General features: G+C 31.8%; 2 protein-coding genes across 2 annotated transcripts; both read left to right on the forward strand.

The window, feature by feature from the left end:
• Positions 1-10,671: 10,671 nt before the first annotated feature.
• LOC131660662 (chaperone protein ClpB4, mitochondrial) lies at positions 10,672-17,323 on the forward strand. Its single transcript, XM_058929952.1, has 10 exons — positions 10,672-11,088; positions 11,272-11,490; positions 11,572-11,809; positions 12,425-12,620; positions 13,337-13,391; positions 14,140-14,290; positions 14,609-14,917; positions 15,195-15,460; positions 15,562-16,491; positions 16,885-17,323. Exons 1-10 carry the CDS (start codon positions 10,819-10,821, stop codon positions 17,191-17,193), a joined length of 2,943 nt encoding a protein of 980 aa, XP_058785935.1. The 5' UTR covers positions 10,672-10,818; the 3' UTR covers positions 17,194-17,323.
• A 24,934-nt stretch (positions 17,324-42,257) lies between these two features.
• Positions 42,258-44,205, forward strand: LOC131655163 (U-box domain-containing protein 15-like). The gene is made up of 2 exons (XM_058925062.1): positions 42,258-42,908; positions 43,064-44,205. Exons 1-2 carry the CDS (start codon positions 42,406-42,408, stop codon positions 43,995-43,997), a joined length of 1,437 nt encoding a protein of 478 aa, XP_058781045.1. The 5' UTR covers positions 42,258-42,405; the 3' UTR covers positions 43,998-44,205.
• The last annotated feature ends 9,674 nt before the right edge of the window (positions 44,206-53,879 follow it).

Raw genomic sequence — 53,879 nt, forward strand, 5'->3', positions numbered from 1 at the left:
TTAAGTGATTAAAGTGGTAAGTTTTTATTAAAATACGTGTATTCAATGCATTGAAAATGTATTGGAAATTGAAATATTGACTTTTATAAATAATATTTTCTTTATTTAGTATGCTTAAAGAGTGCCCTGAGGTAGGGGTGGCAAAGCGGGCAGCCCGCCCCGTTTAGGCCCAGCCCATTTAAGCCCGTCCAAAAGCGGGGCAGGGCGGGGCGGGCCAACTTAGGGGTACGAGCTAGAAAGTGAAGCCCGCCCCGTTTACTAACGAGTTGGCGGGCCGGCCCGCCAAATTTTTCCTTAGTTTAATTTACTACATAATTTACACAAATTTTTAACATTATAAAAGAGGAAGAGAAAAGATATTTGTTAACAATGCTTAATAGAACTTCAACAAGTCTTAATGTCAATGTCTTGTTCTTCAACATAAACAAAACACCATAACTATAACACAAAAAATTAAAAAGCAACACACTAAAACACCAAAATAATGTAATTGGTTCAACCATGCTATAAAGTAACATCACAATTAAAAAAAACCAACAAGTACATCCTAGTTAAAGACATCCAGGAATACAAATCAGCATAACAAACCAATACAAGCTAAACAAAAATGACCAAGAACTAGTATCAAAAATCAAATCACAAATTATCCATGAAAAACACTTCATCAATCATCATCTATGTCGTTAATATATGAAGCTTCGGTTGATGTTATAGCAATTGGCTGGAACCTCCCACCGTCCCTCTCTTCATCATCACCCACTACAGCTACATAAAATAAAATGGAAGAAAGTCACAACCATGTAATTTATGTAGTCAAACAAACCACATATTAATGAAATAAATCAATAAAAAAATACGATTAAATATGATTATATACCCGAACTATTAAAACCGTGAAGCCAATTGCGGGTACAAATTAAAGCCTCCACATTTTCTGACAATAAACGACTTCTATACTTGTTAAGAATGATAGAACCAATGCTAAAAGCCGATTCAGATGCAACAGTAGTGATAGGAATCCCTAACAAATCCCGAGCCATTAAAGATAAATCTTTAAACCGATACCTATTCTCCTTCCACCATTGAAGAACATTCAAGTCATCATAGTTTTGATAAGTAGAATCCAAGCTAGGCTCCTCCAAATAAACATCAAGTTGAGACTTTCCTATTGAAGTTGCAAGCTGTTGATTGTGTTCTTTTAATGCCTATTAAATTACTCAAAGTAAAAAAAATCAACCCCACACCAAATAACAAATATACCAACACAGAATAGTAACATGAAATCCGGAAGAATATAATTAACTACTTCACATATTCATTTACCATATCATCCAAATAAAGAAAATACATATATTATAATTAAGTTACTTACATTAAACAAGCTGGAAGTTAATTTGTGGGTAGACGAAGTAGCAGAAGATGGAGTGCTTTTGGAAGTTCCTGTAGATGGACTAGGAATGGAAGAATAATTCTCAAAGAGATTGTACAACTTATTCTTAACTTCTTCCACTTTAAATTTAGAAGTAAGTGGATCAATCTTTGAGTAACAAAATTCCAAAGTAGAAAGCTTTATCCTTGGGTCAAGAACTGCTCCTAGAGCAAGCACCACACTATAGTCATGCCAATACTTCTCAAATTTCAACATCATATTTACAGCCATTGTTTTAATAACATTGACTTCATCTTTCATACTTTCAATCAAAACACACTGAATTTTCCAAATTTGCAAAAAATACAAATTGGAAGTAGGATAAGATGTTCCAGAAATCAAGTTTGTGGTCTCATAAAATGGTAACAAGAATGCACATATTTTCTCTCCTCTTTTCCAGTCTTCTTCTGAGGGGAAAACCTTAAAATTATCATCATGAAAGCTAAGACTTGAAAATACACGTCGACACTTCAAAGCACTTTCTAGCATCAAATAAGTTGAGTTCTATCTTGTTGGAACATCAAAAGACAAGCCAACGGAAGTGTCAACACCACCAATGAGTTCAATGCATTCCTTAAATTTTTTCATTCTACCCTCTGAACCCTTCACATACTTGATACTATCTCTAATCTTTTCCAATGCATCTCCTACAACTTTCAGCCCCTCTTGCACAATGAGATTTAAAACATGCGCTGAACATCGCACATGAAAGAACTTTCCATCACATAACAACAAATTTTGCAAGACAAGTTGTCTCTTCAAATGAGCTTGCATCACATCATTAGCTGAAGCATTATCTAATGTGAGGGAAAATATCTTCTTTTCTATTCCCCAATCACTTACAAATTCAAGAATCTTCTTTGACAACTCTGATCCACTATGAGGGGGAGGCATGTGAGAAAAGTTGAAAATTCTACTCTTTAAATTCCAATTAGAATCAACATAATGAGCTGTTAAGCAAATATAACCCTCTGTAGTACAAGATGTCCATAAATCAGAGGTTAGTGAAACTCTTGTGGGAATATTAGTCAATTCTTGCTTAAGATTTTCCTTCTCTCTCTTATGAATACTCACTACATCCGCCTTAGCAGTATTTCGAGTAATGGCAACAAAGTCAGGGTTCAAATACTTAAGCCAATTCCTTATATATTCAAATTCAACAAAATTATATGGTAAGTCATGCGCAATTATGGCCATAGCACACATTTCTCTAGACACTTTTTTATCTATAGCAAGAGTCTTAAGTTTACCTTGTAAGTCGATCATGACTTGACCAACATCATCATATTTGATTTTTGGGCATTTATTCATGTGACGATTTAGTGTCGTGGTCCCATGATTCTTACCACCTGCCCTAAACACCTTTCCACAACCATTGCACTTTGCTCTATTAACGCCATCAACACCAGGGCCAATTTTAGTGAAAAATTTCCAACAATCAGCTGTAGTCGTTTTGATCCTCTTAGTTTCAGGTGTTTCATCATCACATTCAACATTTTCATTAACATGCTCCAAATTTACCACAGCAGCTGCAACTTCAACCGTTTGTGAATCCATTTAAGCTTCCACCTATAACAATATAAAAAAATATTCAAGTGGTTTAATAAAAAAAACATAACGGTAAGATGGAAAAACATAAATAATATTTTAAAAATACTACATATTTAGATTTTGGTTTAGTTGTACTAGAAGTCTTGTATCACTTCTCATTATTCAAACTAGAAGATTTTGGTTTATAATTAGTGGTTTAGTTGTACTAAAGTCTTGTATCACTTTTTTCATTATTCAAACTTGTCTTAACAGAAAAAAGAAAAAAAATGTGACTGCAAATCTGTGATACACGAAACACTTTGTTTTTCCAAATTAATTTCTACACAAAAACCTTCATCAAGTTATAATAATATATATTCACTCATGAGTAATTTTATATTTTTAAAGATAGTATATTTCATCTACTCATCCAAGCAAATATTCATTACCATAAAAAATGTGTCTAAATTTGAAGAATAGTGAAAAACCGTGAATATATATATATATATATATATATATATATATATATATATATATATATATATATATATATATATATATATATATATATATATATATATATATATATATATATATATATATATATATATATATATATATATATATATATATATATATATATATATATATATATATATATATATATATATATATACATACCACTAATAATAAAATATATTCAAATTATACATGAGAAGGTTATTTTGATGTGAAACTTCTAAACAAGATTATATAATACAGTATACCACTAATTATAATATCCCCCTGTCACACGTGAAGGTTCTTTTTGATGTAAAATTTATAGGATTAAATAATAGTAATATAGTTGTTAACAAGTTAACAGTTGTAGAGAAAAAAGACCACAATATCTATCCAAGTTTTATGCTCTACTATTAATTGGAAATCATATTGTTATCGATAAAAACAAAAGCCCCACTCCATTCAACTACAACAAAGTCATCGATAAAAACAAAAAATATTTGGTCTATTGAAATAAAAAGATTGATTTGAAAGTTACCTGAAACGTGTTTCTTTAGAGAAAGAAGAATAAAATAGAAGCAATAGTTTGGATGATCAAATAGAATGACGGTGAATAATTTGACATACACGGCGGTAGATGAAACAACTTGGGAAACCTAATATGGAAAAACCTAATTTTAAAAGGATGTCAAAATATAATATTAATTTTTTTACTAATAGAAAAAAAATTGTGAATTGGGCTCCTCAATTGGATTGTCCAATTTTTATTTTAAATAAAAAAACTTAACTAGAAGCCCGCGGGTAAAACCCGCCCCGCCCGCCCCGTTTTTAGGAGGGTTAGACGGGGGCGGGCCAACTTAAGGCACCAAGTCGAAAACCTCGGCCCAACCCACCAAAAATAGCGGGTCAAACGGGCCGACCCGGCGGGCCCAGCCCGTTTTGCCACCCCTACCCTGAGGACACTTGTTAGCAAAACCCTTAATTAATTAATTAATTAATTAATTAATAGAAATTTAATTAGTCTTTTTAACTTTTTTGATCATTTAATCTAGTAGGGTTCTTAATTTTATAAATAGCTAATATATATATATATATATATATATATATATATATATATATATATATATATATATATATAATATTATTGAAATGTAATAACTAAACAATATTTAAATATAAAAATATTTCAACAATCTCTCACTTGAGTCATATATCTTAATAATTCTATCACATTTTTTAGGCGCACAATCAATATGTATATATTTCTTTGTACACTTGCATGATACTTGTTAGATTTTCATATTTTTTTATCTTTCACTGTGTCCTTTGTGAACCTCGGCGCCATGTGATACTTCATCGTATTATTTAAAAATTGTCATTCATTCAATTATAAATGACTGAGTATATCATGACCATCTAATTTTTTTTTAGATCATGATTGTGGATATCACATCTAATCTTTACGATCCAACCATCACCACCACCACCACTTGACATTGATTTCAATTGGAAAAAATACATAACCCTTTTGCTACAAGTGACAATTGGCTTTCCGGTGTTCTTGTAACTTATTTCCCTCTCACAAGTAAGCATTTGTTTGTCGCACCTACCTCTTAATTCATTCGTGTTATTATTAGAACAAATAACAACTACAATAATAGTATGTTGTCGACCAATACTTTGTGCCCGATATAATACTTTATGATTGAGTTTGAAATATCTATCGGATATAGTATAAAATAAAATAACGATAGATATACATAAGTTTATAAAATTCAAAGGACCAGATGATAAATGTTAGTTGAACATAATTAGGATGTTTGGTTGCTTTGAATGTCCGGTAGGGTGAGTCCACTAAGATGTAGGGTAAAGGCAATGAGGTACACCCCGAGGAGGTGGGTTCGATCCCCAAGGAGACTTGGATGGATATTGCTGCCATGTTTGAGAGGACTGAGAGGGAGTTGCAACTAAGGGACCATCAGAGCGTGAACCACCACATTATCCATGTCCTACGTTGCAATTCTAATTGTTGCGGCTACGATTGGATCCAAAGCGGTTGTTCTAACGATGCTTGGTGATTTGTTGAGACGAGTCATTGGACTTGCGTTGAGCAGCAGTATGCAAGGCGGTGTAAGAACTAGTGATGTGCATTTTTTCCAGACCAAATTCCTCCAAGGTGAGCATGGAGCGAGCCTGAAAGAATGATGGCAGTGGATTTCTTTGGCAGATTAAGGTAGCAATCCCCAGTGCAGCTCAGAAAGACCAGACACCAGTTGAAGAACTAATCGATGATTGCTAATAGGTGATATGAAATTCTTCAACAGATCAAAAAGTTGCTTGAGACGTTGGCAATAGGCAGATACATTAGGAAAATCCTCCATGCGGGTGGATGAGAAGTCATGCTCAAAAGCAACAATATGTGAGTTTTGGTAGTCCTATAAAATATCAGCTAAACGCTACCAGACATCCATGGTGGTGGATCCCTTTCCAAAGTAGTGGTAAGGAGATCAAAAGAGATGGTGGAATCAAGGTTTATCCATATTGCAAAATCAATATTAATGGAGGCAGATTTTTCTTTTCCTGGTTGCAGAATGATGTGATGGACCACTCTGTGAGCATGAAGGAAATGGTGTTTTTGATGTTAAAGGTAATAAGGGTTGGGTGAAACTCATGTCTATTGGAAGAAGATGGAGACTTGGCGGGGCTGTCGACCTAGGTAGAAGCATGCTCGGACTTATCACCGGAAGAGGAATACATGGTGATTGACAAAGAGAGCGACACAATGCGATGAGAGAAAAGAAGGCACGACGGGTTCAGAACGCGACGGTGGGTGACGAGGCGGAAGCGGCGACGACACATGGGGAAGGGATATGGTGGCGGCGGTGTAGAAGGAGGAGTTGCAACGGTGTTGGAGGAGGAGTTACGACGGCGACGACAGTGTTGGAGAAAGAGCTACTACAGTAGCGCCTCATTCATTATACCTGGATACTTTAAACTATAAGTGATATGCAATAATTTACTGCATCATTTGAAGCTTAAACTTAAGGTTAAAAATATGTACAAGTTATCTTTTTGTTTACAAGCTGTTACAATTTTTGATAGTATAAAACGTGTCACCGTCAATCACGTAAGAAGTGACCTCAGTCTTCAGATCCGCACACACAAGAGACGAATCTTGCCGATGGCTCTTTGCGAGTCGGCATTGTACCCCGGAATAGTCACCTTGGTCTGACTTAGCCGGCTCGTAGGAAGTAATTCCTAGATCGGCTAGGGCCCGCAGTGGCATCACGTTGATGGAGGCCCCAGGGTCCCGCGGTAGCCTTCTTTCTTTCGCCGATGTCACCGGTGAGATAAAGGGGCCGCTTATGTATGCTTCTTCCTGTCCAGCAAGATGTCTTCTGTCGATAAGGTTATATCTGCACTCTGGACTTTATTCATTGGTGCTTCCATGTACTCATCTTCGATGCTTTGAACTTCCACCCTGTTGACATGTAGGGCATACTTTTCTTTGCTTCCTTCCTACTACTAAGCTGCTTTCTTTATAGGCTAAAGCCTCCTATCTACGGTAGCTGACGCAGCAAGACCCGAGGAATCGGATACGGATCTTTTTCAGTCTCTTTCGCTGGGGCAAAGCAAAGAGGGAGGACTTTCGGAAGAAGGCGTCGTCCGCTGATGATCTTGAGGTTGGGAGGCAGGTCAGGGGGAGAACTAATGCTTGTGGATAGCCCGCGAATACTCCTTACTTAGGCTTTCCCCCCGGAAGAGCTGATGCTACTTACTAAGAGACTTCCGTTAGTGAGGAGAGAACTATAGGCTTTAGCCCAAAGACATAGTCAGGGATTTCTTAACAATCTAGTCCCTCCTGAAATAAGACAACACAGGGGGTGGAGTGAGCCTAGAGTAGAATAAGACTCCCTCTTAGACTCTCAACTCATACCAGGGCGGGCAGGGAAAGACTGAGACTACCGATACCGAGCCGGGGTTGGATCACAGGATAGATACCCTATGGTTGGTCTCTATGCCTGCTTAACTTCGTAGCATTAAGGGGGCAGTGCCATGAGGGAAATCGACTAGGAACGCGATGTCTTCCCAAAAAATTAAGAGTGGAGGGGACTTCGACTGCCTTCTTGTATCGGGTGAAGAGAAGGGGGTGCTAGGCTTAGTAGGGCTCGAACCTACAATATTACCGTTATGAGCGGTACGTTTCAACCAATTAAACTATAAGCCCCTACGGATCTCTACATGCAATTCGCTCACTTCGGGAAGAGTGGACGGAAAGAGGAGGCCTTTGCTCTATCTGCTTCTTCCTCTTCCCAGGAATGAACAATTGGATAAAAAAATACTTTTTTTCTTTGTTTGTATATATATAATAAAATTAAGATTAAGCAAGCGGCCCTTTCGTGACTCAAACTGCCGGTACGCTTTCCGGCTCGCAACGACTCAAACGGGCGGGGGCTATCTATTTGCTTGCAAAGCGGGCTGTTCGCCTTTCGGATTCGGAAAGGGCTCGCCTATTTGATTCAAAAGGCGCTACTAAACTACTCTAGTACAGCTAGTGTTAGTAGTACAACAGAATGCCGTTCACCCCGCAATCCCTTCTTCTTCAAGAGCTCCCTATTCTCTAGCAGCCCCTTCTTTCACAGCTCCTTCTCAAGCACTTGCCATTGTCTGGAAATTTGCCTTGCCCCATTCTTCGATTATTGGCGCATCAATTCCTTGCCTTTGCTCTCATTGCTGCTTGAAGTCCAGTCTTTTAAGTGAAATCCCCAAAATGGAAAGTCAGTAGTCATTGTCGGGATGGAAAGCGACTCTTCAACCACTTATTTAAGCGCTATGCACCTAAGCTCAGTCTTTCTGGCAGCTATCTTGCTAAACCTAGATTCTTGCAGTTCCTTTTTATTCTCTCTTTATGCTCGAAATCGTACTCATTCGACATCTAATTTCATGGGCTGGGCATACTTTAGCTCATTTTTATCTTTCTTTGACTTTGAGGAAGATCCCACGAATCGTCTTCTATCGACATCGTCTGCTTACTCTTTTGATGGAAAATGAAGAAAATATTCACTAACAATTCTTTTCCCATGAAATGCTATTTTCTTTGTGCAGGTTGGTGAACTCAAGTCAATAGAGAAGTTCAAAATTTTCAACACAAATAATTTTCATCACAATATACAACTCCACAAAGGAAACTCAAGTAACACATTGTTCGTCGAACAACTTTTGAGCGTTTTCTAATTTTGCGAATTTTGTCTAAAATAGAGATGCAATGTAAATGCTTTAGGGAAATTTAGGGTTAGAGTTAAGATTTGAGAAATTTTCATATGTGTTTGAGTTCTAAAGGGAGACTATTTTTTCTTCATGCGAATTCACAACACGGTGAAGGAGAAGAAGAATAGTAAGATGCGGCATGCAACATGGCATGCCACGTCAACTTCTGTTAGAAAATATAGACGGTAGTAACAAAAAATGTGAACGGAATTTTTTTAAGAGAAACATTATTAAAAAAATTTATATAAAGACTAAAATTGAATGATAGGTTATTTATATAAACGAAAAGTATATTTAACTTTTTCTTTTAATAATATTAAATTTAAGAATTTTTTTCAAATTCATCTTCATATTAAAATACTGGCATGTTCCAACAATATTTAAAATAACTCTTTGAATATTAAGTGGAAGTTGTTATAAAAGAGTGAACCGAGGTTGGTAACAAGTGGATTTGGACTAAAATATTCATCTCGAAAGAAATTAATAATAAAAAATATATTTTCCATTTTTCTGTGGTAAAAAAATATGCACGAGAGCGTAAAATACTTTTACACTATCAATTATTAATGAGAAATATAGATTTTTGTTAAATTATATTTTTATTTTTAAAATACTAATATGATATTACCAGGGCCGGCCCGAACATTTTAGAGGCCCTGTTCGAATTTTAAAAATATGTTTTTTATATAAATAATAATATATAATTTTAATTTATAATATATTAAAAAATGAATAATATATATTTTAAAAAATAATATATTTTTCTATTAAAAATAATAGGTTAAGGCATATCCAACACTACATTATATTTTATCATAAAAATATCGTAACAATTGAGTTGATTGTATGAAATATCTTAAAATATTTAATAATATCATTTGTTAAAAAGTCATTTTTCAATAAATTAATTTTAAAAAATAGACTAAAATTAAAAATGTATGGACGAAAAATAACAAATATTTGTTGTCATAACCTCTATTAAAAATAGAAAAATCATATGTGAAGTTTAATTGTTTGTTATAGATTTAAAAAATGATTTTATTAGAATTTTTTAAAATACTAGAAGTTATTTTCAATTACTTTTTATAATTAAAAAATATTTTTGACATCTAATTATCCAAATTTCTATCATTAAATATTTTAGATATACCTCAAAAAGTAATCTTTCTTATAAAACTGTATCTAAAAAAGTAATTATCGTTCAAAAAGTAATTATCTTTCTTATAAAAATTTAATTTAAGTAATACTTTAAATTCTAAAATATTATAACGTGATAATAAAATAATTGAAGAATTAAAATAAACTACACTAATTATTATAGGATCAATGTTGAAGTGTGCCATTTCTTTGTTACAGAAGTAAAAGAATTAATTGCTAAAAACACGATAAGTAGGAATCGAAGCAAGGACATAGAATTAATTGCTAAAAACACGATAAGTAGGAATCGAAGCAAGGACATTTCTCTATGCCAGACTAAACAACCACCGCTTGACCACTCGGACATCTATGATAATACTCTAAAATATCATTTATTTAATATATACAGTATTATATTTTTAATTATGAGACCCTAAATATTTGAGGCCCTGTGCGGTGCCACTTGTCGCACACCCACAGGGCCGGCCCTGGATATTACTGAATATTAAAATTTTAGAAAATATCTCAATTTATCCCATAATATTTTGGACACCCGACGCAATTATATTTATGTTTTTGTTATGTTTCTGTTTTTGTAGATACATCTCCAAAAACAACTTTTTCTCAAAACAATTAGATTTTTTCAGAAATGCATCTACAAAAGTATTTTAAATTGGAAAACATTTGAAAAAACTCACAAATAATTCGGTTAAAAAAATTCCCTAAACATATTTACGGAACAAAATGTAAAATAACAAAACCTCCTTCTATAAGCATCGAAGTGAAATAAATTAGAACATTCTATTTCTATAAGCATCATTTGCCCCCTTCTCCAAGCTTCCAGAGACACCCATTCTCTTCCATCATTTCTAACAAAACCTCACTCCCCAAAACTAGAACTTAAACCCAACGCAACTCACTAATCAAACATTTTCCCACCGTCTCAATCTTCAATGGCAACCAGAAAAGCTCCAAAGCTAACCAAATCAGTCATCGCCGCCGTAACGACCTCTAGAACAAAACCCCCTCTCACCCGTCCCCTCTCCGCTCCACTCTTCAACGGAACCTTCCATTACGCTTCAGACAACGCGAGAATCCCTCTTTCACGCCCTCGGATTATCAACGGAACCACCAATGTCACCTCCGCTAAGTTCCTTTCCCACTCTTTCACTCGCAATTTTCACGCCTCTAATCCCTCCTACCGCTCCGCCGGAGCTTCTCAGGTTTCGTCAATGCTCTCTCACTCTTTCCGTAATGTCAATTTCATTATCAATTCAGAACGTGCTTCTGTTAATAAGCACTTAAATATTATCAACTCAATTCAGAACGTGTTTTTGTTACTAAGCACTTAAATATTATCAATTCAGAACGTGTTTCTGTTACTAAGCAGTTATTGATTTGATTAGATTGCACAGTCGGAGTTCACAGAAATGGCTTGGGAGGGTATTCTTGGTGCTGTTGATGCCGCGCGAGTCAATAAACAACAAATTGTGGAGTCTGAGCATTTAATGAAAGCTCTCTTGGAGCAAAAGGATGGTTTGGCTCGAAGGATATTTACTAAGGCAGGATTGGACAACACGTCGGTTTTACAAGCTACTGATAACTTTATAGCTCAGCAACCTAAGGTATGTCAATGTGGTTACTGGTAAGGTAACATACTTTGGTTGATATTCTGGAAAATTCTTACCTGCCGTTTTATTTGGCAGGTTACAGGTGACACTTCTGGTCCTGTTGTTGGTTCGCATCTGAGCTCCGTTTTGGACAACTCTCAAAGGCATAAGAAAGAAATGGGTGATGAGTATGTGTCTGTGGAACACCTTTTGCTAGCATTTCATTCGGATAAGAGGTTTGGGCAGCAGTTATTTAAAAATCTTCAGCTTAGTGAGAAGGCTTTGAAGGATGCTGTACAGGCTATTCGTGGAAGTCAAAGAGTGACTGATCAAAGTACGCGTTTACATTTTATGGTTTCTTATTTTTAGAAGAAATATGGGAGGGCATTATTAGTTCTATCCTTTTAAGCTATAAGTTAAAATTCTGCGTACACTTGAAACAAAATCGTAATAAAAACATACAAATGTATTGAGTTTGATATGATGAAAATAAAAAGAAACAAAGTCGTAATAAAAACATACAAATGTATTGAGTTTGATATGATGAAAATAAAAAGACCCATGTTTGCTTATGATTCTTATAAGCTATGGTGTAAATGGGACTAATAACCCATGTACTGAGTTATAAATTAGTCATATTTTAATATAAAAGAACCTGTTGTACGTATTAATTAATTTCTGTGTGACTATAGTGCATATTGATTTCCCTTGTGCTCGACCCATTACCAGCTTTCAGGTTATGAATCAAAACCTGATTTTGATGCTCAAATCATTAGCTGTACCCCTCTCTTCTTTTTAATATTATATCTATCTAAGCTATTACTTGAACTATGAAGTTATTCCGGGAAATTATGTTTTGTTTGTGCTGGTATCCTTTCTAGTTACTTTTGTTTGTTTGTCAGCAGTTCTGAGTAACAATTTATATTATTATTGTGAAATATCTGTACAGATCCTGAGGGGAAATATGAAGCATTGGACAAGTATGGAAATGACCTGACTGAACTTGCTAGGCGCGGAAAGCTTGATCCTGTCATTGGCCGAGATGATGAAATTCGGCGCTGTATCCAGATATTGTCAAGAAGAACAAAGAACAATCCAGTTATTATTGGTGAACCTGGTGTGGGGAAAACTGCAATTGCTGAAGGGTTTGTCTAACATAATTTTATACCAATTCTTTCAAATTTGTTACATAACAGGACTTCTTGTTATTATTGTTCATTATGTCTGTGCCTTATTCTCTTGCCTATTCTTCCTATATGCACAGTTTTGACTTTTCACATGTTTGTTACTATTGAGTTAGGAGCTATTGGTAACCTCCTCCTATATGCTTAGAATGCATTTTGTTCTTGTATTTTAGATTCCCGATTTATTTGTCTCTTACTTTTTTATCTGTAAAATCCACTCTCTGGGAAAGGCTATATTCAAGAGAGACGTGTGCATTGTTTTATCAGAGCAGAATGATTTGATTACCAAGGAATTTTTTTTCTTTTGCGCTACTTTCTAACACGCATTTAAAACATCTTCCTTCACTGGAATTAAGTCAAGTACTCAGTCTTGATTCTTGAATCATGGTTTCATCCTAAAGCATGTAATATATCCTGAATTTTCTGATACATACTTCATGTAATTGCAATGAGCTCTGTCCATGGGATGTATAGATTGCAAGCACAGTTGTAGTATTTTTAATCAAACTGCTTCAAGTTCCAACATTGAAAAAGTGCAACAATTTCATTATACATGTGATTGATTTAGAGTGGCAGTACCGTAAATTTTTAATGCCGAATTATATGTTACCTTTGCTGCGTGTGTTGTATGTATCTTATCATTTGATTATGCTTAACTTTTTTCACTGTTTTTGCAGATTAGCACAACGTATAGTGCGTGGAGATGTTCCAGAGCCATTGATGAACAGGAAGGTTGAACTCCTATTTGCTCTCTTCACTTGATTATAAAATGACAATTTAAATTGATTTACGTGTTTGACATAATGTCAAGTCTCAATGCTGGCTGATTGTGTTAACTTTTTCGAAAAGGTCTAATCTAGCGCTTTCTGGTGGTGTCATATTTTTCTGAAACCCTAAAATCATTTTTTCTCACATTGAATGTAATTAGGTTTATTTTGTTTTGTATCGTAGAAGATTGAGCACAAAACTTAGAAACTTTATAATTTGTAAACAGTACCCTTGTTCCCTTCTACCCTACTACCGACACATAAAGATAGAGAAGATCTCCTAGATATTTTAAAATACTAAGCATGCATCTTGTTTTTAATACATACATTTAAGGTGGTGTGGAAAATATAACTTGAGAATGCAGCTGTTGAAAATTGTTGTCTCACAAGTATTTACTTTTCTTATTTGAGACTCTTGCAGTTTTCTTGATCCTCATCAAGCTTTTTATTCGGGCTCTTAACAGATTATGAATTCATCATTGACCTTGCAAAATCTTATTGAATGGTATACATCCTTTTATTTAATATAGGAATGTAATATTGTAATAAAGGGGGCCGTGTTGCTATAAAGCTCTTTCTAATCTTCAGCATCCAGAGTCTAAAGAAGAATTTGACCCATTATTGGTGTCTAAAGTAGGAAGCCTTTCTAGGGATGTAATATTTTTTGTTTAAATTGGTATTAAACTTTTGCGTTCACTCTTGGTGCTTTGTAGTTGATTTCCCTTGATATGGGTTCATTGCTTGCTGGTGCCAAGTTTCGTGGAGATTTCGAAGAAAGGTTGAAAGCTGTCCTGAAGGAAGTTACAGCATCAAATGGGCAAATAATTTTGTTTATTGATGAAATACACACTGTTGTTGGTGCAGGTTGGTATATTGTTTTTGTTTCAAGTGTACAAGTTATAATCTCAATATTGAAAATATTGTGCACATTTTACTTGCTAAAACACAATATGAGTATAACCATTCATATGCACTCTATAATCAATATTTTAATTAGTTAAATAGTAAATACCAAATATTCTGTTTTTAAGTTTGTACATTTTCCTTTGATGACTGCCTGCACTTTTAACCAGATTGGCGTGACATTCTGATTCATCAATTATTGTCCACGCTAGTTCTGTTTCAGCTCTGCAATTAACTAATTAGTAATATGGTGTTTTTGGCCATTCGGTTAACTAACAGGAGCTACAAGTGGTGCAATGGATGCTGGAAACTTGTTGAAGCCAATGCTTGGAAGGGGTGAACTTCGATGTATAGGAGCAACTACATTGAATGAATATAGAAAATACATTGAGAAGGATCCTGCACTTGAGCGTAGATTTCAACAAGTATTTTGCTGTCAACCATCTGTTGAAGATACAATATCCATTCTCCGAGGGTTGCGCGAGCGCTATGAATTGCATCATGGAGTCAAAATATCAGACAGTGCACTTGTTTCAGCCGCAGTCCTTGCAGATCGATACATCACGGAACGCTTCCTACCAGACAAAGGTAGGTTTTGACTCTAGCATTTATATGACAAGAGTTGATTTATTATAACAGTTTAGTTTTCTGTTTACTATTTTGGATTTTTTAATCCTACTAAAATAACAAGCTTTTCATAATGAAAAGAAAAAGTAATTGTCTCTTATCTCCCCCCTTTCTTAAGCCTTCAGATCTCTGGTTATTATATTTTAGAAGTTAAAAGTAGTCACTTGATGCCATCAGATTGGGAAGTTTTCTGGTTGATTTGTTGATTCTGATATGTAATTAATTTTTTTCCTCTTAGCTATTGATCTTGTCGATGAAGCTGCTGCGAAACTGAAGATGGAGATTACCTCTAAGCCTACAGAATTGGATGAAATAGATAGAGCGGTCTTGAAGTTGGAGATGGAAAAACTCTCTTTGAAAAATGACACTGACAAGGCTTCTAAAGAAAGATTAAGTAAGCTTGAAAATGATTTGAGTTTACTTAAACAGAAGCAGAAAGAATTGGCAAAACAATGGGACAGTGAAAAAGTTTTAATGACTCGGATAAGATCAATCAAAGAAGAGGTAATATTTGGTTTGTGTCGCCATTATCATAAATCCCCTCCCTCCTTCTCCCGTCACCACTCAATAAATTTATGGTTGTTACATGTTTTAACCATGTTTAGATTGATAGAGTCAACCTAGAGATGGAAGCTGCTGAGCGTGATTATGACCTGAACCGTGCTGCGGAACTCAAATATGGAACTTTGATGTCCCTTCAGCGCCAATTAGAAGAAGCTGAAAAGAATCTACTTGACTTCCAAAACTCTGGACAATCTTTTCTTCGTGAAGAGGTCACTGACCTTGATATCACTGAGATTGTAAGCAAATGGACTGGTATACCACTATCAAACCTCCAACAAACAGAGAGAGAAAAGTTAGTTTTGCTAGAACAGGTTCTTCATAAGAGGGTGATTGGTCAGGATATTGCTGTAAAATCGGTGGCTGATGCAATTCGCCGTTCAAGGGCTGGATTGTCTGACCCAAACAGGCCAATTGCAAGTTTTATGTTCATGGGTCCGACCGGCGTTGGCAAAACTGAACTTGGAAAGGCTTTGGCCAATTACTTGTTTAACACAGAAAATGCTCTTGTTAGAATCGATATGAGTGAGTACATGGAGAAACACGCAGTTTCACGTTTAGTTGGGGCTCCACCTGGTTATGTTGGTTATGAAGAAGGTGGTCAGCTAACTGAAGTGGTCCGCAGAAGACCCTACTCTGTGGTACTATTTGATGAAATAGAAAAAGCACATCATGATGTCTTCAATATTTTGTTGCAATTGTTGGATGATGGACGGATTACCGATTCTCAAGGAAGGACTGTTAGCTTCACAAATTGTGTTGTGATTATGACTTCAAACATTGGCTCCCATTACATACTTGAAACCCTTCGCAGCACACAGGATGACAAAAGTGTAGTTTATGATCAGATGAAAAGGCAAGTTGTTGAGTTGGCTAGGCAAACATTCCGCCCAGAGTTCATGAATCGAATTGATGAGTATATAGTTTTCCAGCCTTTGGATTCCAATGAGATCAGCAAAATAGTGGAGCTTCAGGTAATTTCTGTGCTCATATTAGCTTTAACAACCTCATTATCTTACTTCTTTCCTTTCTTTGGAGTCTGAAAATTTTATAGTAATATGATTTTTATAAGGACGACTTGTTCTTTTATCAGAGTAGAAAATGTGGAGTGAAATAGTTGGTTTTGGTGTTTTTATTTTTATAACTTGTAAATGCATATTTCATCTATCCTACTCTAATAGGAGAACAACACTAACAGCACCATTATAATAAAATCTATGTTTTGTCATTTTATTAAGTGTGTAGAAACTACTATATGATCTTGGTAATGGGATTGGAAAAAGAGACGGTATCTTGTGAAACGCTTTGTTTGATTCTTACTAATTGCTGAATATGTGTGTAAATATATGTTTTATAATCTGCTGCAGATGGAACGTGTGAAGTACAGGCTCAAACAGAAGAAAATTGATCTTCATTATACACAAGAAGCTGTTAATCTTCTTGGTGTATTGGGTTTTGATCCAAATTTTGGGGCAAGACCAGTCAAAAGAGTAATACAACAAATGGTAGAAAATGAAATTGCTATGGGAGTTTTAAGGGGAGATTTCAGAGAAGAGGACTCAATCATTGTTGATGCCGAAGAAACTTCATCAGGCAAGGAAGGCTCCTCCATAAATAGGCTGATTATTAAGAAGCAGGATAGCCTTGTTGCTGATGCAATGGTTGCCAATGATTAATGTCTTATATTTCACTTTCACTTATATAGTAGTATAAAAGTAGGTTCTTATTGTTAGGAATTCGGTAATCAGTACCTGATCAATAGTAACACCCTTTTTTCTGTTTTAAAATTTTCAAAAGTTAAAATTAGTTTTTGTTTTGAGTTTCAAAATATTTTAAAAATTAAGTTAGTTTTGAGTTCTGAAATTTTTTAAGTCAAAATAATTTTTAAACAAAAACTTCAAAATAAATATTCACGATAAACATATATTTTAATTAAATAGTTCATTTTATTAGGCATTTAAATAATTAAAATACTACTGTAATATATATTATATATATATATATATATATATATATATATATATATATATATGGAAAATGATAAACTTTATTTCATTAGCAAAAAAACAAATGAGAACAAAGGCGATTTAAAAACGATTCAGCCACAAAAACAACTAACAGAGTAATTAGGAAGTATAAAATGCTATGTAGTTTCTAAGACTATTCTTCATTCAGCACCTGTAAGTAACAAAGCCTATAATTTTGTGCCCAATAACATTGCTATAATTTCTAAGACTATTCTAAATATCCACGATAAACCGCCTTCATAAACGCACATTTAATGACTTCAGCTTTACTAACTTTACCTTTGCTAGCATTGAGAACCCAACGAATTTTCTCATCCCAATTCAGCGGGATACAGACCAAATGCATCCAGTCAAGCACATAGGACCAAATAGCAAAGAACGTCTTACAGGAGAAGAAAAGATGGTTCAACGTTTTAATTTCAGTGCAGTAGTTGCAAGTTTAGTGTCAAGAATACCAAACCTGTGCAGTCTTTCCTTAGTGACCAATTTATTGTGACAAAACCGTTTAAAGAGTGAACTTAGCACGAGGCCTGACGCTTTTATTAAAAACAACTTCTTTCAATAAACATTTGGGTGATCCGTGTTCAGCTCATGATACACCTTTTTGTCTTGGAACTTATCATGTTGTAGCATACTGTTCCACCTAGGAAGAAATCCAACCTTTTGTCTGCTGTTGAGTATGCGTTTAAGAATCCACGAGCAACTGCTACGAATAGGAACAGTCATAACGTCTTCATCTTTCAGATAATAGCAGTATATCTACTTCACCCATAAACTGTCAGTTTTTCGACAAAGATTCCAAAGCATCTAAAAAATTCGGACAGACCCCCAATTATCCAGAGAAATAATATTTAACCCTTCTTTATTTGACGGCTTACAAGTCTTCTCCCACGCAACTGATGTCTTACGATGAAACTGTATCACCACCAGACCCAGAAGATGTATATTACTAGTGAAAGTTTAATCTTGGAGAAATATATATTTTTTGTTTTTATATCTTTTCATTGTATAAATTTAAATAAGTTTTTAATATTTACAAATTAATCATATTTTTAAAAAAAATAAAAAAAATTATAAATATATAATATAATTGTTTATTATTAATTTTAATATATGTGGTTGGCTGTTGGACGGTGGTGAGTAGAGTGATGGTTGATGGTGATGATCTATGATGGTTTAGAGTGGTGTCAGAATCAATCTTTTTTTTTTTATCTTGATTAGTTTTGTTTAGGTAAAATCAAAACATAAAATTGAAACCTAATATCGAAATGTAAATTATAGAGTTTATCTTATAATTTAAAACCTTAACTAAATTATAAAGAAAAAAAAAATACTAAATCACCATATAATTGTAAAGTGTACTATTCATAAATTTGTATAAAATTATCCACAAAATCTTAAAAGTAATATCCAAAAGATTATTAAAAAATAATTATTTGAAAGTGAAGCTGGAGGATTGCTTGAATCAAGAGTGATCCAAAAGATTATTTGAAGGCTCAGAGAATCCTGTCGTTAAATAGATTATGAAGTTTTTGCATCAGATACAAACGGAGATGATAAAGTTCCAATGTCAGATGCAAACAGAGATGATAAAGGTTCAATGACAGATGTTCGTAGTACACATGAAGTTAGGGTTCAAAACCTTTTACCTTTCACTGTTTTGGTTTATTCTATCTCTCTCAAATACGCGTGAGAGAAGTCGTTTAATGTGAATAAAATAAAATAAAATTTGGGAGAAGTTTTCATGACCAAAAATATAAATTGGACATTTTAAAATTTGACAAAAACAGATAAAGTCTAGTCAAAGAGCAAAATTCAATGATTTAAGCTATTTTAGAGCAATTTAATTCATTTAAAATTGTTATAGGATACAATTTTACGTAAAAACATTTTTACTTGCGATTTAACATGAAATGCTGACATAAAAATGTAAATTTTATAGAATTTATGTTTTTAATCGCGATTTTAACAACCTTTAGTGATTGGTGATTAGTGATAGTTATCATGGTGATGTTCATAATGGTTGTTGATGTTAATTAAAGTGGTGGTTAGAGATCACGAGGGGATAAGTGATCAAAAGTGGTTGGAGGTGTTTGAAGTGGTGATTGGAGGTGGTCGATGTGGTGATTATTGAGATGGTTGAAGATGATCATAGGTGGTTCAAATATTTGGCGGAGTGATAGTTAGTGTGATTAGAATTTAGAGGTGGTCAGAGTGATAGTTAATAGTGTTTATCATACATCATACATCATACATATACATAATAATAAAGTAAAATGAGTTTATTGGCAATTTTGACAAGTGTCACAATTCTAGATAGCTTACTATTTTAATAGTTTCTACTTTAAGAAATCTTACTATTATTGTTATATAATTTTTATTTTCTTTTTAAATAATTTAATATTTACTTTAGTCTTCCAAAATCTAAATTATGAGTAATTGAATGGGCATGGGAAATAATGACTAATTATAACGTGTAACAACAATTTCCTTTTGAAAAGGCATTGAAAAATATCACAATTTGTAATTTTCAATAAAATTTGAATTATCACTCCGCTCAATGTAGGGAAGATTGAAAAGTCACATTGAAGGTTGGAGGTTTAAAGAGTGAGAAGTTGTCTCTCTCCTCAACTCTTTATATCAACTCTTCCATCTTCACTCCACAACCATTTCTTTACCACCCTAACAATCTGATCTGCCATATTTCTTCTCTACAATATTAATAAAAACCCGAATGGAAGCTCAAACCCACGACCATGGTTCGTTAATCTTCAAAAATCTTATTTTTTTAGTTCGTCATTTTTCGTTTCTGTTAATTTCATCTCATATTTGTTTCATTTTTGTCCTTTTTTTTTGCAGGTGCATTTGGATGGGAGATGAAACGGCGCCGATGACGGTTTCAGACTCTTAGTCATTTTGTGCCTCTATTTTCTTCTACTTTCTGATCTATCTTTGTCTCTTTGCTTTGAATTTTTGTTGTATTATAATTATTGATGAGTTGTTGGTATATGAGTGATGTTGTTAGTATTGTTGCATGTGTAGAGTTGTTATTGTAATTGATGAAGTTAGTTGGTTATGAAGGAAGAAGAAGGTCGAATGGTTGTTTCATGTAAACGAATTTCATTGATTTTTCTCTGTGGCCTCCTCCCTTTTGTTCGATCTTTTTACTCAATTTATAGACTAAATGGATGATCAACTGTGATGGAAGGATAAATGGTTAGTCAAATTTTTTGTTATTTTGATTTAATTTGGATTTGTAGATTCACTAATGGAAATAAGGGGTCATAGCTTTTGATGAAATTGATAAGGCTCCTTGAGAGAAAAGAAAAGAGGAATTACAATTTCACCGAACCCAAATGAAATAGAAGAGAGTGTAGAACAGTACGTTGATCAAATTTTTTTATAACGATGCGAAACAACAACACCGCCAACCACTTGCAGCCTCTCTTCGTTGTAACTTTTCATGAGTTTGATTGGGTTTTTTTGGTGAAATTATCGCTCATTTATTTGATTTGCACTGTATTTAGTGGTTTGAGATATTATCATGTTAAAGTAATTATTTGAATTTGTCGATTGTTGGTCTGTGGTTGGTTAGTGAATATTAATCTAGAAAAAAGAGACATAGAGAAAGGATAGTCATGCTATTGTCAAAGTTTAGAAACATTTTTATAATTTTTAGTTGTTGGAACGTTTTCATTTATTTACAATAAATCTCTTTTGTATAATAATAATATATTATATATTTAATGTTATATATTCAAGATAATAAAAGTAGATTATATTGAATGTCAATGAAAAAAATCGGAATTCGTTTAAGATTTTATGAATGATAATAGTTATATAGAAATGGAACGAACATTAAATATTTTATAAATGAGTTATTTATAAAGGCATATATTTTGGAATTAAAGTCTTAAATGTGCCGCTACACACTGACAAATTATATCAATATCAATTATTGTTCAATTGTATCATGATGTATCCATTGGAAATGGAAATTGTGTTGCCACACATTACCAAATGATGTTAGTATCAATTATTACTCCATTGTATAATAATAATACTATTGGAAACAGATGAGAATATATATATATATATATATATATATATATATATATATATATATATATATATATATATATATATATATAGGACGACTCAAGCGAGAACACTGGGTTATTATGAGAAATGAGAACAATTAATCACGACCATTAAATTTTGATTTGTTAATTTTAATGAACTACATTGGTTTCTCTTTCAAAGATCCTTAATATTTATTTTAAATTAACCTAGAAACAAAAACCAATCCAATTCATTAAAATTAACAAATCAAAATTTAATGGTCGTGATTCATTGTTCTCGTTTCCCATAATAACCAAGTGTTCTCACTTGAGTCGTATATATATATATATATATATATATATATATATATATATATATATATATATATATATATATATATATATATATATATATATATATATATATATATATATATATATATATATATATATATATATATATATATATATATATAAGGGTTATAAGTTATTATAATTTACTCCACATCTTGACCATTTATTATTTTCAATCTAATGATTAAAAATAACAAGGACTAATTTTATCTCTCTACATTTAATTACTTATTATTTTTAACCATTAGATTGATAATAATAAATGGTCAAGATGTGGAGTAAGTTATAATAACTTACTCTTGGAGTAAATATAACCCTCGATATATATATATATATATATATATATATATATATATATATATATATATATATATATATATATATATATATATATATATATATATATATATATATATATATATGTATATATATATATATATGTATATATATATATATATATGTATATATATATATATATATATGTATATATATATATATGTATATATATATATATATATATATATGTATATATATATATATATGTATATATATATATATATGTATATATATATATATATATATGTATATATATATATATATGTATATATATATATATATGTATATATATATATATATATATATATATATATATGTATATATATATATATGTATATATATATATATATATATATATATGTATATATATATATATATATATATATATATATATATATATATATATATATATATATATATATATATATATATATATATATATATATATATATATATATATAGGGCATATCATATGAAAATGCCATATTTATGTGAGAATGAATCTGAACCATTAGATTAAAATAAATGGTGGAGACTATGGAAGAATCTTTTTTTTCTCTCTCCTACATTTTGAAATAAATGAAGTAGGAAAGAGAAAAAAAAGATTCACCCATAGTCTCCACCATTTATTTTAAAATCTAATGGTTGAGATTCATTCTCACATATATGTCATTCTCATATGATATGCCCAATATATATATGAGGACGACTCAAGTGAAAACACTTGGTTATTATGAGAAATGAAAACAATGAATCATGACCATTAAATTTTGATTTTGTTGATTTTAATGAACTGGATTGGTTTCTCTTTCTATGTTGATTTAAAATAAATATTAAGGATCATAGAAAGAGAAACCAATCCAGTCCATTAAAGTCAACAAAATCAAAATTTAATGGTCGCGATTCATTGTTCTCATTTCTTATAATAACCAAGTGTTCTCACTTGAGTTGCCCCATATATATATATATATATATATATATATATATATATATATATATATATATATATATATATATATATATATATATATATATATATATATATATATATATATATATATATATATATCATAATGTTTACATGATCCTAATTTTTTATTCATACTCATGTATATTTATATCACTGACCTATTTCTTTTTTGTTTTTATAAATTATATGGGGTTTATTTTATTATTAGAAATTAATATAAAAGATTATATATTAATATGATAATCTACACTACATTCTTCTTATTAGTGTTGTGTTCAAACAAGTTTTTCATGCACTATGTTAGTTGGTAAACAATATTTCTTTTTTCTTTTATGCTATAATTTTAAATCTTTTAAATCTTTCTTTTCCTGTTGTTTTATATAATTGAAGTTAGAGAATCAGTGTAGTTTTTTTAATATTTAATCAATGTAATTTCTCTGATATATTTTTTCAAGTCTTCAAGTTTATAATAACTACGTTATCATAATTTGTTGACCTATATTTTCATTGTTTTTGAAAAAATTACTTGGATGAATGCATAAAAGTTGGTGCATATTATTAGTCTATATTTAAAATTATGTGAATATTTATGAACTGCAAAAAAAATTATAGAGCTGACAAATGAGATATTACAGTATGTCATATGAATCCAGACGGAAGCCGTGCGATAGCATGGGTATTAACTTATATTTTAAATTACAAATGCAATATATATCAAAATTATTTATATCAATATATTTCTAATTATTTTTTTTAAAATTATAATATGATTTACCTTGGGTAATTTTTATATTATTAAATTATTAATAAACTAAATGATTATATATATTTTTATGGTATTTTTTATTTAACGAGCTATTTTTTTTTAAACTTAGACAAATTATTAATAAATTAGAAATGTCCAAATTATTTTATAATTTACAAAAAAAAAACTATAGTTAAATTAATTTTTTTATTTATGCTATTAATAACAATGACATTTTATCCATACAATATTAATCTTACTATGCGGCTGTCGAATGTATCTACGAAATTTGGAGATACCGTAATGAAAATATTTTTGGAGATGGCGTAAATAATACTAATATAGGAAGGAAAATCATTGATATGATAGTGTATAGAAGTTGGAGCAATTAGAAGCTTAGAGAGCACTTAGCTAGATTGATGGTTGTCTAAGCTAGGAATTTTCTTTTTTCGTTTTCTGATTTGAGCTGGATCGGTGACAATCGATTTTGTAATGTCACTATTTTTGATTTAATGATAGTCTCTTTATTTCAAAATAATAACAATAATAATTTTACTATAAGTAAAATCTCTAAATTATTCGTGTTTTCAAAGCATTTTTTTTATTTAGAAAATATTCAACCCGTGCCTCGCACGGGGTCTAACTACTAGTAATAGTGATTGAAGTAGTGGTAGATGATCTATAAAAATAAACAGAAATGCTATTCTTACACCAAATCTTACACATACACCGTATGTACGGGCGACACTGTTCATGTACGGACGATACTGTTCATGTACGGACTAATACTATTCATGTACGGACTGATACTATTCATATACGGACGCTTATTTTTAATACTTGGACGTGCATTAACCAACTTCATTACTACATTAACCAAGTTTTTACACTGCATTAACCAAGTTTGATGACTGTTAAAAAATATTTTTAATACCTGAATGTTGCATTAACCAACTTTATTACTGAATTAACCAAGTTTTTACACTGCATTAACCAAGTTTGATGACTGCTAAAAATTATTTTTAATACCTGAATGTTACATCAACTAACTTTATTACTGCATTATCCAAGTTTTTACATTGCATTAACCAAATTCAGTGACTACTGTAAAATACTATTGGATGTAAGTATTGGTGTAACAATTGAGTGTATGAATAGCATTACTCAAAAATAAAATAGTGGTAAGTGACCGTTGATGTCTTAATATTTTTTGAAAATTAATATATTTTTTTTATTTTGAATTTTAATGAAAGTTGGTTTGAAGTTAAGTAAAAAACACATCAACTATAATTTTGACAAATAAATTTTGATTTTAAAATTGATTTTTAAAATAAAAAACTAATAACTTTAAACGGGCCTTTAGATTATAAATTTAGTTCATATGCTAGGGGTTTTTTGAACCTTAAACTTTTTACTTAAAAGAGATTTTCATTATAAATAAGTAAAATTATATGATCTAATATGAATTCTTTAGAATTGTATCAATACAAATTAAATGAATTACTTTAAAATGATGTTATTTAATAGGTCTTAAAAAATTTAAAATTTAAGTAGCATCATTAGAGATGATCTCGCAGTTAAATAGTTCCTACAATATTTGTATATGTAATTCTCGGCTCTCTTCTAATTACTCATTGGAATACGGTATTGACCTGTTGTCGCTCTCGATTTTCATGAACATGTTATAGATGAACAGTGAATCTTTTATAATATCTATTAGTATAGTATTCTGTTGCATACAAAGAGAAGAGGGGAAAGAGTGGAATTTATAATCTACGGAAGTATACTTCTGATTAATTTGAAAATATATTTAAATCTTTTTAATAAAATAAGGGTGAAATTTTTTTACGAATGAATTTGATGTATTGAAATGTATTTAGAAATTTATTTTCAAATTTTGTAAGTAGTTTAATTTTTCATTAAAGTAGGAAAAATAACTCCCTCATATAAAATTTTGAAAATGTTATTCTTTGAATGTTTTTTTTTGCCGCACCCAAAAATATTAACGAGTGTGTTTGAAAATTTAAAAGTTATCTTGTCGATGCACTCAACAATATTAAAGAGTGAGTCACTGGCGGTTCTAGTGCCCAGTTAGTCCGGCACCCGTCCGGGCTCAACTCCTATTTTTTTGTATTCCCCCTAATTTAATAGTCGAGTTTTAGACAAAATTAGGGGCAAAATTAGTCAAAATAGGGTGTAAAAATTAAAACAAATAAATAACTAATGGTCCAGGCCCAACCAAATTAATTATTTATGAACAAAAACTGAAATTAAAAAAAAAATCTTTAAAACAAAACTCTTAACCTTTTCAAAACTACAGGTAAAGGTTTTTAAAAAATTATAACTCTGCTCCGCCGTTCGCCCTATCCTCTCCGCCATGACCGTGAGGTGATTGATCTCTCCTCTTAACCTTGTCTTATTTTTTTTTTTGCCGTTCATCCAACCCAATTAATTTCCATATCTTGTTGTTGTTGTCGTCAGTGTAAATGAAAATTGAAACAGGAAATGAAAGTTGTGTTGTGTGTACTTGTGTTGTGTTTGGTGGTAGTGGTAGAGAAGAAGAAGAAGTGAAAATTGAAACAGGAAATGAAAGTGTGTGGTTTTGTGTTGTGCTGTGTTGTGTGGTTATAATTTACTGAGAAAGTGTGTGGGATTGTGTTAATGTTTTGCAATTTTTTTAATAAAAATAGTGAATTAAGAAGTAGGTAGTGTGTAGGTAGTGTGTATTTGATTTTTCTCATTTACTTTTTGTTTTTGTTTTTGTTTTTTTCTCTATTTTTTTAAATTTATATAAAAAAAATGTGAATTAGGTTTAGTTATTAATTAGGTTTAGTCTAACAATTAGTTTAATTTATTAATTTATTAAATTTATTTATTTATGTTATATTTTATTATTATTTAAATTAATTAGATTTAGTTGTGGATAATTAACTTTCAAAGATGAGAAAGTTGTTTGTTCATAGTTTCTTCATAGTTTCTTTTAATTTAACTTCATAGTTTCTTTTTCTAGATAATTAAATTTCAGAGATGAGAAAGTTTTTGGTTATTGTGCTGGATTACTTCTCATGTCTTGACCCCAAGAACTATTTTTTCAAGTTTGATGTTGATAAGCTTGTTCGTCTTGCTGATATTTATCATGCAGAATTTTCTAATGATGATCGTGGAACAATAAGGGAACAACTTGAGACTTATGTACATCAAGTGAAAAGGCATGCTTCCTTTACTTCTTGTGAATATGTTCAAAGTTTGGCTATGAAGATGGTTCAAACTGAGAAACATTTGGTATTTCCATTGGTCTACAAACTCATTGAGTTAGACTTTGATATTGCCGGTGTTGACAGCATACGTCGAAAGAGCTTTTTCAGCAATGAAGATTATCAAGTCTAATTTGCACAACAAGATCAACGATGTGTGGTTCAATGACTTGATGATATGTTACGCCGAACGGGAGATATTCAAGTCACTTAAAGATGTTGATATTATGCGAACATTCACCGCAAAGAGGTATCGGAGAGGGCATTTACCTCCTAATTTTATTTAGCACACTATTTACAGGTTAGGTTTCATCTCTCTTATGTAGCACATTTAATGACTATTTATATATTATGTCATATGTAACTCGCAGTTAAAATTTTTGCCCAGGCTACCTAAAATTCCTGGCTCCGCCACTGGAGTGAGTGTAAAAATATTATTTGGACTTGAGTGGTAAATAAATTCTTGTTAAAAAACGAAGGTTCAAAAAATATGAAATTCAATTTTTGGTGAAAACAATAATTGGCTAGGACCAAAATGACTAGGACCCCATTCATCTAGGAATCAGAGTGAAAAAAATAAAATATTAAAGAATAAGTGTAAAAATATTATCCAGACACACATTATTCAAAAATAATATATCCTGAGGTCACATTATTCCAAGAATAAAAATGAGATGAGATATTACAATGAAACTATGAAAGTAAGTAGACAAACTTTTCATGAGATGGACATTAAAATAAAACTATGAAATTACGTTATAAAGGTGAAATTATGTTATAAATCGACCATTTATGATAATAATTTATTAATTACTATGATATTAATTTTCAATTTTCAATTTATTTTTAATATCAATTAATTACGTTAATTATGGTAATTAAATTTTAATACCATTTTTAATATCAATTTTCAATGATGAATTCTTATTTACCCAACTCTTTAAGTTGGGTAAGGTTACCTCCTGTGTAAAATGTTTTGAAAACAACAATCAATTATAATATTTAATAAATAATTAATTGTGTTAAAATTAGATGGCATTATATAATTGGTTGAATGTACACTACCCAACTTTTTGTGATGGGTAGAGAAGTTGTCACCATTTTCAATTTATTATTAATACCAATTTACTTTATATTTTTAGTTTTTCAATTTATGATAATTAAATTTTTCATGGTCCATTTATGATAATTAATACCTTTATTCTAAAATAAATAATATTTTTTAATTTTAAATGCAACATTAATTTTTATTTTCATTTTTTTACAATTATTGCATTATTTTTTAATTTAATATTAATATTTGATATTTATGATAATTATAAAACTATTCATCTTTATCAAACTAAAAATGCAATGGGATGTCAATAAAAAGTATATTTTTATTAAATAGTGTAAATAAATAAAATAATGTAAGAAATTTAAAATATTTATTGATAAAAAAAATGTTACTATTGATTAGTTGGATAAATAAATGACTTTCTTATATGGGGAGATCCATGACCAAATTCTTAATATATAAATTACTTTAATTATAATTTATTTTATACTCATTCATGTCATAAATTTTTATTTCTGATAATAATTAGAATACAGTAATTTTGTTACTAATTTTACGGATGTTAATTATTATTTGGCAATGAGAAAATAAATGTAATAAAATTTTAATAAATTTATTTTCTTCTAATATGAAAATCATATAAAATAGAAAAATAAAATTATTAATTCAAATATTTAAATATGAGAATTAATCAACTATTAGAATATTGGATATTAACGGGAACATGAAATTACTGATCAAAATATTAAAAATTGACAGAAACATGAAACTACTGATCACAATATTAAATATTAACGAGAATCTAAAGTTACTGATTAAAATATTGAATATTAACGAAAACAAGAAATTATTGATCAAAATATTGAATATTAACGAAAACATGAAGTTACTGTTCACAATATTGAATATTAACGGAAACCTAAAGTTACTAATTAAAATTGTGAATATTAACGGGAACATGAAATTACATATCACAATATTGAATATTAACGGGAATCTGAAGTTACTGATCACAATATTTAATATTAACGGGAACATGAAATTACTTATCACAATATTGAATATTAATGGGAATCTGAAGTTACTGATAAAAATAGTGAATATTAACGGGAACATGAAATTATTGATCACAATATTGAATATTAACGGGAACCTGTAATTAATGATCACAATATTGAATATTAACGGGAACATGAAGTTACCGATCACAATATTGAATATCAACGGGAACCTAAAGTTACTGATTAAAATATTTAATATTAACATGAACATGTAGTTACTGATCAAACTATTGAATATTAACGGGAACATGAAGCTACTGATCAAAATATTGAATATTAACGGGAACATGAAGTTACTGATCAAAATATTTTGAAATTAATGAGAACGAAGTTTGTGAATAAAATATTAAATATTAACTGGAACATGAAGTTACTGATCAAAATATTGATTATTAACGGGAAAATGAAGTTATAAAAGGTTGTTTAGACACAATTTAATTTTGGTGCTTTAACTTTTGTTCCTAAATTTTTTTAGACACATGAAGTTACCAATCAAAATATTTTGAAGTTAACGAGAACGAATTTCGTGAACAAAATATTAAGGTTGTTTAGACACAATTCTTTCAATTTTGTTCCTGAATTTTTTTAGACACAATTTAATGTTAATTATTCTTATTTTTTTCCACAAAAATATTACATACTTTTAATATTTTTTTAATTAAAAATATACCTCTGAAACAAATGCGCGTCCCATATCAGAACCCGTGCGAACGCACGGGTTTGTTACTAGTTTTTAATAATTTAAAAGAAATTCAAAACACTTTAGCTGAAAGCAACTTTCAAACAACAATGGGCCCGTTTGTTTTAGCATTTTTTAAAAATAATTTTTATAGTGTTACATAATTTTGTGGAAAAAAATTTTACAATTTTTTTTTTATAAATGCTTCAAATGAAAATTTTGTTTGAATGGTTATTCTTAAAATGTGATTTTATGTATTTCATCTATTTATAGAAAAAAAATTGGATATCAAAATTTCAAAAAATCACTTAATTTGAAGCTATTTCAAATAGATTTTTATAAAAATCATTTTTAAAATATAACTTTTTAAAAAAATTGCGATTTTGACAAAATTTTGATCTTCAATAATATGTGTTTATGTTATAGGATGCCAAAATAAGTGTTTCATTTCTAAAAAGACGAATATAAAAGAATTTGTAATATTTTGTAAAACAAATTTGAAATATCTATTTTAGAAAATACAAAGAAAAAATCTATTTTTTTAAAACTGAAGCAAACAGGCCCAATATTAAGTTAATTTTTAAAATGGCAGTGATCTTTTTATATTCTTAAAAAATAAATCCATTTAAAAAATATGAATGTGTCTAGAAGAAGAGATGACAATTTTTATTTTTCTAAAGAACGTAAGAAATACATAAAGTATATTCAACTGTTTAAGTTTTTTTTTACTAATTCTATATTAGTTTTTATAATTTCTCAACTTATCAACGTTGCTGTTTGTATAGATAAAAAAAATGTGGATTTTCTTTTTAATAACTAATTATTGAAAAAAAATACTCAATTAACCACGTTTTGGGAAAAATTACACATATAACCAGGTTTTAGAAAAGTTACTAAGGAGGAGCTATATGAGATGGATCCTACTCCTAAAACAGCATGGAGGCGCCATCTGGGATGGCGTGTACACTAGGAAGTCGTCTATAGTAATGGAATTTTCCATTTGTTTTAGGAAATGGAGAGGATCCATATCCCATTTAAAGTGGCACATCCTTTATTTTTTTCAAATTTTTTCAGTTTTTTGCGGATTTTTCTACGGAGTTACCTACTGAAAATAATTCGCAGGTAAATCCGCTGAAAACTGAAAAAATTTGAAAATAATAAAAGAGGCACCACTCTAAATGGCGCCTTCCTAGTGTACACGCCATCTCAGATGGTGCCTCCATGCTTTTTTAGGAGGAGGAGTCATCTCATATGGCTCTTCTTCCTTAGTAACTTTTTCTAAAACCCGGTTATATGCGTAATTTTTCCCAAAACGTGATTAGTTGCGTATTTTTTTCAATAATTAGTTATTTAAAAAAAAATCCAAAAAATGTCAGCTAGCAATTAGTTTTATTTTACTTTGAAGGTTTGAAGTTGATTTTAGAGGTGCAAAATTAATTTGGATATATTTAAGAGTTGTGAGAGGTAGTTAAATATTTGCTTTGGAGAGCATGGTTGTATTGGGGTCTTGGGTGGTTGAGGATAGTCTCTGTCTCGTAACAACTTTCACATAATATTATTCTTTAGTTGTCATTTGACAATGGTCGTGGTTTTTTCTCCGATTTTGGAGTTTCCATGTTAATCTCTTGTAATGTTATTTTGTTCCTCTTTTTTCTCTATGTTTGTTATTTTTCCAACAGGTGGTATCAAGAGCCTTGATTTGATGGGGTATAAATTTTTTAGTATGCTATGTGGTTGCAGTGTAGTCTGATCTTCCACATCAGAAAAGAAATTTTTTACTCTGTGTTGGTTTGGTTGTAATGCCAAGTTTTTCAAGTGCATTGAAGATTGGCTTAAACAAATTTGATGGAAGAATCAATTTGGACTTATGGAAAGTTTAAGTAAAAGATGTTTTGATACAATTAGGATTACACAAGGCGTTGAAAGGAACCGTTTCCAACATGGACAACGAGAAGTGGGAGGAACTAGATTTGAGAGCTTTGAGTACAAATCATATGTCTTTGGCTAAGAATATTCTTGCGAATATTCTTGGTACGTCGTCATTCAAAGAGAAATGGGAGAAACTTGAAGGGCTATATTAAGGAAAATGCATATCAAATCGGTTGTTGTTGTTGAAGGAGCAGTTTCATAGTTTGCGTATGGATGAACATACAAAAGTATATGATCATCTAAGTGTTCTAAATGATATTATTTTTTAATTAAAAACTATTGGAGTCAAGATTGATGATGAAGATAAAGCTTTGAAACTCACATGGACATATTAATTATTAAATCTTTTTTAATATATGAGAAGAAAACTTTGAGTTTGGTTGAAAATATAGATGTTGATACTTTTTCCTGTAGAACCCTTCTGATTACCTCTCGGAAGAAGATTCCGGCGAGGTCACACAAGAGTTTGTGGTGTTTAGCTTTAGGGATTTGAGCAGCACAGCTGATGCAAGCTCAAGAAAATACGCGTCTTGCTTATCCCTCGGTTGGGAGCCCTATTTATAGCTGTCGTAGTCATACTCACCCTCATAAATGGAGGAACCTTGATTTCCCTCCATAAATAAGTGAACTGTCGTAACTTCCTTCGTCTGGCTCTTAAAGAGCTGTAACTTTTATAACGGTAAAGACTATTGATGTGCGGACGACGGTTACGGGTTTCCCGAGTTGAACATCCCCGAGCTCGTTTGTGATTACATCTTTCGGTCTGCGGAAATTGTCTTGGATGGCTAAAGATCCCAAACCGGCCGAGAATCCATTTCGGGTTGTAGATCATGACCGACTTGGTACTCCTCAAGATCGATCATATCCTTCTGCTTTGGTACCGGCTTGCATGATTGGCCTAAATATTCCAAATATGTACAATACTCTTTATGGTGGAGTATGATTGTTGGTGAAAACAATGAAGTTAACGTATTATTTTCTATCAAGGTGGAGATTGTTGGGATTAATTGAAAATATACATGTTGAAGAAATCCCACATCCCTTTGTTTTGTGAAAGAATAGGGAATCCAAGGATATATATATATATATATATATATATATATATATATATATATATATATATATATATATATATATATATATATATTTCGTCTAAGTCCCACATCGCTTAGTTTAAGTAATGGAAGAGGGAATCCAAGAATATATATAGGATTCAAGTTTTTCTTAACAAGATGTATTAGTCAAAAATACTTTAAGTTTGTATTTGACTTTTAATATTTTCTCTTATACTCTTGTTTTAGAGTGTTGTTAGTGATAGTTAAATATTTGCTTTGGTGAATGTGGATGTATTGAGTGTTGGGGTGATTGAGAGTAGCCTATATGTTGTAATAATTTTTACATAATATTATTCTCTAGTTGTCATTTGATAATGATCATTGTCTTTTCTCTGATTTTAGAGTTTTCGTTATGTTTTTGTGTTGTAATTGTGTTTTTTTCTCTATGTTTTGTTTATTTTTTCATAATATTTTGGCTATGTTTGGATTGATTGAACACAACGGAGCGGAGAGAAATGAAATGAAATAATATTATATTTCATTGTTTGAATTATTAAAAAGATGATGGAGTGAAGCGTAACATGATGGAATGCATTCCATTCTTTTCCATTCATTTTTTCATTTTTGATTCTATCTAATTTGGAGTGTATGCGATGGAACGCGGCATTTTAAATAAAATAGTTAAACAATGAAATGAGATTAAATAAAATAGTTAAACAATGAAATGAGATTTATATTTCATTTTACTTTGTTTCATTTTGTTCTATTATATTGTGTTCCATCATCCAAACATAATCTTAGCTGATCCGATTTAATATAGATTGCACTTTGACGGGTATTGAACAACTATTGAATTCTTTTATCAATTTGGTCTATAAAATGATGTTAAAAATTTATTTTGTAATATTATTATTTTAGAAAACTAGTATAATGACAACATCTAACACAATCGGACATCAAAATATCTATATCTATTTAAATAAAACAAACATATAAATATTCTATATATAAAAAAAAATACATTAATGACCAAATATTTTAGACGGTGGAAGTACTATATAGCGTGGACTTCTTCCACCGACGGTTCCGTTTCAAAGGTTTATGATAAACAAAGTGGGCAAGAAGCACGGATTCCTATATTTGCATTGAAATTGATTTGAAGGTACTATGATTTGGATTTGGAGTGTCCAACAATGTGCTCCCAAATCCAGCATTGTAGTACATTTTGAAATCAATGCAAATCAATTGTACATTTTTTTAAGTTTTAACATTAACATGATGGTAAGGCCCCCTCATGAAGCTTCCTCTAGCTGGTGTATAGTATATTCTCATAAACACCATAGTCCCACTCCCATTCCCACTGCACTTTTCCCAACCACAGACTTTAAACCCCTTGTTTTTCTTCCAAATATTTCATTCTTTATATTTGTGAAGATTATCATATCCTAACTTACCAAAAAATAATATAAATTAGTAGTATCATTAAATTATTAAATAGTAAGAAAATTACAATTATCAAACATGTATTTTAGTCATAAGAGCTTATAAACAATAAATTATTCACTAATAAGACAATTCTAGTGAGAGATTCAAATTAAAGCTTAAAAGGATTATTAATAATTTGAATCCATCTCACAAAATGAATTATATGTTCAATTCACATTGATTTGAATGTTCACACTCGCTTGATCAATGCTCATGCAATTTTGATCACATGGTTCAAATCACATAGAGCTAAACCGAACCATTTGATGCGAAAAATCATATTGCATCTATAGCTTGAATCACATGTATAGTTAGGAGGGACAAAACACGCTCAGTCCGTTGGGCATGATCGTTTTGTCTGCACTTTAGTGCGGGATGGACTAAAGATTTAGGCTCTCATCCTCTAATGTGTCTGTCCCGTCCCGTTTTTTACGCGGGCTTTTGCGGGCACGTGCATTTACATAAATTTTTGTATTTTTAGGCTTAAAAGATGCAGTGTCTACGGGCTTTCTCCGTCCTGCCCTCACTTTTTTGCAGGGCGAGACTAAGTTTTAGACTCACATCCTCTACTATGTTCGCCCCACTCCGTCCTACTTTTTTGCTAACTTTTGCGGGGCGGGCATGCCCGTTTGCCACCTCTATGTATAATAAAATAGTTTCACATTATTCGAAAATCAATGTTAAGAGTAATTTATATATCACACTCATTCTTTTACATTCAACGAGACATTTTTTCAAAGAACAAAATTGTGACAGATTCTCATACTCAAAGTGGACAATAATTCATAGACGCAGTGACACGAATTTGAGGTCGATTATAATACATATGATTCAAATTAGTAAAACAAAGGAAAACTATTTCGCAAGGTCTTAGTGTAATTAAATTCAAATGATTTGAGTCATTATTTGATTCTTTTAAAATATTGGTGAATTTCATGAACTTAAACAATACTTAATTCGATTCAAGAAAAGCATGATTCAAATAAAAGTGGCCATAATGCAAAAAAAAAAAAACATGCAAATGTTTTTACAAATAGATTTGAAATAAGAGAGACTTTAAGAGAGGGATAATTACAATAAAAATCAACTATGAAATTAATAAAATCACTCAAAACACTAATATATGTCCTAAACTTATATAGGAATATGAAGTTACATATTTATAGGGAGAGACTTAAGTTGCATATCCCTAACACATACAGGGGAGCGCCTCCAATACGGTTATTTCGTTGATTATCTTAACACTTTCGTTTATTATCGTATATTGAATCTCCTTCATGATTGAATATCTTCGAATCAAATTTGTATCGATTCGTTTTAGCATGTATAAATCAATGGTTATATTTGAGCTTGATCATGATGATTTTATTCAATTGCATGAGTCATTGGAATAAGAACCATGTGTGATATAGGTTTAATTTAGGTGGAAAGAAAATCTCAAAGTATTTCGAAAATTTGAGATCTTACGTGTATGATTCGAATCAAGCACATATTGTGACTCGAATCAAATCGAACAGAGGAAAACCAAAGTTTTCCAAACACCTTGATTCAAATCAGAATTTTACAATTGATTCAAATCAGGCAGATATAGGTCACCTCTGCTTGATTTGATTTGAATCAGACTTTACACCTGATTCGAATCAGACAGTTTTTTCACATTTCTCTTTTGGCCCTGTTTAAATTGATTTAAATCAGAATTTACACTTGATTCGAATCACCGGGTTTCTGATTAAAATCAAACTTCACAGATTCGAATTAGATGAGAAATGGGTCAAAGTACTTTTTCCTTCTTATTCCACTTCACTTACTATTTTGACTCAAATCATGAAATGTTCTTTACTCAAATATAACTAACTTTTCTATTCATTTTTGTGCTTAATCTCAAGCACATATAAAATCTCTTTGTCATCATTTCACAAACACAACCTTACACAATTTTACAACTTTTTCATTGTGATTTTTTGAAATAAACACCCTCTCAATTTTTTTAAATTCAAAATCTCTTGCAACGAAATTCTTTTATCTTCAACCTCTAGTTTGATTTAAATCTTGATAATAAGAGATTTGTAATTTATTGAGGGAGACGACGTCTTGAAACTAATCGTTCTCAAAGATTTGATTGAAATTTTCAAGTACCTTGCAAGATTGAGGTTGATGTCATTGGTGCTGACAAATTCCAGTGAAAAGAATGAGGTTCTTCTCTCCAGATTATCTTGGTAGTGACTGTATAAAAGACTACATACAAGGTGGAGTTCTTCTCAAATATCGCTCAAGGAATAGGTAGGATCAATGGGTGATTGCTACACACGAAGGCTTTTAGCATATTCATGAAGTTAGAAGATTAAAGAAGCATGAACAAGTAAAGATTATCCAGAAGAGTTTGGCATTACATTGTATACAAGTCAAGATCTAGATAGGAGATTTATTTTTGTCAATATTATTGTGGATTAGTGATTGTATGGACTCTTGTAATATTTTTCAAAATAAAAAGGAACAAAGCAAGTTCCAATGAGAAACCATTAAAAAATTTAGTAGGCTCACACAAGGATGAAAGAGGCGAAGAACTATAAATCTCGGTGTACTCTCTATCTCACTCTTGCAATTAGTTTTCGTAGGATATTGCATACTTAGGCTTTCATTTCTTAGCATAGTTTATCGTTTAGTCATTTGATAGCGATTTATTTATTAAATTTAAGTTTTGTTAAAATTGGTGACTAAACGAGATTTAGTGGTGATTAAATTATGTGGAACTAGTTCTATTAGAATTTGATCACAATTGAAATATCGTATAAGACACATCTCTTGTAATATACAATTGTTTTGTGAATTGTGTATTTGTAGACAAAATCAAAATCCAATAAAATTATAATTCACATATTTTCATTTTAAATCTTCCGCGTGGAACTTAGAAAAACCTTTGATATTCTATTTTTGAAAATTAGTTGAAATTTGTTTTTGTGTCTATTCACCCCCCTCTAGACTGTTTTCCTACTCCATATTCTCGCCCAACAAAATATACACTCCCATCTCTATTTTTTAAGATGAAAAAATGGAAGTATAGAATAGTTCATAATCCATAAACACCTCTTGAATTTCTATTTATTTTTTAGATTTAACTTTTTGGAACTTCTCTTGTTAACAAAATAAAAAAGAACATAATAAAAAAATGATGTGTAGAATCAAAATAAATGGGAATTTGTTTCATAATGGAACACAAGTAGGTGAAAGGTTTAATGAAGATGGTATTGATAACAAAGCTTCAAGTATAGGGTTATGGTCCCTGTTGATTAAATAATTGGGTGCCTGCAAGGTTGACACTCCAGCGCTCAAGTCAGTATTTGAGAGAGATAAAACTATTACAAATGTGAATAAGAATAAAATATGGATATGAATCAGAGTTGCGTTTATACAAAGAAAAATATTAGAATCATTCTGGATTGATTCAAATGGAATACATATGATTGATTGATTTGATAAATGGTGGAGAAAAGGGAAGAGATTGTGCCTATATGCAGTGTCTAGAAGTGAGGGTCTATCTATTTGTAGTTAATGGAGTGCCTTTTGATGGAATAGGCCTATAAAATGGTTTAGCCTTGACATAACTTTGGCTATCCAAAACAATTGTCACCCAATCCTTGCTACCGACTTTAAAGAAAGAGTATTGAAGTAGATATCTATGAGATTAGTATGAGAACAAATACCGTTAAGAGGTCTTCATTCGTTGAGAACATGCTATTGGGAAGAGAGAACTTTGTTGTGGTGTTGAGTTTGGGAAGTTATCTTTTAGAGCATGTTCATTTAAGGATTGTTTCATAGATGAAAAGTTCCTTTAGAAAATGCTTCAACGTGTACGCATTTACGCAGTTACAATTTTAAGATTTCATCCCAATTGTTGAAAATGATTTTTGATCTTCAGCTAAATCACGACTGCTAAACTTTGACCCCATTGTCCTTAAATATTAGGAACTTTGAGCATCCTCTTTTATTTCAACTTCTCCTTCGTTCTTGACCACTATCACGAAAATAGATTTTCTTGCAAGTTCTTTGATCAATATGAATTCCTATTGACTCTTTAGAAGCTTGCATTTAAAACATAAGGTAATTTCTTTCTTCTCTCTTGTTCATCTATAGTTTTTCTAGTTCTTCGAACATGTCAGAGTTAGGAAATCCAACTATAAGCATCCTTATTGTTTACCTTAGCAGTGATATTGAGGCCAGTGATGCTGATTATCTTATTAAGGCATAATCTACTACTCGAGACGATATGTGGTCTTCCATAATATGTTAGAAATGAAATAGATTGTTACTAGGTTTACCTTTTGTGAAATTTTGTTGTATAACATTCTTCCTATATGGAATGTCATGGTTGATCTTGCAACCTAAAGTCTCGCTAGAAGTTTAAGTCATTTGTACAAATGTGTGGCCTTTGAACATGATGTGAGGTGGTGGTTGGAAGAACTATCAAGATGTATTACTTACTGTGATAATTTTTTATCTATGAACAATGAGAATGACATGGAAAGGAAGGCACCACCAACATTCAAACTTCATAAAGATGTTATTGAATATCTTTGGGTGGATGGTGAAATTATTTAGACTCCATCTTGGTACACCAATGAAAATAGGATTAAGTACGCTTACTGGGATGTGGGTATGTCCTTGAATCGGTTGGAGGCCTTTCCAAGGAACGATAAGTTCCTCTGTAGTCATTATGAACAATACAGATTGCCTCTAAATGATGGTTTATTTTCCAGTAAGGGGTCACCTTTCCTCTTAACGAATTCGAAGTTGGAATTGTAAATCACTTGGACATTGCCCTTTCATAGTTGCACCATTTGAGTTGGTTCATGTTGAGGTGTTTCAATATGGGTATGAATACCTTAATAACATCTATAATCTAACATTATTTTCTCATTTGTTTCATGTTCTTGGGAAATCCATTGACGTTGGCCACCTACAATGGATGATTTATTTTAAACAATGTCCTAAATTCTTTGAAATATATATGGATAAATTCAAATTGTTCAAAGATGTGTATTATCTAGTTACTCCCCTCAAAAGTGTTTCCACAATATCCTCAATGATAATTACACTCTAAAGCATAGTGTTTAACAAGGTCCTAACGCATACTGATTGTACTCCATTCGCTTATACTCAAATACACTGATCATATTTAGAGCCTCTCACCTCACGTAAGCAGAACTTCTAAAATCACCGTAAAATACCATTGTACAAATCTTCTCAGCGTTGTGGGTTAGCCTTAACCACCAATAGTGTAATATACCGACAAAGGTCTCTAAGTCTTCATGCGTTTCTAGGAGAACACATACACCTGTATTTTTTGACAAGTGCAATCAATAATAAATATTGTCATTAAAACATAATTTAATATTTTCTTTAATTAGTTAATCAAAAGCTCGGTGATTCAATTTTAAAAAATTAAAATAAAATAAGTACTATTAATACTCTTAATTTTAGTAATTTTATAAAATATTACTCCATCCGGTCACAATTATAAGTAAAAATGACTATTTTTATGTTAATTAAAAAGTTAGTTTAGTGTAATTAATTTTCTTGATTTTGTGTTTAATTACCGTAAAATTTACTATAAAGTCTTTAGATATATTTGATTAATCTACCATCAACATTAAATGTCATTGAATTAATGACTTTTGGTTATAATAAAGATCAAGATTTAAGATTATTTTAAATAATAATCAAAGGGAGTATTTTGCATATTCGTGGTCTTATTTTTTTTTTTTTAAAGCAAAAGGAAATAACTAGATAAAAGGCATAAGGCATTACCTAAAGTCAATAGTCTCAGATTACAATTTACTACAAAAGAACAAAAAATGTAGCCAACACCAAACCAACCAAAATCAAGCCCCAATTTACAACCGATTCATCCACCCCAAATACCAGAAAGAAAACAAGCCTAACACCATAACCAAAACTTATTCCTAATAAACAACCTGATAAACAAACCTCAACACACATTAGAAAATCAAACCACATATAAAAACTCTTAAAAATCATAACAGATACAACATAATCAATATAACAGTTAAACCCTACTGTTTGTGATTTCAAACAAGAACACCAAGACGAAAACTACTTCAACAGCTCCAAAAAGTGAAGTTTTCGATCAGAGAAAAAACCAACAATGATTCTAAGTGTCACACCAATTTCCACTCCTCTAAAAGCCCCGTGAATGCCTCCCCACACCACTAACCAAGCCAGCACTTCCTACAGAGTTCCAGCAGAATTGAAAAAACAACCCGAAGAATAAGAAAGACAAGCCAAAACAGGATCAAATCATCACTACGAACTTTCCATAGTTGAGCCACTGCCCGACACTCGCGGCCCAACCGGATGAAACTCTTGGAGAAATCTATCTTTCGAATCAAAGACAATTTGTTGGGCATTGCCACCACGATACTATATTATGGTTGATGTTGTTATTATGGTTGATGTTGTTGTGTATATTTTTTAACCAGTTCCAAGACGTAATTTTCACATTCTTTATTATCTTTTCTACATTCACTTCCTTATTGCAAAAAAACTATATTGTTTCTTGCCTTCCATATATTCCAGATGCTCGCGAACCATATTATCGTGGTAATTTAGTAGAAGCTCTACCCCTTTCAATTAATTCCGAAAATTGTTTCAACTGTGTCATACTATCTTGATGAAATGGCGCTTTAATCCTGATCCATTGACAAATTGAATACCATATACCTTAAAACATTGGACACTCAAAAAATAGATGAGACACCGATTCTTCACTCCCGCACCCTCCCTCACAAGCTGGCGACCCATGACACGACACCCCTCTCTTGATAAGATTATCTTTATTCACTCCGTTATTTTAAAACACCACATGCCAAACATGAAACTTTAGTTGGACCTCCTTATGCCAAGCTTTCGCCCAACTAGGATTGAAAGAAAAGAAATACTATTCTTACACCAAGCCATACATCTACACCGTATGTACGGACGGTACTGTTCATGTACGGATGATAGTGTTCATGTACAGACGAATATTATTCATGTACGGACGTTTATTTTTAATACTTGGACGTGCATTAACCAACTTCATTAACCTAGTTTTTACACTGCATTAACCAAATTTGATAACTGTTAAAAATTATTTTTAATACTTGAATGTTGCAGTAACCAACTTCATTACTGCATTAACCAAGTTTTTACACTGCATTAACCAAATTTAGTGATTAATGTAAAATACTGTTCATGAATAGTAACATAAACAGTTCAATCCGTACATAAATAGTAACGTAAATTTTCATCAGCACATGAATAGTAGTCGTCTATACATGAACAATATCGTATGTACATGAATAGTGTCATCCATACAATATAGATTTATAGGTTTATGACTTGGTGTAAGAATATGATTTCTATTGAAAGAACTCACATATTCGTGACGTAGCGTGAAGAGATTGCATTTTCATTTTCGAAAACTTTACATCACATTCACATGTATTAATTGAGAGCAATAAATCAAATTGATTTTTCATAAAGCCATACTTTTCTTTCACGCAAACTAAGAACAACAACAAGTACTTTCATAAAAAAAAAAATTATAACTAATGTGTCTATTTTATGCGTAGTTTTACTTAAAATATTCCTCATATTTGTATAGTCGTTAATTTTAATTTTTCATATTTTAAAATATAAAACGCAAAATGCAGGTGTAGGTGTACTTGTTTAGCGCTCCCTCCAAAACGGTAACACACTCAAAGAGTCTTACACAGTTGACAAGTATCACTGGGAACGAAAACCCAAAAATAATTAAAAAATATATTTTCTCTTTTTCTCTCCGATGTTCTTCTAAGTAATGTAGGTCATCGGAGAATGGCCAAATGTCACCGGAGCAACGTTGATTCCCTAGTTCTCGATCACCGACCTCATGCCAAAAACACCACCGCCGACAACTTCTGCATCTCCGCCTCGTCGATCCGCCGCATCATTTTCGACGCCGTGAGCTGCGGCGGAACTTCTCGGCACCGACATCGCCACCGCGTCGAACTCCACAACGATAAAGAAGAGAAGCATGAGAAGCTGTTGGATCTCCTGAACATACCGGTGCATGCAACGGATGCGGAATCGAAGAAGAAGGAGGAGATGCTGTTAGAGGTGAAGCGAGTGGTGAAGGAATTGCGTGAAGAGGATTCGACGAAGCGGCGAATGGCGGCGGCGAGAGTGAGGTTGCTGACGAAAGATGATGCAGAAGCGAGAGGCGCAGTCGCTATGCTCGGAGCAATTTCTCCTCTAGTCGGAATGCTTGATTCAGAAGACGTTTATTCGCAGATCGATTCTCTTTATGCATTGCTCAACATCGGAATCGGGAACGATGCGTGAGTTTTCCTCTTTCTGAGAATGTGATTGCAAATTTGCAACTATTTATTGTTCTATGAACTTCGTGAATTTCTGCAATCATGAATTTACCTTGTTAACAATTTGATGGTTTCATACAGTTCTAATTGTGCAATTTTGTAAAATTCTGTTACAGAAATAAAGCAGCGATTGTAAAAGTTGGTGCTGTTCATAAGATGCTGAAGCTAATTGAATCTCCGGGTGCTGTTGTTAATTCGTCGGTTTCTGAGGCGATTGTTGCGAATTTCCTTGGATTGAGTGCTTTGGATTCTAACAAACCAATAATTGGATCCTCTGGTGCAATACCTTTCCTTGTTAGAACCCTTCAAAATCTCGATAAAAGTAGTAAAAGTAGTTCCCAAGTTAAGCAAGATGCTCTTCGGGCTCTTTACAATCTTTCAATCAATCAGGCCAACATTTCGTTTGTTTTGGAAACCGATTTGGTATTGTTTATGATAAATTCGATTGAAGATATGGAAGTGAGTGAGAGAGTCCTTTCAATTCTAAGCAATTTGGTGTCGACTCCAGAAGGTAGAAAAGCTATCAGTGCGGTTAAGGATGGGATTACAGTTTTGGTTGATGTATTGAGTTGGACAGATTCGCCTAAATGCCAAGAGAAAGCTTCATACATTTTGATGATCATGGCACACAAAGGTTATGCTGATAGGCAAACAATGATTGAGGCAGGGATTGTATCGGCATTGCTCGAGTTGACGCTTGTAGGTACTGCATTGGCGCAGAAAAGGGCATCGAGGATATTGGAATGTTTTAGGGTAGAAAAAGGGAAGCAGGTTTCTGGGAGATGTGATGGTGGGAACTTAAGTTTAACTGTCTCTGCGCCTATTTATGCCTCGTCTTCTTCGACGGATGGAGGAGGTAAAGAGTATTTAATGGAGGAGGTGAACATGATGAGTGATGAAAAGAAAGCAGTGAAGCAATTAGTTCAGCAGAGTTTGCAGAACAACATGATGAAAATTGTCAAGAGAGCTAACTTGCGTCACGATTTCGTTCCGTCCGAGCGTTTTACTTCACTCACTTCGAGTTCGACATCAAAGAGCCTTCCATTTTGAAGAATTGCAGCTGCTGATGAACAGAGTTAAGCGTATGAACCATGAAATTATCCTCCACAGCATAATCACATTGATCTTATGGTCTTTGTAACTGTTTTACTAGAACTGGTGTAATTTTGTTAAACATTTACTGTGGGATTGTTGGCTGTAAAATCCTTTAATTTTGTTAGTTAAGTAATAATGCATTAAGTACCAATTAATTATTTAATTAATGCCACATGACCTAGTTCCTTTAATAGGTAACAGATCTATTATATGGTAAACTGGATATATATGGTTGAATGGAAAAATGACCTGTTAGTTGCAAAAAAGAATCAATTGACAATTACATTTTCTTCGTAGTACGTGCGCACAACCACAGCATGATGTTTGTGGGGTATACTTCTTACCCATATGTAATGTTATCTTCTTCTGGGGGTTAACTTTAACTTTATTGACTTTGGTGTATATATTCTAATTTTAAATCATACTATAGTACTACTGTATTTAGGTTACACTTTGGATCATTAGCCAAGCTTGGCTTACATTTCTTTTAAATTTAGTTATTTAGCCTCAGCCTGGACATGTCCCAGAGCATTTTATTGGAGATTGTTCAATACACCTATGATTTATTCATACATTTCGGCTAAATTTTAAAAAAGATTTAAAGATTTTGAGTTTTAAAGTTCGGACATCAAAACAAGTATTAAAATCAATTCAGACTTTGAATCTGGATTCATAAGTTACGAATATTGAACTCTGGATCCGACTCAATACACTATACTTATATCTAATTTCAGAACCATGCATTTTAAAACAAATATAGATTTCAATGTCCGAAATTCCTAGAAAGATTAAAATTTGGACGCTTTTGTTTATCTATTTGAACCTTTTCATCTCTCTACCCCTTTTCATTTCAGCAAACAAAGTAAACTAGAGCATACTCTTGTTCTTACATTTTTCAAGCATTCTCACAACTTTTAGTCCATTGAATTGAAGCTTAACACGTCTCTGAAGTTCTACTTCACTACACTACTGCCAATCCAAGATTTAATAGAGCAAATATTTGGTAAGTTACTCATTCCATTGTCTTTTTTTTTATTTGACATGCATGCATGACAAAAATAGTTTATATGTATGATACATTAGGCTAAATGCAATAAACATGTCTTTTTTTATTATATTTTTCTGAACAACCTTGCTTTGAAATTTTGAACATTGGAGCTTATGATTCATGCATGCTCTGTTTATGCTTCGTATTTTCTGATTTTGTGTAGTTCGAATTTTGAAATCCAGATTTAGTCCAGATAATAATATCCAAATTCACATGTTATGTAATTTTTGGCTCGATTTGGCAATACCTTTTTTGGTTATGACATAAAAATTTTGTTTGATTATAGAAAAATAATTGACAACCAAGAAAGAGTGAGGCATAGTAGAGAGGCCCAAAATGATTTCGTTCGCAAGGAAAATGGTAAGCCCTCACAATCTGCATTTAAAGAAACTTCTTTTGACGTTGATGCACTGTCTTCTCAGATTCACGTTTCTCCAATAACTTCTTTCCGAATTCATGTGTCTATGTTGTCCTAGAAACTCCTACTGCCCCAGAAGGCCATGTTGCCTCAAATGTTGTGTTTGACAGTTTTCGAGGAGGCCCCTCAAACCTTTCACCACTTCCTCGTTATCCAGACCATGTTGTTATGCACGTGTGGGAGAGAAAAATAACATAAATATTTAATTAGTCTTTTAAACATGTGTTATGCTATTTGAACTGTCCGACGATGATGCATTTTTTCCAATATCATGATATGTTAAAATATATTAACCACGGAAGGAAGGTTGCGAAGGTAGTGCAACCTAATGGACCATAGTTTCATGATGTCTTGTAGCTATTTGAGTTGCAGGATTTATGCGCAATAGGATATGGTTATTGTTGGAATGCGAGAGACTCAAGAGCATTTGAATAAATCGTGTATCAAAATAGCACTACGAAAAATGTATTACATAGGAAAAAAGTACAACTTGTAGTATTAATTACATAGTTATCCTATTCTATTCTAGAATACACTAAGGAATATTCTAGAGAATATTTTCTTTCTATATATACATATATATAAATATCAACATTCTCACTCAAGCTTGAGCATATAAGTCAAATGCATCAAGCTTGTTACATATGTAATTAATTATGGGGCTTCACAAGGATTTTTTAAACACGTCTGTCAATTGATCATTAGAGTTGACAAAGATTGTGACGATGTCAATTGACCTGATCTTCTCTCTGACAAAGTGACAACCTGTCTCAATATGTTTGGTCCTCTCATGGAAGACTTAATTTGAAGCAATGTGCAATGCAGCTTTATTATCACAAATAAGTGTCATTTGTCTTGCTTCTTAAATTTGAGGTTTCTTTAGTAGCTGTTTTAACCAAATAAGTTCACATGTTGTCATTGCCATGACCCTATACTCATCCTCTACGCTTGATCTGGCAACTACATTTTATTTCTCACTTTTCCAGAATATAAGGTTTCCTCAAACAAGTACACAATATCCAGAGGTGAATCGTCTATCAATGGGTGACCTTGCCCAATTAGCACCGGAGTAGACAACTATCTGAGTATGCCTTTTATCTTCGTACACTAGACCTTTTCCTGGAGCATATTTGATGTATCTCAGAATCTATATAACATCATTCACGTGTTCCTGACAAGGGGGATTTAAGAAGTGATTTACCACACTGACTGCAAAAGAAATGTATGAACGAGTGACTGTGAGATAATTCAACTTTAATTTTCAACCAATCTCCTATTCCTTCTTGAGTCAGATAGAGTCTCCCCCTGATTGGATAGTAGTTTGTCACTTAGATCCATATGAGTATCATTTGGTTTATCATTCAACAAAACATGTTTCTTACAAAATATTCATAGCATATTTCCGCTGAGAAATCATCAAACCATATTTAGATTGGGCTACCTCAATACCCAAAAAATAACGAAGTTTACCAAGATCTTTTGTCTGAAATTGATTTGAGATATGTTGTTTCAACTCGAGTATTCCATGCTGATCACTACTAGTTATGACAATATCATCCACATACAGAATGAAATAAATACACCCTTGAGCTAAGTGACGATAAATACACCCTTGTCTAATTTTTTAAGGATTAACCGCTGTCGGGGTTATTTTTAGAGTAGTATAAATATCATACTTATACACTAAGTTCAAGGTCGCAAAATTCATACATCTCTCTATAGGACTAGAGTACCCGAGCCAAAAAGCGAAGCAGTTTTTTAGGAACATGTACGAGTCTGCGTCCCTTTATTTTATTTGTCTTCATGTTTCCTTAACTGAATCATTCTTATTTTAATGGCATTTACTTCACATTCTCATTTAATGCTATTTATTGCGTTTTTAATTTATTTAAAACCTTTTTCATTCAAATTTTTGTCGTTGTTGTCTTTGTACAAACGTGCACAATCAATTCACAAACACACAATTTCTCGTAAATTCAAGTTACATAGATCGCTTCTGAGATTTTTCGAGTTAATTTTACAAGCTAACCAAACTCGTGATTGTTCACCGAAAACACTTGCGAACACCATTATAATTAATGATGTATCATGTCTTGTACTTCTTCCGATCTTGAGAAAATTATGAAACTACTTCATAACATGTAGACTTGAGGATGTGGACATGACAGTGACTTATTTGGGAGAGACCTAGAAAAATACTAACAGGAGATAAATGAAACAAGAGGATGTCATGCAAGATTTTTATTTCTGGTGGGATCCGTATGAAAATCACGTGACTGTAATTGTGGATGTTGATGGTGATGATGCACATGTTGTACAACATAGAGTATGTGCGTTGAGGTGAAACCTCGTGGTTTTGGTTGACATGTCCATATTAGTGGACATAAGTGTAACCTATGTAGACTTTATCTACCTTAAATATTTCATTGAGTTGGAGAGAATTCACGAGTACAATTAAGTTTTATTCGGTTTGCAATTTGTATTTGGCAAACCGAATCAAACCACCTTATATTACAGCTCAAATTTCACTTAACTCACATCCAACCCAAACCTAAACCTATTATGGCTTAGCCTTATGATTACGAATGATTTTCTCTTCCCCACACTTAGAGTTTCAATTTCAGCCTTCTCAAATGTCTCCTAGCGGTATATCGCATTATTCTCCAAGTACATCTTGCCTATTCTCTAATAAATACTCTCTTATATATACTTTCTTTTTCATCTTCTTATTTTTATGCTATTGTTCTCTCTTTCAATTTCGTTATTATCACACATCTTCTTCTCTAATCTCTCGTCTCTTTTGTTCTTTCTTTTTATCTACACTAATATCTCATCTCCTTTTTCTTTTTTTTGTTTTATTATAATGTTTTTTATATTGCTTTATGCTATTGTTTTATGTTTAGTATTCCACTTTTGTCTAATATGAATTTTGCATATTAAATGATAGGTTGTGGTCCAAATATGATGTGTTTTATTGTTATTCGGTAGTGTATGAATGACTAAATATAAAGTTATGTTATCATCTATATGTGTATGTATGACTCAATAATAATTTTGAAAGAAAAAATCGAACCAATCAAACCGCATTGGTTTGATTTGGATTGGTTCAATTTTATTTCTAAAAGTCAACCGAACCAAACCAAATTGCAATTTTTTCTTTTACAGTTTGAATGATTTTTTGCTTCAAAACTGTCCAAACTGCACCACAAATACCCTAATTTCTAATATCTTATTCAAGTGTTTGGAGAACTTTTAGTCGATAGTCTTCTTGAACAATTTAAGACAATGCCACAAAACATTTTAAAAATGACTACCTAATATGCAACTCATCTCAATAATATTTTTAAAGATAAAAATCTTTTTCAAATTATTTTATCACGAAAACATTACCAAATGAAGTAATCGGACCACCAACACTCTAGTAAAGCTAGCTAGAAGAAAATTTTCATCAATTGATAGTAACATTAATATGCTTATATAGTCTATAGATTGCAAACATTGATCATACTAACCAAACATTGTTGGTGTATTAATTGCTGATCTTACATCTGTTGCGTGTGGCATTGTATTAGCCTGATCAGTATGGGTATTGCATGGTTGAGGCTTCATTGATGAGTATAGTAATAATTGAAAGACACCTTGACTACCTGATGCTATACGTAAGGCATAAATTAGCAATACAAAATCATTAACCATGCTTATACATTATGATGATGGTAGCTAGAGATTATAGTAATGACTGTCATTAAATTATGGTGACGTGTGCTCTATTTGAGTTGTGAATAATTTGTGAGTATTAATTATATACTCCATGTTTATAAGAAAAAAAGTGTCTATGATTGAGCAAATATAACCTATCATTCATGGGTGCAACTTTGATATGATGTGTGAATTCATTTCATTCAACTAACGGAGTGGGCGTGTACTTTTTTTTGGGGTCCATGTGGCCAACCAACACAATTTGATATATATATATATATATATATATATATATATATATATATATATATATATATATATATATATATATATATATATATATATATATATATGTCGAAGATGACTCCAATACTAGATTTTACCATGCCATGCATTAAGTCCAATAGGAGGTTCTTGGGTAACTTATGTTTCAAGTTATTTGTAGTTGGGTGTTTAAAGAAAATTAAAGACAATTGAGAGATGATAACATACTACTCCGACCTGAAATATAAACAAATATTCTCTTTTTAGGTTTATTGAGTAATGAATGTATATGGTCTATATAAAAGACCAGATACATTCATTATTCAATGAATCTAAAAAGAGAATATTTGCTTATATAATAATGGCCATAGGGAGTATATTCTAATATTCTTTCTAATTCAGGTTCTCTAAGCTCTTCATTTCCATTAACCCATTAAGACCTCTAAATCTTGCATGCTTCAACGATTTTGTTAGGATATTTATCAATTGCAGTTCAATTTTGTAATACTTAATTCTCAAATTCTATTTGTCAATTTGGTCCCTAAGAAAATAGTACTTTCTTCCTATGTGCTTGCTCCTACCATGACTTATATGATATTTTTTTCAAATTAATTGTTGACTAATTATCCACTAGCAAATTGATTTGCACACAGGTGTTTACATTCAACTCTTTAAAGTAGCATCTCTAACCAAAGTGCTGGACATGCAACATACTCTATCTCGCATGAAAACAAACCATAATTACTTGCTTCTTCAAACTCCTTGAGATTGGTGTTGGTCCAAGCATGAACAAATAACCAATTGTGCTCTTTCTATTATCTTCAATGGCGAAAAACCCTCAATCCTTGCCGTCGCCAAAACCCTTCTTAAATAAAATTTCCCATAAAAAAATTGCAATCTCTCTTTTATAAAGGTTAAAAACACGTCTTAAATCGTCCATCAACCACACTTAATCACGCAACGATTGGCCAAAACGCATCAAAATTTACTAGCAATAAAAGTGATCGTGTAGCGACCAAACCAAATCACGCGGTGATTGGCTAAAGCGAATTAGAATCTCTTGGGCCTTGGCAATAAAAGTGATCACACAACATTCATACCAAAATGTGCAGCGATTTTTTCAATGTTGTATCAAATTTTTTATTTTCCAAATTTTTTCTTTTTCTCTTATTTTGACAGCCATTTAGTCTTAAACTCAAATATTGCAAAAGTTTACTATAAAACCATATAACTCTTCACTAAAAACTACTAAAAGTATTTGAAACAATTGATAAAATTACATGATGACTGATTGTCAATTGAATATACTCAAATGATAAAGATAACTTGAAAATTTTATATTGTAAATCGGTTCATGAATCTACTCATGTGAATGAATTCACAAAAAACTTTGAATCATATCACACATCTCAATTTGAGATAAGCCATGAAATTTCCAATCGTAAATTGATTCATGACATAGCATGAATCAGATCACATGCCCCGTGACCACAAGAAAATTGGCAAAAACACATTTGAATCGATTCACATGCAATATTGAATTGATTCATTTGACCAAAAATTGTTGATTTGATTTGTCAACTTCCTTGTATCAATTCATTAAAGATTGACTTAGTCAAATCTACATTTTATGCATAAAATACCAGTTTAACCTAGAGTGAGTGAGGGGTTTGACGAGAACTCAGTTATACTATAAATTTGACTAAATCAAGACATCAAAATAGAAATTAACTGATATTACACTCATTCATTTTCAGGCTTGTATTTATTCATCTTCATCTTCATTTTGAAGTGTCTAGGGGTTTAAGATAGGGAGACTCGTTGGCACCATTCTTATTTGTAATATCAACATAGGATTTGACAAGATAAGTGACAAGAGCTAACGAATTTAGTGAGTTCGATGGCTTAAATATGGCTAATGATATTGTGTTCTAAGTGTTTCAATCAGCGAACAATTCTATCTTGGTTGGTGGAGGCTCTTATTGAACACAAATATGGAAGGTTTGTCGACTAAATGGCTAGAATATATGAGCATTTTAAGTCTTGAAACTATTCAATTTGGCGGTGAGATTTGAAAAAAAGATAATACAATTCATGATTTCATAATGTGTTGAAACTGAGCTGAGTTTTGGTTCTTTAAGTCGATTATGGATTGATCATTGGATGGGTCCCTTTGCTTTATCTCTTTTTCCCACGTTTGTTTAAAGTAGCAAACAACCAGAATTGCAGAATGTTGCCATATGAATTTAATCATTTAGGAGGAAGAACTCGCAACAGAGTTATCCAAAATATTAATCTTGTTGCAGACAATGAGGGGCGCCACCATTGACGTTGGGTGTGATTGCTGAAAAATGATGTGTTGTACACTATTAAAAGTGGTTACAACTTGTTATGGATGAATACGTAGAGGTGTTGCATGTTTTTAATGAATTGTAGATGAATTCTTGTTAGTCTCAAAACATAGCGCTTGCGTGGAGGATATTAAATAATAGAATCCCAACTATAGACGCCCTTCATCGTAGGGATATTTTGGATGTGTCTCAGAATTACTTGTGTGTTTCATGTAAAAAATAGATAATTCGGTAAGATCAAATGGATCCAGGACTGAGTTGTGAATGGATTCATTTTCCTTAAAATTATTATTTATAGGCTATGCATGTGTTATTTTATAAGTTTTCAACTCTTGATGAAAGAGCACATTTTCAGCATATGTTGCAATGGTAGCCAAAAATCATGGAGACAAGCCGCCATTAGTGCCTCTACGCCCACACCCTTGGATCTGGTCCCGAAGCCAATGTATCAACGATGGATTGTTTGGATGTGACAACTAGCATAATGCTTTATGCTTGGGACCACCGTATATATCCATATAGTACCTTATCCTCTTTGGCTCTCCTTTTGTGAGTTTAATGTTCCAAGGTCTTTATAAATGCTTTTAAAGCCTGCTCCACTTTTATGTGGGACTATTTGCAATGCATTTATTGTCATTAACTAAATTACCCATTTTTATCATATTGGAATAACACCCATGATAACCAAGCGCTTGGGCTCGAGTGACAAACGAGTCTCTGCAAAGGACGGTACTCGGGGAAACCGAGTTCGATTCCTGGCAGAAATAACGCTTGGCCAGTGCACGAGCCGGATTAGTCGATCTACTATATAGGTCAGAAACCGGTGCGAAAGCAAAAAAAAAACACTCATGATAATTATTGTTCATAATTTCCAAAATAATTATTGTTCATAATTTCCAAAAGAAAATCTAAAGAGTGAGTTAGTGAACAATTTATTTTTGTGTTCTTTTGTATATTTAATTTGGTCACATGTGTTTGAAGGGATGGGGTAGGGATGTTGGAGATGGTTTTTTAACCACTTCAATTCCTTTGAGTGGATCTTCAAAAGAAAAAAAAACATGAGAGATTCTGATATCTAATTTAGACAGTTTTGGCATCCTCTACCATATCCTCTTCTTTTTTTACATTTTACTTTTTAGTATGTTGCGGGGTTTAAAATCACTCTACTTCAAAATTTTAATGTCATGTGGTACTATAAAATATAATTAAGTTATTTCAGCGGGAATTTTTGTGTAGGTCAAAAACCTCCGCTATTTCAACGTTTTTATATTTATTATTCACTATTGTTCATCATGTTTTAAAGTTATTTAGCGAGGGTTTTGTTTATCGAGGGTTACTAACCATCGGCACTAAATTGTTAAAAAAAACATCACTCTCACGTGAGAGACCTAGCCTGGGCCGAGAGTTTTCGCAATTTGATTTAAAATTGTCTCATTTGTATTTTTTTTTTATCTCAAAATAAGAGAAATGCTAAGAACACTCTATTTTCAACACCCTCTCAAACACTTCTTTTTTTATTGGTTGAAATATGTGTGAGTCCTACCACTTTATGTGAGATCTATTTTTAAACTGAGAAACCCACACATGTTTCAACCAATAAAAAAGTGAGTATTTGAGAGAGTGTTAAAAAAAGAGTGTTGCCACTCCTCTAAAAATAATTGTCTCTTTACAATAACAATGCAACATTTATTAATGTTTTTCCACTACTATACCTTTATTTATTACATAACTTTATTCAAGTACTATATTAATTACAATTAATAAAGGTATTCTAGTAAATAAAATTAGTTTTATCACTAAAATAAATATCTAATCATTTTTTAAAAAACGCATTATTCAAATATGATATTTTTTATGAGACGGATGAGCAATAAAATATAAATAAAATATAAAGTACTAGTATGAAGAAGTGTGGTATTAATTTAATGATTGATTTGAATAATCCAATTTGTTGTCTCATTACTGTTGTATGAGTTGAGTAGCTTTTGTTTTTTTTTTCATGCATTTAACCATTTCAAATTAATATGAGAGCTTAAAAATACACTATGCATTTTAGA

This window comes from Vicia villosa, linkage group LG3 (assembly GCF_029867415.1).
Source record: "Vicia villosa cultivar HV-30 ecotype Madison, WI linkage group LG3, Vvil1.0, whole genome shotgun sequence".
In the NCBI taxonomy this organism is placed as follows: Eukaryota; Viridiplantae; Streptophyta; class Magnoliopsida; order Fabales; family Fabaceae; genus Vicia; species Vicia villosa.

Coding starts and splice junctions, on each gene's coding strand:
- LOC131660662 (XM_058929952.1), top strand. CDS start 10,819: ATGGCAACCAGAAAAGCTCCAAAGCTAACCAAATCAGTCATCGCCGCC. Junction 11,491..11,571: donor TTATAGCTCAGCAACCTAAG/GTATGTCAATGT, acceptor TTTATTTGGCAG/GTTACAGGTGACACTTCTGG. Junction 13,392..14,139: donor AGCCATTGATGAACAGGAAG/GTTGAACTCCTA, acceptor GGTGCTTTGTAG/TTGATTTCCCTTGATATGGG.
- LOC131655163 (XM_058925062.1), top strand. CDS start 42,406: ATGGCCAAATGTCACCGGAGCAACGTTGATTCCCTAGTTCTCGATCAC. Junction 42,909..43,063: donor ATCGGAATCGGGAACGATGC/GTGAGTTTTCCT, acceptor ATTCTGTTACAG/AAATAAAGCAGCGATTGTAA.